General features: G+C 30.8%; 2 protein-coding genes across 2 annotated transcripts; both read right to left on the bottom strand.

Annotated features, from left to right (window-relative positions):
- Positions 1 to 3,209: 3,209 nt before the first annotated feature.
- On the bottom strand, positions 3,210 to 8,195 carry LOC132739675 (uncharacterized). The gene is made up of 3 exons (XM_060727434.1): positions 7,760 to 8,195; positions 3,540 to 4,501; positions 3,210 to 3,358 (listed from the first exon to the last, which is right to left on the bottom strand). The coding sequence occupies exons 2-3, from the start codon at positions 3,895 to 3,897 to the stop codon at positions 3,210 to 3,212; spliced, it is 507 nt and encodes a 168-aa protein (XP_060583417.1). The 5' UTR covers positions 3,898 to 4,501; positions 7,760 to 8,195.
- Positions 8,196 to 9,993: 1,798 nt separating this feature from the next.
- On the bottom strand, positions 9,994 to 38,302 carry LOC132739683 (cytosolic carboxypeptidase 2-like; the record flags this gene model as incomplete). Its single annotated transcript, XM_060727445.1, is given in 3 exon segments — positions 9,994 to 10,113; positions 27,862 to 27,916; positions 37,199 to 38,302. Coding segments are annotated over 3 exon segments (214 nt in total), but the record flags the coding sequence as incomplete, so codon positions are not given.
- Positions 38,303 to 63,133: the final 24,831 nt, after the last annotated feature.

Below are 63,133 nucleotides of genomic sequence, written 5' to 3'. Positions count from 1 at the left end.
CAGCGAAACATATTTTCCGTATTTTGAATGGTGTCTTGCTGGACTACTTTCACTCTTAATTCAGGCAATATACAAACTTATAGGAGAAGTCTTATGAATTGAAAGGTCAAAAAAGAGAAGAAGTATATAACAAATAAAAAAATTCTTGTTTTTTTTCCTAGAAATACAGGATTTATTTTCATCTTATGATATGAATCATCGAAAGGTTCATCTTTATAAGTTGTCATGGTTACAACTAAAATGAATGAAGAAATATATATTTAAATGGGAGCACGTGATGTTAGAACTGTTGTTAATAGTTTAGCATATCCATATAGTAAATGTAATTCAAAGGCAAACTACAACGCTATTACAAACATGAAAATTTAAAGAAATGAATCCACGTTGTCGTGTTTTTCAAGAACTTGATAATATTGGAAAATATTTGAACTGTCAATAATACTATCTTTCAAATTTACATTAACATATATTGTTTTATGATACACTGATGCCAGTTGCGAGGTTAATAGTCTCCCCTTTATTACATCAATTTAATATCTTTTAATCTGCGCCGATTATGTAAATTTCAGCCTTTATTTGTAATAAAGCGATTAACATTATTACCTCGAGAAAATAATGTCATATGCTAGCAAATGAATATCCACTTACAGAAGTTACTTGCTGTAATATGCAATTGGCGTTATGTCTTAAAAAAGGAGTGCGCTGCTAAACTTAAGATACATATAGTATTGTATGCATGTAACTGACAGACACAACAGATCAAGCACACATGCATGAATATAGAAAAATGAAGTTTTTAATGTTCATTTCTCTATTTATAGTGCAATTTTGTCGTACTAAATAATCATTTTTTGTATTGTAACTGCATATTGCTAAAAAGCTTTTTTCGATGCACATACCGCATTAATAACTTTTCTATCTTGAGAAAATATTAGAAATGATAGTTTAACGTCTTAATTCCGACTAAAAGGACGCAAAGAAAAGAGGAATTGATAAAAGATTGAACTTGATTTTCTGTCAGAATGTTAGCCACTTTCATGGTATTTCTGCCATCGACGGCAGCATTTATAATATGTATCTGCCTACAATGGCAGCATTTTTTCTTCGACCGGACAAGATTGAGCGTCTGTAAAACTTTCAAGAAAAGACTCACGGGGTAGATATTTGGCTTGCGTGACCCCAATGGATGATTGTCTATATTGATAACAGGAAATCCTGCCATTTACTTAAAACTTGAGATATTTTGAACAGAAAACAGGCAATTTCACGGATTTTTCCGAGGCTGTCACTTTTAACCTGCTCAAAATAGTCTTAAAACTGAAAATAAAGAGTCCAAAATTACCTTACAGTATCTCCATTCAATGGACAATAGTTTTATAGCAATGATATGGGCCGTATTTGTGTAATATAATTAAACCAACCAAATTTATAACCTACCTGTACCGATCGGTAATTTTCAGATATCTGCCATCACTGCAGTGATCTGCTATCACTGCCGCCGGTAATACGGTGTGATTAACAAAATGAATAGTCAACCACATTAACCATATATATGAATGGTTGAACACAACAGTAAGGATAAATAGCGCAATGTGCATATCTTTTTATTTTGGTAGCATATCTTAAGCAAAAAGAAAAGAAATAATAAGTCTGAAACATTCTCTCATAGCCTCCCCATCAGTACATTCAGTGCTTTGATTTTTACTTCCCAACATTTTTTAATGTTGTCACTGAAACACCATCAAAGTCCATAGTGGATGACAATGTTATAGAACAACAAAATACATGCACAATAAAAATTTCTAAGCCTGGTTAACAATTGTTTTGAAAAAATAGACAATACAAACATTAATATTTTTTATCTTAAACAATGTAAAAAATACATCAGATCAGACAAATTCACCTTTATAGTTTCTAGACTGATAAATTGTTTCTTGTAACAAGAGCTGTCGGTAGGACAGCAACGCTCGACTATTCTTAGTGCTTGATAGTAAAAAAAATGCTTGATACAGTTACCTCCTCCTGTTTACAGGTTGGGGTCATGATGGTGAACAAGTGTGCAAAGTTTCAAAGCCATATGTCAATGGACTTTGAAAATATTTGAACTATTACAAAAACTTTAACGTAAATTCTAAGTCGAAAAAGGGGCATAATTCTGTAAAAATGCTTGATAGAGTTACCTCCTCCTGTTTACAGGTTGGGGTCATGATGTTGAACAAGTGTGCAAAGTTTCAAAGCCATATGTTAATGGACTTTGAAAATATTTGAACTATTACAAAAACTTTAACGTAAATTCTAAGTCGAAAAAGGGGCATAATTCTGTCAAAATGCTTGATACAGTTACCTCCTCCTGTTTACAGGTTGGGGTCATGATGGTGAACAAGTGTGCAAAGTTTCAAAGCCATATGTCAATGGACTTTGAAAATATTTGAACTATTACAAAAACTTTAACATAAATTCTAAGTCGAAAAAGGGGCATAATTCTGTCAAAATGCTTGATACAGTTACCTCCTCTTGTCTACAGGTTGGGGTCATGATGGTTAACAAGTGTGCAAAGTTTTAAAGCCGTTAGTCAACGAACTTTGAAAATATTTGAGGTGTTACAAAAACTTTTACGTAAATTCTTAGTAAAAAAAGGGGCATAATGCTGTCAAAATTCTTGATAGAGTGACATCCCCCTGCCTACAGGTTGGGGTCATGTTTGTGAACATGTGTGCAAAGTTTCAACGCCATATGTCAATGGACTTTGAAAATATTTGAACTATTACAAAAACTTTAACATAAGTGGTTACGCCGACGCCGACGCTCGGGTGACTGCAATAGCTCTACTTATTCTTATCGAATAGTCGAGCTAAAAAAGGACCAAGTCAGTGAAATTTATAATGTGACACAACAGCCATGGTGAAGATGGTTGACCATGATCATCACCTGATGTTAGAGACCACAATGTAATTTGACCATGTGAGCAGCCATTTGACAAAACATGGTTGTTATTTCATGGAAAACCATGCAAATGATTCATTTCACCTGGGACAAAACTTATAATGACTTTTTTGAAATGTCCATTCAGCTGTCAAGATTCAATTTGCTAAAAGGAAAATGAGCCTAAAAAAGCTTCAATGACAGGAATAGTTTTGCTTATGATGCTGGAAGACTTGTAGTCATACAATTAACCAACAGGAATTAAACAAATGTAAGGCTTGAGAGCATCAAAGGTCTAAGTTTTCTGATGGTGATGTTAGCAGTTTTCTCTCCACATCACAGCAGTAAGCCACACTGAATTTACCAAAGCACAGTTTAGCCACTGCATCATTCCTGGTGTCAAGCAGTTTACCAGTACTAGTTGCCTTCACTTTCGCTAAGAACACATGCCAAAGCAGAAGTACAGTGCAAATGACCACAGAAAGGATTTCATGATCAATCACAAAGAAAGTGTCACCTACACTGCACTATATTGCTACATGCTCTCAGTTTTCATCTCTAATTATAAATATATATAACCAGTAATGTATGTAACACATTCATAAGGATATATTTACCTGCATTTTTGAAAAATTCTAACTCCTCCATGATATTTCCAGGAACATATCTCCATGGTAATGAGAAACATGAGTCATTATCATCAGAAATATTCCCTGAATCATTTTCTCTTTTCTCTTTGCTCAATCTGCGGGCCTTTGCACGCATATACGACATTGCCGGCCCAGCAGACTTACTTAGTCTTTGAATTTTACTTTTCTCCTCCTTTTCCACATTTTCCTCTGCACTACTGGCATTGCCTTCTTTTGGGTCATCAACATATATATATTCATCTGTCTCCCCATTTTCTACAACATCCTCTGAGTTCTCCAAGGCGGAGAAATTATACTGAGTTGTTGCCTTAGTTAACGGATACATTTTTAATTCACAACACTGATAATTAAATAAAATCACAAGACCTCCTATGATTATTAAGCTTTTTCCAAATAATTACGCACTTAAAGCTTGACATCAAAAATCAAAGTACACACTTCACATTTCAATTCAACATCAAACATTTAATATACAGTATGTTCAGATTGATATTACATTTATGTTATAATTACTCCTTTAACTGTCTCAAAGGCAGCTGTCTAAAACGCCAACTGATGGCACGATATGTTTACACCCAATAAAATTACAAAATGGGCATTCAATAATTGAATATCAAAAATCAAGTTCAATTTATATCTTTTTCCTCATCTTGTAAATTGAAATATAAATCCATGATCTATTCATTAAAACCCTCCGTTGCATTTTCAATTTCTATAAAATCCATTTTCGTACACGTCAATTACTGCGGAACCTTCCTTTCTAATGAATACACTCTCAATGTCACAGTTCTATTGTGATCGTTATTAAACTATTACTCTTTCTTGTGAAAAATAAACTTTCTAAATGGTTCTAATTTGCGTCTAATTTTTCAATCCCATCATTGTGAATAGAGCCTGCCACATTAAATCCCTAACTGTTTACTTTTTATCTATGAGCGTGGATTAAAGGAACAATAATAAAACTGTTAAATCAAAATAGGCAGACGTCTGAGCTGATTATTTACATATTCCTCAAGTGATTCACAGTATCCGAGAAACGTGGATTACGCAAAAATTTATGTTAAAATATAACGATAATTAAAAAAGATTGTCCTTAGTATGTATGGCACAGCTCAGAAAACATACTAAACCATTACAACACTTGTGACAGAACAACATAAATTATCTAAATCACAGAATTTTCATTTTGCATTTCCTTTATTTTACATGAATTAATTGTTTTAGAAACAATGTAAAATCAATAAACAAAAACAATGAATTTGTTTGTTGAAAAATAAAAACTACCGTTCCTTTATGTCAACTTTTGAAAATAATCAGATATTTAAAATAAATCCACTTATAAATAAATAAATTTGTTTACAGTTCAAGAGTCCGTTATAAACAAAAGACGTTTGTTTAACAACAAAATTCCACGTCAGGCAAGACTACTGTCTTTAACATTCATCATATTAGTTTTGATTCAATCAGTCAATAAGTCCTCATATTACACCTTTTTAAGCCAATCGGGGCATTTATCTAAACATTATGATGATCAACAAGAATTTTATTACGCCTTTCAACTCAGATTTACAGATAAACTGTGACAATACACAATGATTTCATCTCCATAGGTCTATGAAAAACGCCATCAAAAAATGTTTTCATGTCAAATATACAAATACTTATCTCAACCGCTTTTCAATATTTCAAATTAATTCTCGACCAATGCGTTTAATATGACAGCTTATTTGATTACTTTATCTAGAAAGGCGTTTATCTATCCTATAAAAATCTAGTATCATTAAATATGTGTTAAAGTAATTTTAAATACTACAAGTATTCAATTAATATATTTATTAAGTATTATAGCAGAATGCCTTAATTGCTGGTTGTTACAGGGTAAACAAACTATTAACTGGTTAACATTCCATTAAATGTGAAAATAACTACAGAATTGCTACTTGTTTATATGATAAAATTATATTACAGTATCATATAATACATACTGCTTTTGAAAAGAAATTTATCTTTCTTAAAAATTTTATGTTGCAATTTGAAATGGGGATTAGAATCTTGAATGAAAAGATTTCATGAAATAACTTCCTTTAAATTTAATTTCATGTATGTAATCTTATACAGACACCAGATAGGATAGTGCTCAGACACTTAGTAAAGCGCTCATATTGTAACATGTATATTACGCCACTTAAAATTTGTTTTTATTGATCATTTAAACATGACAAAGTGTCCTAGTAGATCAAAGTTTATTTGATTTTACTAAGAAAGGTAAACAAATGTAAACATCAATGTCACTCCTGTATCCACTTTTGAAGTGTGCCTCACAAAAGCCCCAGGAAGGCTACTATGTAAATAACCAGAACCAGCAGTGAGTCTACTAAAATACAGTTGTAACTTGGTCATTTGAATTCACTGAGTTAAATCACAATTGCATTCAGCCTGTAAAATATACTTCCGTCTATAGACCACTTCTAATTCTGACCACAATATCTTTTCAACAATGTTTAGCTTTCTACTTTTAATCCAATTTTAAACAAGCAATTATCATAGTATTGCAAGCAATCCATAAGTCCCCTACCGGTAAGAGCCCAAGCAACATTCTGAAGGGCCATTGGCCATTCACTTATGTTCCTATTTTAAGTAAATTTGTTGAAAAAGTTCTTTAAAAGTGATCACAGGAAACAGTTTTTATGTACAGACAGACAGACTAGAGGACACTCTAAAGTTATTTTTTAAACATCCCTGTTAACAAAATATAACATTTTTAAAATCCTATCATGATTGAAGAAGTTGGAGTAAAAATTACCAATTTCTCAAAAAAAAAAGTTCAAAAGGGGCATAATTCTGGAAATAGTCTTGCTAGAGTATTGAACACTCACAAATGTTGAGTGATAATAAGAAACATTTATATGAAGTTTGAAGTAGATACATTCAGAAAAAGAAGTTATTAAAAAAAAACAATGTTTTTTCATGAAAATTTTAAGTTCAAGGGAGGTAATTCTGATAAATTTTGTGCTAGAGTTGTAAACCTTGTCACATATGATGTGGTTGATTACAAGCAACTTATATTTAAAGTTTGAAGAAAATACCTTAAGAAATAAAGAACTTATAGTGAAAAAACTTAAAAACTAGAATCAGAAATCTTGAAATTCAGTCTATTTGTTGCCATAGCAACCAGAATTTTCAACATAAGAAGATAAGAAAAGGATGTGCATAATTTCCATACTGCCATATACCCATATGTCAAGTTTCATAAACATATTTTCAGTACTTTTGTGTTATCACTGGATCCAGGTTATGTGTAACATTTGCCATATTTTCTGTCTATTTGTTGCCATAGCAACCAGAATTTTCAACATAGGAAGAAAAGAAAAGACGTGCATAATCTCCATACTGCCATCTATCCATATATCAAGTTTCATAAAAATATTTTCAGTACTTTTTGCATTATTGCGGGATCCAGGTTAAGTGTAAAATTTGCCATATTTTCAGTCTATTTGTTGCCATAGCAACCAGAATTTTCAACATAGGAAGAAAAGAAAAAGACGTGCATAATCTCCATACTGCCATCTATCCATATATCAAGTTTCATTAAAATATTTTCAGTACTTTTTGTGTTATCGCGGGATCCAGTTTTGTGGACGGACGGACTGACTGACGGACGGACGGACTGACGGACGGACAGACAGACGGACAGACGGACGGAGGGTAAACCTAAAGTCCCCTCCGGTAAACCGGTAGGGGACTAAAAAGCCTAAACATATATATCATAGCGGACTTTGACCTTACCCTGGTCTACAACCTTACAATTAGAGCCAGTACCTGAAAGAAATACCTTATTTTTGTTTTTATTTTTGAAAACTGATTAACAAAGCCCATGAGATCATGAGATAATGTTTTATTCATTATATGCAGACAGTTCCTAAATGAAACCAAACAATGAAGTCTTTCATGTTTATTGTTAAGGTTGTTAATAATAAATGAACATGAAAAAAGAAACCTTAAACCTGACTGTATGTTGCCATCTGCCTATTTTGTGTTTGTGTTTTTACTTCTTTAACTATATGTATAATGAATTAAGTATTTAAAATTTTCAATACATATATGCATATGTATGTGAAATGTAAAGCTGTGGTAAAATAGCTTAAGTAATTTGAAATAATGTCAATGAAATAAAAACAATTTAATACCAACTATAAAGAATTAACTATTTCATAATTAATTGGTAAATCCATCATCAAAATTCCTATTTTTTCTTTTGCACTAAAAATATAACAGCTTTTTTTTTTCAAAATTCCACCATCAAACATTGACACGTTGTTTAAATGCATGCAGGCATCTTCCTTAGATTCCATTAAAGAAAAATGAGAAAATTAAGTCCTTCTGAACACATTTCCACTATATCCTGTTTGTTTTTCATGTAACTATATCCACTTTTAAAATTTGTTTTAGTTCATTTCTTGCTCAAAGAAGCATAATGTATGCATTCAAGTGTACAGTCGCAACTTATCAAAAAACAATCAAGATGTATTTTAACATTATGATGTCGAAATCACAGAACATGTGTTATTGTAGATCACTCTGTATGATTTGAATGATTCAAGCATAGACAATATCGCGATCCCTTCACCATGAACCAGTCAAACAATTACCAGACACTGATCGTACATCTACCAATAAATTCTTTTTGATTGAAGCGACAAAACAATGACCATCTACAAATATCTGCTCCACTGAGGTATTGTTTAATTATCAAAAGAATTGACGCTTAAATATTTATTTAAATCCCCCGTGTTTAATATGCTGACAAAAGACTAGCAAATGTTGTATCAATTTTTAATATTTTCTCTAAAAAAATGGGCATCATTTTGCATGTCAATAAATCAACAAGCAGCTATATCACTTTCCAAAGTTAGAGGGTTTTATTCATACCTATTGAATTTTTAATCTGATTGACAGTTTATTTTCTACATATATCATTATCTGAGGGGGTGTTTAAAAAGGGAAGCAACTGCAACAGTCATACTTGTATTCAGTACAAACTGATTTATTTCCCCTAATTTGGCAGTTCATATCCTTTATTACCCAATAGTTATTTTCTATGAGCTACAAACTCAGTTCACTTATGATTATAAAATATTTACTTCACATCATCTAAATTAATTAACTTGTCAAAAGAAAATGCTCAAACTTTCCTTACATTCAATCAAAATCCTTTTCAAACAGCTTTAAAAAAAATACTAAAGGGAGATCAAACACAAAAGCATCTTAAGGAATTCTCTGGAGTGGTTTCCCCTTACTAACAATTTACCTACCAACTGATTTTCTATATAATTTCTAAACCCAAAAATTATTAATAAATAATATTACTTAAATAGGCAGATAATATAAAGCTCAGTAAAATAGAGGCTCAGTAAAATAGAGTAAATTTGTCATACTGGACAACCTTCAATTCTTAAATTGGAGTGGCTTATTGTATTCTCTTTGTGGGGTAATGTAGAGGGCAGTCTGCAAGTATTCCAGGACTAGCTGTGAGTTCTGTGACCAAGCATTTAATATGGACTGGTAGCCAACCTATGTTAGGGGTGTCATCGATTCAATCGATATCGGTGTATCAACGATCTTTGTTATCCGATTCGATATCGATTCCATTTTTTAAATATCGGATATCGAATGCTCATATAATTTCTAGCTAAAGAGACTTCAGCGTACAGGTTTTATAGAACTGACAGACCTGTTTACTGTCGCAAAACATCAAAATAAAAGCGACATATAAAGTTATGAATGCCAGAAACATTTTTTTTCTAAAATGAAAACGGAAATCAATGCCAAAGTTACCTCCCAGTGTCTCTAACGAATGCTGCCTAATTTCGTTGTAATCTCGCATGTCTGCTAAGTGGATGTGTAGAAATGCCAAGAAAAATTTGTCAGTGTTTCTTTGTAAAAATTATGATTACAAAATGTTAAACTTTAATAATTATTCAGGTTCTAAACACTATAATTTGCCAATTAAACCCGGCTTAATTGGAACGGCAAGGACGGGATTTAGCATGATCAGTAACTACGTTATAGCAACAACAACAACTAAAGTTAAATGGAAAAGGCTTTAAACTTTATAGTTACTAGTCATTAGTTTTCATTTATAGCTTTATAATAAAAAAGAAACAAATTGTTCAGTTTTCATAGTTGATCTTTTCTGCATTTGTCTATATATAACTGCTTTGTCAGTGTCCTTAGGAAACATTTAAAAAGACTTGAAAGCTAAAATTTAGCCTGGCAATCGATATATCGCTGTATCGCCGATAATTCATTACCGATATATATCGATACAAAAATCCTTATCGATGACACCTCTAGTCCTATGTACATTTGACACATACATGTATATGCATATAACTAATTGACAGATTAAAGTATGTCTTACCTTTCTTATCATCAGAGTCTGAATCATCTGATTCAGAACTTTCCGAGACCGACATGTACGGAAAGTTCTTCTCCCATTCTGCATATGACTGGAATGTACTCCTGTAGCCTTGGTTACGACCTGAAGTAACAAAGAAAAATAGTAAAATATGTTGGACTGATGTAAATAAAAATATTTTTAAATTAGACTTATTGCTGTATTACAAATAATTTTACTTTTCAATTACTTGTTACGGTACTACATGTAACATACAGCTTTTTAAAATTTTCATAAATATAGCTGGGGCCAACTTATTTGTATAAAAGCCTAGATTTCATGTATCTTTCAAATTTTAGCACTTAACTATTCTTTGTGCTTTATAAATTTACTTTGATTTTTTTGATACATTGTTTATCATCTCTATTATCTTTATTATTCCATGTATTAAATAACATTTGATGCACATCTTGCAAACATAACAAATTGTCTTTATTTGTTCAAAATTATATTATTGATGATGATGAATATTATTTATGTAATGTACTTTTTATTAAAGCATGCTGATAAATTTTCATGCAAACTTTGCTGTATTGTCAGTTATTGGAAAGTCTCTATTAAAGCAACAAAGTAAGTGACATTTAATTTATCTGTCAAATAACATTATAGATTACACTTTCATAAAAGACAGACTTGGTTCAAATTTTTTTGAAAATTTGGCTTTAATATCATACACTATTCCGCAGTCAACTGGCTTTCCAAGTTGTATGACTGCTAAACTTATCGACTAAAATTTAACCCATAAAGTTGAATTATGTCAGGTTACCTGTATTATTAAATTATAATATCTAATATAAAGAATGCAGGAGGTACAATAAGAATATATTAATGTGTGATTGATCATTCCTACAATAATAAATAGTCTAATTTATTCTCAACTTAATCAATCTATGATCAATATTTATATAACAACCTGGGTTTAGTTCATTGTTCAAATAAGAAAAAGAATTACACAAGGTAGTAGAGTTCATGGTCTTTTAATCCCAGTCAACATCGATCATTGCTTATTTGTAAATGATTGCATTCCAAGGCTACAGGCCGTAGTTTTTTTTAAGTTTAATGATTTTAATAATATATTGTTCTTTTATTACCCGTCTCTTTATTACCATAAAAGCCTGAAAATTATAGAACTTCAGAGAACAGTTACCTCCCTTTATTTCAATAACCCCATTAGGAAAAAAGAAACCAAATGAAATCAATGAAATAAAGTACAGATTTTTGATAAAAGTAAAGAAAAAATGGCCAATAGTTCAAGACTTATATATATATATATGCATAAACATGCAGAGCTTACTTTTTGTATATATACAACATAAACAAAAATATGACTGTAACAAGTTTGTTTAATTCATATAATGCATACATGTGATATGCTGGGGGATTTTAAAAAAATCCCAATATTTCAACCCTGATCCCAAATCGTTAATAAAATAGATAAAATGTCAACATAAAAAAATCAAACGTAGCACCTTTATATAATATTTAAACTGTGCCGCCCGGCATTGATTGTTATCTGTCCATATTCCGGATGATAGCAGATTTGATATTGTGTTGAATATTGTGTTGCTTATTGACAGCAAGGTGGCATAATAAACAGTTTGCCGAAGTTATTCTAGCATGTTTAACTTATCAAGGGTCTTCTGTCACTTTTAATTTACATGCTGTGATTCAGTCTTTCTTAAATGGCAGTATGTAAATTTACTTCTAATTTTTATTGGCACATAATTATATTAAAGTTGATGCCGACTTTGATTTTCTTTGATTAGTGCCGCACTGATAAAGAATTGTTTAGGAAATATATCTATTCTTGTGGATATAATTAACAGAAAATTTCTTTCTTTTTAAATATTTTATTTTTTGTTTGTATATACTCTTCTTGCGTTAACCTATTTCACTGTCAGAGATAATATGATTATGAATATTTAGTTTAGTAACTCTAAACGTTTTTAATAAAGAAGAAATAACTTATCAAGTATTTTTTAGCAACTTCAGCTTGTTGCTAAAAAAAAAAAAAAAAACCCGCAAACATGCATTTTCCCTTCTGAGTTTTGAAATTTTATTGAATGTCTGAAAAGACACTGAACTTTTGTTCCATTTAAAGTAAAACATAGCAAAATGTACAGGACTGTTCTAGAAGAAACTTTTATTGACTTATATATATAAACATATAAGACATGGGCTGTATGATTATGTTCTTTTTTTTCCTTTCTGTGTTTAAATGATATTGATCAACAATAAGATCATAAAAACACTTTTAATTTTGAGGGTAAATATCAAAATGTGCCTAACACGTCTATAAAAAATCCAGTTGAGACGGGCTGAAAATCCAGTTCTGGCCAATTTCAAATTTTATCACTATATGGTAATGTACTGAAATATTTTTAAATACTATAAACTCTGACAGTGATAATGAAAATAACTCAAAAAAATAAACTAGAAATGATCACTTAAGGTGATTCATACCCTCACCTTACCTATTTTGCTGAAGCCAAATTTGTACCAAAAATAATTTCACTTAATTGCTTTGCTAAAAGGTTGTCATATCTGCTAACCATTATTTTGGCCAAAAAAAAAGATTTTAAGGATAAAGGAGATAACTGAAGTTAAACAATTAGTATTCAGACTGAAGCCAATTTGAATTAAAAGGGACTAAACTATGATATAACTACCTATCAGAGTTATCAAACATGAAACTGATATTGCATTGATATTTAAGTTCAAATTATTATCTCTACGGTTCCTAAGATGAGACTGGACATAAAATAATAAAGTCATATCCAGCTACCACAAAAAAACAATCAATAACTTGACATTGAATGTCAAGGTCATTCAAGACTCAAAATCAATGTAAGTCATCAACTTGAAGGTCTACATTTAAGGATTGTTGCGTCCAAGTATGAGGACAATTCATTAATGAAAGTTTTATGTCCCCATTGTGATTTGTTTTCATATTAGATACAACGAGGCAGTTTGAAGGCAGGAAGTATCCCCTTAATCAGTACAATTTTTTAATTTAAGAGTCTATGACCAACATTTAAGTATGATCTTGTCCTTAGAAGAAACAACCTGGTTTTTGAGCTCTGCACATCATTTCATAATCGTAGAGCTGGCACAAAATATGGACTTTTATGTATTTTACTTTGAAGTTTGACCTTGACTTTGGGAGAGTTACCTGACTCAACTGTTGTGCTCTACACATTGTGTCATAAATGAAGATCAAATGTGCCAAGGTACTTTCAAGGTAAATTATTCATTGTTATGAAGCGGACACAAACCTTGACAATAAGTCTTCAAAGTTCGCAGTTTTGTTAAGACTGATATTTCTCTAAATAAACATAATTATCACAACTAAAAAAAATACCAACAGGGTGAACCATAGGACCTGTTTGTTAAAGCAGTGAGAATGAAAAGCCAATGTCATCATACAAAAATAACTTTTTTTTTCTTGTACATGATACAGATTTTAATTTAGTTTAATTTAGTCATTATTTTCACAATAAAACATTTTTTTTTGTATTTATCAAATTTAATTTCTATAAAATAATGTATATTCAGAAGTGTCTGTCGGCATGAAATAAAATTATGTACATCAGTTCTAAATACTGTTAATACATCATAATTAAGATATTCAAAAAAGCATTTTCAACAAATTTCTGATTTAACAACATAATGAACCATGCAGTTATAGTGCAGTTATCATGCAGTAAAAAGTAAGTATTGTCAGTATTCCTTAAGTTAAGCGATCAGTGTCTTAAGCAAACTATTAATTTGAACACTTCCCGCAATACTAATCAATCATAACAAGAGCTAAATATACCACCAGCAGAAACTTCCAGGCCAGCCTGAACTACTAACGACTAAAGACACTTCATTTAAACAGTTACTAACACCACTGAATTTGTATACAAATTAGTCTTCAGCTTGAAGCTTGAACAAATATTTTAGAGATTTCAATATCAAATACACTTACTGCATCTAAGCAGTATAAAGAGAAGCTGAAGACTTAAAGGCCATAAACCTGCAATTATTACTATCAGCCTTAAATGTTAAAGTAACTGATATAGAATTTGACCTCCTTTGAATTTGGAACAGATCAGTCAAAGCTTTCAGGATTTCAGTATCAAAATATAAACAAGAGCACTGCATGATGTGCTAATGTTGTCTTTAATAACACATTTTATTTTTAAAAATATTCAAAGTCATAAAGGGGCTTAACTCCTGAAGAACTGCTTTCAGGATAATGTCCCTTGTCTTTTAATTGTACTTTGTCAATCAGTGTTATAAATTTCATACTGATACCATTCTTAGTTTTGAAATCATTCTTCATAATTTTGTCAAAAATGGTAGTCAAATAGGGGCATGAGTCTTTGACCATGACAAAGACAACATCATATTATTATATAGGGATAAAAATAGCTTGACCCTGTCCTTGAAACAGACAAGCTAAAATCTGAACCAGGTGCCTGCAGCAAAACTGGTGACAAATGCTAATCACTTTCGTTCCGAGCAGGATAAAGGTTAAAGCTGTAATCATATGATGTTAGAAGATTTTATTTGTGTCCAAACTCATCAATGCTTACCCAAGGTTGAGCATGTTTTTGCCCTCCTGGACTCTGTCATAGCAATTGTATCGAGAAATCCTATCATTGTGATTAAATATATATATTTCACCTTTTCAGATATAATATAGTATTTTACAAATTTCAATTCCTTATTCACCAAATATTCATATATTAATCTTCTTTATATTCATTTATAAATATTCATGTTACAAATTCATGTATATTCATATTATATCACAAATCTTCATATTACACTTATCATAATGTTATGACTATATTATTAATGTAAAATATAATTAATATATTCAAATGTAAATATTCACATGTCACAAAATTATTCATGTATATTTATACAGCATCAAGACTACTGGTATTCAAATATTATCCATCATAAGAAAATGAAGCACTATTATATATAAACATCATTTCTTAAAGTAGCAAAGTTGCACAGACTACGTATTTCCTAGTAATTCTTCTAATCTTCAAATAATGCTCATCAGTTAATGGCTTTCTCTAACATTTTAAGCTTAAACTACTATTTTTATAAAATATTCTGTTACACTAATTTATGATATTCCAAACACTGCCTGCAACTATATAACTTTATTAATGTGTATATATAATTTTCCTATCACAATCCATCGTAGGTTTTAAGTTATTACAGTTTTGGTATCGTCAATTTATATTAAGATTCTACGACATCAAAACAAGAGAGAAAAAAATAATAAAAAAAAAGATTCCGGCCACTGAAGATAAATGATTATATATTTATTATATCCTCTGAACAATCTGATTTTGGATTATTATTCACAGAGATAAATACGTCTCCGAGACGTGATATAATGTTTACTCTTATAATCTCACAATCCGTGGGTATAATAAAAACACAATTACATTATTTCAAACCAAATTGTAAATTGAAGAAAAACTTGTAAGAAAATCCTCGAGTGTAAAATTAACAAACTGAACAATGAAACTCAAACATATTTTTTTATTTAAAGCAAATATCCCTTTTGCTTATTTAAAAAAGGAAAAAAGCAGGCAACCCATTGAGAGCTGCATGGATATTATATATACATATATATATATATTTTTCATAATGACACCTATGTTTGTTAATCTTTTATGGGATTCAAGTGCTTTCAGTAAACAAGATTGAATAATCAATTCATTTTCTATATTCCTTTTATTTCTTTTTATAATCGAAGCCGACAAAATTTAGAAATTAATAGAAAAATAAAAATTTGCATTTTATAATATGTCTTCTTTTATTAAACACTTTCTAAAATTAAACTAGATCAATATAAATGGATTCAAATATCATCTGAACAACAAATCATATATGAATTAATACAGACATTAACAACTTTAAAGCCAGTGTCTAATATAATTGTACTGTACGAACTTTTTATAATAAAAAATCAAAAGGGAGGTAACTCAATAGTTCTATAGATAAATGATACCAAATGATCTATAAAAGTACGCAAGTTCAGACTGGAGTAGGAAAATTCCAACACCATCACAACCACCTGGCGTGGGTCTTTAAATTGGAGACAACTTTAGTGGGCCAAATCCCTTTAATTTTGTGAAAAAGACTTTCTCAAACCTCTGCATATATCACAATATATATAAGGGACATTTTTTTAAGTATAATTTTGTCAGAAGAATTTTAGTCAAGTGCTAATCTAGGTAAAATCCAAAAGCTTCTCCTTGACAATTTTAACTTATCAATACTCTACTGACATTTGCATAAATGGTCCAGTTGATTGAAAGTTTTTGACTGATTTTCCTTGCACATAAGTTTGTTTTGATTGTTTCTTTCAATTTAATAATAATTTAAGTAACACTGACACAGTAAAAATCATATTGAATCTTGCAAGCTTTACTAGTTTGAGCAAGACCTCATTTTCCCGTTCATGTATTATTTCAGGCATATCGTCTCATTATAAACCACCAACCTTCCACAAGCTAGCTGGTTTAAGTTTTTGTTAATTATTTAATGCACAAAATTGGCATTTTAAGAGTGACATTATGCTTATTTTTTTCACAGTCAAGTTGAGTCAAATAAGTATTATATATTTTCAAAGATGTCAATCAGGAATCCTTATGGAGGCAACAACATCTGGATGATATGCAGGTGCTCATGAGTGGTGAAGAGTTGGATGATATAAGCAGTATAGAGTATAAACGTTTCCCAAGACATAAAAGGGAAAATCACTGTGATACAGGTGCAATCTATCACTGGTATATGTATAGGTATCCAAGACTCTCCAGGAGGAAATACTATATTTCTGAGAAGGACAATGTCAGCATCCTCTGTAGTCTGGCATGCTCTTCAAGTTTAGGGTAAATTGTAATTCATACAACTGAAATCACTGGTAGTGGTGTTGGTAGTTTTCACTGCAGATAATGGCAGTAAGCCACACTTAGTTTACCAGAGCAGTTCAGCCATAGCATCGTTCCTTAGTAAGTTGTCAAGCAGTTTACCTGAGTACTAGTTGACTTCACTTTTGCAAGGAACTGATAACTTCTGTACATGACAGAACAGAAGTACAGTGCAAATGACCATAGAAATTAAGGATTTCATGATCAATCGCAACTTAAGTGACCTGCACAGACCAGGAATCAAACCCGGATCGCCCTATTCACAGTCCAATCATATTGAGTTTACCGGATGGTGCCTGAGATCACTGACAGATTTACTGATTATTTATAACATCAGTGCAGACTTAGACCAGACTATTTATTGTTGTCTGTTCAATTTTTGTTTGCACAAACTTTTAAATCTTTTTCTCAAAAAATAAATAAATATAAAAAAAATCATCATGAAAGAAGAAAATCCCCATGTTTGACTTAACAAGATTGTTTTGTTGATTTTTTATTTGTCAGTATGTTGAATCAACAGTAATTATTTGCAACTATTCAACTCTTGAATGACGTATCTGTGACATTAAGTAAACATAGAATAATTTATAAAGCCATGTTCAACAAGTTTTTGTCAATACTAGTTTACACATGCTTACATTATTTCTATGTCAAATTCTTACTAACAATTTTTGCAAATAAAATGCTTGCATTTTTACTTAGCTAAAACCATCCAGTATATTTTAAAGGACATAAGATTTAAACAAAAAACCATCAGCACACTCTTTTTAAATGCAAATGAATGTAACTGCAAAAAGGGGAAGTAACTGTGCACATTAAAATTAGTTTAATAAAATCTTGTGTAATATACACTACTCAGCTATATAGTTTATTCTCTTACTTCATGTAAAATATTCTCCTAATTAAGCCTTTTCTTGAGTTTTGATTTGCAAGCAATTGATTTTTGAGACACTCTTGATCAATTAATTAAGAACAGTTGCTTACTCTTTTCATAGACATCCATTTGCAAGCAAAAGGTGTACAAGATTTGATGCAAAAATATGCCAGTTGACTTTTGGATGTGCATTGATATTTCATATTACTTTTGTATTATAAACAAAACAATGTTCTAAATGTCATAACAGGCCATATGCTGAATGGATTGTCTTGTTGGGCATATCATTATGTCACAGGTTAAATTATTCATATTATATTTTCAAGGAAAGATTTATGTTTGTTTAATTGTAAGAGACCAAGTAAATTAAGGAATATTTTGTCACAAACAGTGGAATGTCTTGTACCAGTTTTAATCATTTAAGTAAAAATTGATCCTTACACTGGCTCATTATCTTTGTAACTGACAGATTGAAATGTTCAAGAATTATTTGTAAGACACTCATACTTATTTGTTTATTTTAGAATGATTTGACTCAATTCTCTGACCTTTTAGACACTGATTTATAATAATTGTCACTAAGATTGGACTGTCTGACTCTGAGACCATTATCAAACTATGGTCTTCAAGACTATAAATATATTTTTAACTGACCTACTAGCCCAACCAATTGTGCGCCAGGACTTTTTATTCTATAAACGATGGTTGCCCTTCATAAAGACCGACATCTACATAATATCAGTTTGTAAAATCGGTCAGTCTTCCAGTTGAAATATTGAGAGCTGAAATATTGAGACTAAAATACCTATCAAAGTAATAATAAGAATATAAATATAATTATGTTCATCTACAAAGATCCTGTCTCCTCAAAAGATAATATAAACTGAGTTACTTACGACGTCTTTGCTGTTCTTTAAAAGCTACCATATCCAAACTTCTAAACGAAAGGTCAATTTCATATGGGTTTTCTGAGTAAACTTGAGCACATGCCAGTGGTGGCAACTTTGGCGTATTATCCATGTTAGTCGTTAAGTTCTCAGAATCTTTATTAGCAGAATTAACCATAATTTCTTCCATAATTCAAACCTTTCAAGTCCAAACAAATAATTTCTCGAAACTTTTTAATCATGTCCATTAGGGTATTTTAACAGTCCTTTATACTTCATCTGAATAGTGTAAACCACATTGTCAAAATATATATAATCAGCACCATTTTTGACCATACATCCATTTTAAAAACAGTGCAGAGACTTTCAAACTTTCTCAGGATTTTATAAACTCCAACTCAAAAATCTTGTTGAAAAATAGCGTTATCTGTCACTTATTTAAATACTTTAAACCAAATACCCTCCTTTTTCTTTCCTATGTCGGCATTTAACATTAAAAGATCTTAACTTTTAATCCTCCGGCTGATTCCATATAGATTACAGTGTGATTATGTCCTAATTTTCATGAACAAAATCACGGTCAGATCACTTTCAAAAGTTAACCATAGTATGATCTTACAATACTTGATGAAAGAATGTCAAAGAGTCAAGTAGAATAGAATAGCACCATAAAAACAGACAATAAATCACTCCTATATTGGATATACTTATACATACATAGCTTACTGAAACACTTCAAAAGCTTTTTACAAAGTCCGATACCAAAATTGAATTTACTTATTTTTAAACAACAAAAGACAGTACTTTCGGCATAATTTTTCAAATGCCTTTACAATATAGTATTTTCATTTGTCGTAACTGTGTGTATCTATGTATAGAAGTTTTTAGTCAAGCCTATATCGTGCTTGTGTATCTCACACTTTAAACTCATCAACAGTCCTGTCAGAATTAAAATATGCTGAGTTCATTCAAATGTCAACGTGTATGCCAAATTCTGGCTAAATATGTCACTGTTTATTTCCCTCTACAATATAGTAAAAATTTAAAATCCAGTCTACAAAACCAATCATTTTATCATTTAATCATTGTTTTATCACTCAATTGATTCTTTTCATCAATCTTGAAAAAATAAAGAATAGCCATCAGGCCAAACATTTACAATGATTCTATATTCAAATTCAGTTTGTTGAAATTTTACAAGTTTTAATCCCCTCTTCATATTTTGATACTTTTCAAGAAATTTGGTAAACATTGGATCAATATTAAATAAATAGTTCATTATAAAGGTATGTATTTAACGATCAATTGAGCGTATAGCCTTAGCTTTGCTTAAAATCAGCCAATTTACACATATACTTTACAAATAACAAAAGATTTGATTTATCATGCCAACTGATATGGTTATATAAAGCGGTCACCCTGATTGACTTAAAATATACATAGAACCCTGGTTTTACGTTATTTAAGCAACTCTGTTACGACTGTTTTAAACAAACACGATAGATTAATCAACATAAACTCTGCCACACTCGAGGGTATAAGCAAATCTTATGCTCTTAATTAATGAACTTTTGAATTGTTGGACAAATTGTCGGAATGTTATCACTATGCAGCAAACAATGGAAAAATCTTAATTCAGTATTTATAAATACAGACAAAAGTATCAATCTATTTTACCCTTTAACAAGGAAGCATGCAGACATAAAGAAATTTGTCACAGAGTGGCAGAACTGACTGACTCATTATAATCTGAATAAGGCATGATCCCTCAGAAGCATTGAATTCACAACAAAATGACATGAAAATTGCAATCTGAGTCTGTACATGAGGGATAATGAAAAAATGCAACATCCCTCACGCCCTCTTGCATTGGCTTGAGCGGTACTAAATTCTCAACACTTAAAAGTGTTGGAATCAATGATCCGGCACAACCAGCAAAATATAACAACACTGAAGTGAATTAACAGGGCACTTTCATGGTCATATAAACCAATTATTCACAATGATAAGTACTTATTCATTCATTTCTAGATGTTCATTCATTTCTAGATGCCACATCATCATCATACTGTTTAACCCATGTGGATTGACCTCGGAAAATGTAACAAAAATGTGTTAAAATCAGCATAAAACCCAGATTAAAGGACCAAAACTACTGGAAGATTATGTTTTTATTCTTCAAGAATCATATTATGTTTTCTAAGATATGAGAAAAAGATTTTCAATGTCTGAAGCATCCCATTGCTATCAGATCTATTAAAGCAAAGTAACAATATTGAAAACCTTTGTTTAGCTTCTCATTTAAGAGACAAAGTAGATGAGAAATGAGAAAAAAAAGTGAGAAAAGTCACCACAATTACTGTGTTATTTATTATCAGAAGATTTGATTTTAAACTTCTATGTCAAATTAACAATATAATATTTTATTGCTTTTAAGCTTTACTGGTTGACGAAGACCTTAGGTGCCCCTTCGTGTATTAATACTAAGGCAAATACAAATGGGCACATGAGTAGAATCATTATAGCTTATTCTAAGATAGCTTCCATACAATAAATTATTACAAACTGGCAGTGAGGATCAAATAATTTGAAGTCAGCAACAATCAGCTTAACCCCCACCCTCTGTCAAAGGGGTCACATTGTAATGGTTGATAGATTGCTAAGAAACAAATTATTAACCATCTGTATTTTCAGATGCCTCAACCGTTGAGCTAAAAGTAATGAGAGTTACAACATTTTAATGTCACTTTCAAAATTTGATGACTTGTTGAACACTTGTGATAATTATTATAACTGCAATTACACTGTCCAAGTTCTCTCATAATCAGATTCTGTGAACTGGTAATAAAAGAACCAAAAACACTGTGTATATCCTATTCACAGGGATGTGAAAATAAAACAGGAATGTATAATGCAACAGTAATGCCAGATATGTGCAATACAAGCAACACGGACAGTTGACAGGCCAATATATTTTATATAGTACATCAAAATTGAAAGAATGACAGTCACTATTGCTAAATCTTTGCAGCTGTGTGCACCGATTCATTTCAAGTAACAAGACTGGCCACTTGTCTTCCATTTTTAAAAGCTGAGCATCAATCAATATAAGTGTGACGGACAGACAGACGACAAAGAAGTGATCCCTACATGTTGCCGCTACTCTTTCACATAGCCGCGCTTCAACAATAATATGATTATGAAGTTGTTTTCAATTGTCTGGTAAAACTGAACATGGATCAAACCCATTACCTTCAATATTCAGAAAGGACATGAGTATTAATCTTTCCTGTGCCAGTGCTGACAGTATTGGTGCATTGTAAAACCAAACAAAACAAACAAAATCACTTGCCATTGACATTGACATAGGTGTGACAAAGTGCGACAATATATTTTTTTTATCATGAAGTAAATAGGATTAAACTTTAAACCCTGTCATAAACATTAACATGAAAAAGGTCCTCAATATTGACAAATTGAAACTGAATTAACCCAAACACACATAGGAACTGAAACTGATTAGCATTTGCCACTAGTATAATGTCAGACAATTTCCGTCAATTTTCAACACGCTTCTTCAAAATATAGAGCCTGATGGGAAATCAATTACAAAATTTAAGCAGGTTAACCTGGTAAAGCTTAAAATTAATGTAAATAAGTTAATAAAAAAACTCTTCAAATTGAAAATAAGGTGAATATACGGTCTTAAGTCATGTTGTATTATTATTAAAGCATATCCATTATTACTAACTAGGGGATTATACCTGACAGTAACAAACAAAATAACAAATACATGTAACATTGAAGTATCATTAATAATAGTTCAGTCTATTTACTCATTGCATTTATTTCTTTTTTAAATTCAATTTAAGTTTAAAACATTCAGACATAATTGGGTACATAATTATGGAAATAACCAAAGGGAGTTAACTACTACCACATACAAACTTTATGAAGCTTGTATTATCTTTCTTTAAAAATTTAAATTTTGTCTCTAAACTTTAAATACTAAATTATACAAATACCATAATAATACTATAGTTGTAACAACTTTAAGGAAAGCACAATATAAACCAATATAATGAAAATTTGTTATTTTTTAGACAGTTAAAATCATAATTTTATAATTGTATTAAGTTAGTGCTTTAATGATACATGTAAAGTGTTTAATATAAATGTCTTAGCTGGTTATTATGTGGCCAAAGTGAGGCTAAAAAATTCCAACCATGCATCAAAGAAATTACAGAAAGGAACCAAGTTCATTTTCAATTTACTTATTTCATTAATTTTATTTACCCAAGAAAAAAATAATAAAATGGCTAACAAATCTATAATGCAGAGTCATGCACAACAATTTAGTGGTGCCTGACTAATAATATTACCAATATCTGGAAAAAGTGATTCCTCAGAATCAAGCAATAAAACAGCATAATTACATGAAAATTGCATACTAGGTTTGATTGAGTCTGTACATGAGATAATGAAAAATGATGATAATGACAAACCAATAACTTACAAAAATCATTAACATATTAATTAATATATTTAAACTTGAAAATTCTGTTACAACTCTGTACTTAACCCTATGTCATGTGTAAGTATCGTATTAACTTGCCTATATAACCATATGTCATGTGTAAGTACCGTATTTACTTGCCTATATGACCATATGTCATATGTAAGTACAGTATTTACTTGCCTATATAACCATAATTATGTCATGTGTAAGTACAGTATTTACTTGCCTATATAACCATATGTCATGTGTAAGTACAGTATTTACTTGCCTATATAACCATAATTATGTCATGTGTAAGTACAGTATTTACTTGCCTATATAACCATATGTCATGTGTAAGTACAGTATTTACTTGCCTATATAACCATAATTATGTCATGTGTAAGTACAGTATTTACTTGCCTATATAACCATATGTCATGTGTAAGTACTGTATTTACTTGCCTATATAACCATATGTCATGTGTAAGTACCGAATTTACTTGCCTATATGACCATATGTCATATGTAAGTACAGTATTTACTTGTCTATATAACCATAATTATGTTATGTGTAAGTATCGTATTTACTTGCCCATATAACCATATGTCATGACTGTGTAAGTACCATATTTACTCACCTATATAACCATATGTCATGGGTAAGTACCATATTTACTTGCCTATATAACCATAATATCATGGGTAATTGTGAAGGCTCATAAATTACTAGTTGACAAAAAAATTGTTCACAGGCAACAAAACCTGTGTTCTAAATCTTTAAAAAAAATCAGATAGGGAAAAACACTACACAAAATTTATAACATCTCAGTGACGATAAAAAAAAAATATTAAAAAAGATTTATTTCAATTCATCTGTCCCTGTCAAGCTGATAATATTCTTTGTGCTTCCGTATTTGTTCCCTTCACAATGACTTTGCTTTATCTTTTTATTTTTCTCTCCCTCCTTTATCAATGCATAAATAAAAAAAAACAGGGGAAAAAAATGAAACAAAATTGCCGAAAGGATTTTCACTGAAATCAATATACCGATTTGATCAAAGATCTTACGATAGCATTTTCAATGGATCAATTGTACATTACTTTAGAGCTCAGGACTTTAGACGAAGGATATCTATGATAAATAAGAAGGCCATCTTCTATCCTATCCAAGATAAAAATGTAAATAATCATAGCAAAAGGTATTCCATTATTGATTTTTAATGACACCTTATGTAAATCTTGAAAAATTTGTTCAATAATTACCATTGAAAGAGAGACCAACCTAGTTATATCCTAAAAAAAATAATTCAAATTGTTATCAAATTTTGTTATTAACTACTAATATTAACTTTGTATTTTATAAATTTAGTATTGTTACTCTTTGTACATATAAAATGACATTCCTATGTTATTGAGAATATTCATCTATTAGAATCATTCTCGTATTAAGTTAAGAGGTTTAAAAGTCCCTATGCTATAGATCAATAGCTCTGTTGCTATTGTTGGTTCTAAGGACCTCAGGTTATAAAGTAAGTTCACTGTTGCCTGAGCTGCATTGCCTACTCTGAGGATATCTTATAACTATCTTTTTCAACTTACAACAGATTTAAATATTTGAAATTTCAAACCAACAGTTAAACAATTGTGTCAGTCAGTGCTCTCTTATTTAATTGTATCATAGTTTGGGGACCTTTCTTTTAACAAGGTATCAGAGTTAAATCTTATACATATACATGCATCTTGCATTAACTGGATTGTAGGTATTAGTTACCCGCACTCCAGAGCATGCCCAATTTGATTGGCTCATTTTTTCTGGGGTTTACTAATTGTATAATATAGCGCTTGAAATATTGCATTCAGATGTCCGTTGACATTGATTACTTTTTTACTGGAGTTTCATATTGTGACAACATGGAACATGTTTTTATATTTGACTATGAAACAAAAGAGAAAGAACATCAAAATACTTGGCAATCTGATTTATGGGGGGGGGGGGTATGCCCCATCATACGATTCGATGCTCTTTCTATTACATAAAATGTCTTAATAGTTACAATACAGCTTTCTGGGGAATACAGTAGAAACTTTGAAATTCGGACCATCTGAAAACCAGAATCCTGACTGATAACTGAATGATTATAAAATTCCTGTATGACCTTATATTAGTTCATTAAAAATATCCTCTAAATACCGGAACCAGTCCGAGATTCCGAAAACGGAACGGTAATTAAATTAAACTACTGTGTGTTCTAATGTGGATTAAAGCATAATCCCAACGACAACAAGTGACATGTTCAATTACCAGCTAATGGTCACCTGCTTTATCTATGCAGGTGTGAAAAACACTTGTCAGTGTTAATTTCAGTGTATAAATTGGCAATATCTTTAAATATGATTTTCCAAAATGTTTAATTGTATTTCAGGATATTTCTGCTTTGCTTAAAAGATTGATCTAAGAATTAACTTTTTGGAGGCATTTTTTATGTAAGAATAAAAGGAATAAATTCCATTAATTATATGGCTTATGTTTTCCCTGTATTTTTTATGGGAGGGCTTAATAGTCTGCCTTCCCCTGACCTATCTGCATTACAGGACTGGAATTTAGTTTCCATATATAATAATAATCAAACTTGCTGCAAAGTGAATCCTTTGGTTATTTTTTACACAACTAGACCTATCACTAAAGGCAGTCTTCACGAAAAGCTCAAAAAAGCGCATGACATTCGGGCCAGTAAAATATCAAATCTTACTGGACTTGGTGACTTTTAGCCAGACCAAATACATAGATAGGTAATAAATTGATGGGTACAGGAAAACACTTTATCCTGCTTCCCTTGATAATTTTGAAAGACTGATTTTATAACCTTGATGAAGACTCATGAGAGTCGAAACGTCGGTTATCATCATTAAATAAACCTTAAAACTTATCCTGTGTTGATTGTTTGTTCCACTTTTATAGTTTTTCTTGAATTTTGAAAGAAGCATAATACATCTTGTATTCTGGGCTTTGAAAAATCATTAAGGACCAAATGTTTAGGCAAAAATTGACTAGAATTGAACATGAACAACGTAATTTTCTTCAACAAATCATTTTCACACAAAATATTTACTTTAACTCAATAATCACAAAATCATAGCTAAATAATGACCTCAATAAACAATGGTTTAATTTCCGTAACTGTACAGTGCGGTACGTAAAATATAACAAGAAAAATAAATGGCGGGCGGCCTCCATTACTCAATACAATTTAGACATCTCTCACAGTGTTTTGAACATTTAGGACAGAATTGATGGGTTTTATTTGCAAAAAAAGGCAAAAAGATCAATCTTTTAGAGAACCCTGCTTCATTATTTTGATGAATTTTTCTTATAATAATTTTTCATGACAAAAAAATCTACTGGACCATCGGACCACCAACCTTGCAATAATCACCGGACCGATGCTAAATTTAGTGGCCTCGGGCCTCGGACTGGCTTTAATTTCGAAGACTGTAAAGGTGATTAATACCCCCACAATCAACCTGACTTTTTGAAAAATAAGTGGAATGATTGAAGCAAAATTTGAACTCAACCTTTAATTTATGAAGTTTTAACTGAGTACAAAGAATTATTTCAATTAATTGCAATCGCAACCAGGGTCTTCATAATTATAAACTTGCTTTATACTAAATTTCGATTATAATATCTCATTCCTTACTCTATTGTCCGAAAACCATTTTTCTTTGTTCAGAAACAGTGACACTTGACCCCAGGAGGTCCAAATGCAATCCCAACTGGTGTTTCCGCATCAGATTGCTTAATACTAAGTCTGAGTATAATAACACATTCTTAACTAAAGTTTAGTCCCAAAACCATTTTTCTACTTTTAGTAACAGTGACCTTGACCTGATCCCAGGAGGTCCAAAAGCAATGCCAACCTGGGTCTTCAATTATCAGCTTGCTATATATCAAGATTGATTACAAATTCTCATTGCTAAGTATAGTTATTGTCCAGAAACAAATTTTCTATTTTAAGTAACAGTGACATTGACCTTGACCCTAGGGTTTCTTGATGTAAGATTGCTACATACCAAGTTTAATAACAATATCTCATTCCTATTTCTTATTAAAGTCGGGAAACCAATTTTCTATATTTAGTAACAGTGACATTGACCCCAGGGGGTCCAAATTCAATCCCAACAGGGGTCTTCATTTAAGCTAGCTATATACCAAGTTTGATTACAATATCTTATTTGTAACTCAAGTTATTATCTGGAAACAATTTTGCTATTAATAGTAATGGTAACCTTGACCCCAGGGGGTCAAAAAGCAATACCAACCTGGGTCTTTATATAAGCTTGCTATATATCAAGGTTGATTACAATATCACAATCCAAACTAGTTATTGCCAGAAAACCATTTTTCTAATTTTATTAACAGTGACTTTGACTCCAGGGGGTCCAAATGCAATACCAGCTGGGGTTTTCATATAAGCTTGCTATATATCAAGTTTGATTACAATATCTCATTCCCAACTCTAGTTATTGTCCGAAAACCATGGAGGAGACAAACCTTAATTTTGTTTGTGGGGGTATAATGACATGGACACAATTTTAAACATAAAAGTATTATATTAACTTTACCTGTGTAGTATCCATAGTGCTGTAAATGCTTTCGCATAAAACTGTCATACGGATTCTGAAAATATAATAAAATAATAGTATATAAATCATCTGGTTTGTAAATAGTGATAAATTTATAAACTTTAATTTTCCAAGATAATTATATCATTTTTTTTTTGTATATGTTTTTCTGATATTTAAATAATGCTTCAATAAAAATACAATTTACACATGTTCCTTATACATGTATATTAAATAATGGAGTTCGTTATTTTTTATGACAGAGTTTTTCTTTATTTCAACACTGCACAATGAACAATGAGGATTTTGAAGAAGTTGTGTATTATAAAAAAGCAAGGAACAGCACTATTTTGGATTTAATTTGTTCCAATAGAAGCAAATCATAGACTGTGTTGCTGTTTGTAAACTTAAAACTTTAAAACAGATAATGAATGTCATCAGCTTGTATAAAATCAAGAATAGGAGCAGATTAATCACCTCAATTTCCTTAAAGAGGCTAAAAAGCAAAGTATGCTTGGTGCAAAGTAATTACATTAAACTCAAGATGTGCAATGTCTGTCACAATGGGTATTCAGGCTACATTGTGCTGATGCTAACATATTTTTGTTCATATAACATATGGTACATGTATGTACAGTTCCAGCATATAGCAATATATGCACCTCTGGTGAATCATGACAACCCTACATGCTTTGGATGACTATAGGAAGATACTTAAAATTGCTTTTAATCATTCAACTAGGTACATCTTGGATAAAAATATTGCGATACCAGTTAGGAAAGCGTAACATGCAGCTTCATAAACTACAGATCCTAATGTTAAATTTGATCAAAACATAGAAACCCATGTTTACTGACATAGATTACGTGCACAAAGTCAGGCTGAGCTTGCAGCATTATCAATACACATTGAATTTGTTGCAATAATTACTCGGTAAATATGTACTCAGGTATTGTTTGTTTGTTTGATTGAGTTTTAAATCACATCAACACTGTGAGTATAGGTCATATGGCGACATTCTCAATGCTGGTGGAGGAAGACCTAAGGTGCCAAGTTCCGTGCATTATTTCAGGCAGGAACGGGCACCTGAGTAGAACCACCAATGTTCCATAAGCTAGCTGGATAGTTATCACTATTCATTGAATTTTTGTTTGCAATAATTACTCAGTAAATATATACTCAGGAATTGTAATAATAGATAAAATCCATACTCAGTAAAATTGATTGAATGTAACCATTCCTAAATGAAATATAGAATATGGTTGAAAATTACTCAATCAATAATGGCTGAAATAATACTTAATAATTAATAATTATATTGTGATAATGTTTTTATTTTAACATATGCACTGTTCGTTATCTTGTAAATATGCTGTATTATGTCATCATGGGCTTATAAGCCTTTTTGATTGAAATAAAATGTCTGTCTGTCTTAATGATTTTGAACTATGGTGAAATTATAATGCTCAATGAATGTGGTTGAAACCATTACTTGAGTAATTATATGGAATGATTGAAATTGTTATACAGAGAATATGGTAAAAATCATTACTCAGTAAATTTGGTGTATATATTACACTAAATCATTACCAGTAATCAGTGAATATCGTTGAAATCATTATTCAGTGAATAAATGTATTAAAGGCTAAAGAAAATCAAAAACATCTAATTACATGACAATTCCTATCACGAGTTTCCTCACCATACAGAATGTATTAAAATACACATATAGAAATGGTCATAATTTTTCTTCTGAAGTCAGAAGAAAAGACAAACCTGTGTTTAAAATGTTTATCAATTGGTTTGAGAGAATGTTAGATGCTTTACAGGATGAATGTAGCGCTGAATGTGAAATAATTTGGCATAAAAGTAGTAAAACATAAACAAAATAGTATCTTGTCTTCTGTACAAAATACTAAATAGAAATAACCTAATAGCAAAAGATGGTTCAATCAGCTACATGTATATGGCAAACATGTAGGTTTCGGTATTATAACACCAAAGAAAAAGTTTTCAATAGGTAAAAATAACAGCATTTTTAGTGCTTTAATGGGCCTTTAACTTTTTGACATTGACAATCTAACATGGTACAGCTTTATATTCAACAGAAGAAACATGTAAACACTACACTTGAAATATTTCCATTTGAAAACAAACAAATCAATCATAAAGAAGTAAAAAATCATACTGTAATCCTTTATTTGACATAAATTTACCTGAAACAAAAATGAGAATTTTAAGCCAGTTTTTAAACAAAATAATGAATATTTACCATTGATATTCTGTTCAGCCGTTATATCCACTATTCATTAAAGTTCAAATGTTAAGTTCTAAATCAAACACTGTTTAATTCCACTTTGATAAAGTATAGATTAACTTGAAATCAGGGGGGAAACATGTCAAACATTCATCTCAAGATTTCTATGTAAAACATTTTCCCCCATTTTAGAGCTAAATTAAATTTCCTTCTAAACCTGTAAGTGAATATCATCCACTTTACACTTTGTAAATAATTATTTTTTTAAACTTCTGTCAATAATTTTTTTTTCAAATTCTTCTTTTTTCCATTCAAATTTTTTTCTTTGTCAAAGGTAAAATTACACTTGTGTAGGAGAAAGAAATATAAAAAAAACACACACACAAATTTGTACGTAGATATAATAACTTGATTTGAAAGAGTGAACCAGTAATTTATGCTTATTTAATTGTTCAATGGGGGTTATTTTACATATCAAGTATTTGGTATCTATTATAGTTATTGACAGTATAGAAAGGATTAATTTTCCTTCACCATTTGAGACATGTTACAAAAAGATTAATAGATTTAAATTAAGCATGATTGAAAAGTATATAACTTAAATGATTTACAATAAAAGCAAATCTTTGATGAAAGATAAACTAGAAATGTGTCCATAGGACACGGATTCCCCCACACGCCACTGTTCTGTCAATCTTATGACTCTAGGTCAAATATTTTTTGGACTACATGTGCCACAAGTTGAAAACTAAAAATCAACAAGGGGCCATAATTCTGTTAAATTTGGTCGCAGCAAAAATTCCTTACTTTAAAACCATCTACACATTAAGGTTGTTCATCCCTGGAAGCTTAAGCAAAATCTGCCATTTGGTTTAAGAGGAGTTGCATTCACAAAATTTCTACATAGTATATAGTGAAAAAATCAACAAAGGGCCATAATTCTGTAAAATTTGGCCGCAGCGAAAATTCCTTCCTTTACTACCATCTACACCTTAAGATTGTTCATCCCTGTAAGTTTAAGCAAAATCTGCCACCCGGTTTAAGAGGAGTTGCATTCACAAAATTTCTACATAGTATATAGTGAAAAAATCAACAAAGGGCCATAATTCTGTAAAATTTGGTCGCATCAAAAATTCCTTCCTTTACTACCATCTACACCTTAAGGTTGTTCATCCCTGTGAGTTTAAGCAAAATCTGCCATCCGGTTTAAGAGGAGTTGCGGTCACAAAATTTCTACATAGTATATAGTGAAAAAATCAACAAAGGGCCATAATTCTGTTAAATTTGGTCGCAGCAAAAATTCCTTCCTTTACTACCATCTACACATTAAGGTTGATCATCCCTGTAAGTTTAAGCAAAATCTGTCATCCGGTTTAAGAGGAGTTGCGTTCACAAAATTTCTATATAGTATCTAGTAAAAAAATCAACAAAGGGCCATAATTTCTGTTAAATTTGGTCACAGCAAAAATTCCTTCCTTTACTACCATCTACATATTAAGGTTGTTCATCCCTGTAAGTTTAAGCAAAATCTGCCATCCGGTTTAAGAGGAGTTGCGTTCACAAGATTTCGGGACGTAGGGACGGACGGACTGACGGACGGACGGACGGACAAGTGCAACGCTATATGCACCCACATTGTGGGGGCATAAAAAGGGGAAACAAAAAAATGAAAGAAAACACATGACAAAAGCTTTTAATATCATTTTAATATTATATAAAAAACATCAATATAAGAGTAAAGTGTTAACTCTTTTGTAGTTTTGTAATCTTATTTTCGTTTTCTTTTCTGATATATTGTAATATATGAATATTAATGTTAAGATGATAATGGTCAATCATTAGGACTGTAGCAGTTTTCCAGTTTTTAGCACATTCAATACTCTATGGCAATAGAAAAAGCCTTTAGCCTGCTAGTGCCCAGCCAATCAAGCATTAGGCCTAACGAAGGTACATCCCTGGTGAATAAATGATAGTTCTATGTGCTGTCTTTTACATTTTTCAAAGAATAATTCCAAAATGCATGCAAGAGCCTTGTTAAATGAACAACTTCCTATCTAAAAATTTGCAGCATTTACAAAAGTTAGAAACACATCAACTAGCACTTTCTTATATTCTTAGTATGCCCAATTACTTCAAAAAGGATACAGGAATAGATGACAAAGATATGAGCAGACACAACCATCAATGTACTATTTTGACATACTGGAATAACCGTAACATCTTTCTAGTGGGTTAATATTGACCTCTATGCAATGTTAGCTTTACAAATGTTGCATATATATATTAAGCCCAAATGCAAGTAAAAGAAATCTGTATCTTAAAACCAAAAGGGACTACATCCTACATAGCAAATTTATAACTCAAAAGGGACCCTCTGACACATTGAAATATAAAGGGTCAACATTAATTCATTTGTAAAACATTTAATTAGAGCAAAAACAGACGTAATTATATTATGCAGAAATCGTTTATCAATGCATTAAGACATTATAGTAAACACTAAACAGCACAGATTTATAATATCTTATTTCATTGTCTCTGCAAATCTTATTTGTGAATAACAACCGTACATGTATGAATATCACAACTTGGTAACTCTACACTGACAAGAAGGTTAGATTGCAACTAAAAACAGTTTGGTCAAATGATTTCCATTTTCAATTATAAAGCTTTAACAACAGTCTTCTAACTTACACCTAGAGTGACTACAGAATTCTATACCTTGCTTAATTTATGAACCTTCAATCTTTTTTCTGAATAGGTGATTAACTCCTTACAAAATGACAGTATTGAAAACTTTTAATCAAGCTTGCAATGACTTTTTTATAAAGGTAAATATAGGTCAAAACAAACAAGGTTAAACTTATTGAATATTTCTGCCTTCTTACATACAAATGAAAAATATTTTAAACACTTCAATTCTTTGTGAATTTCAGTGCTTTTGAGCTTTTAAGGTATTTCAGACATATACCTACATGTAGCATTAAATATTACAGACATAAACATAGGACTTAAGACATATGCCTTATCCATTTATAGACATATACCTTATATTTCAGAAATTTTTCATTATAATACCTAGTATTTTATATATATACCTACATATTTTGGATACATACCTAGTATTATGACATAAAATTACCTGATATTATTTAAGACATCAACATATATATTTAACATATATTTCAAACACAGACATATACCTTAAGTGTTATAGCCATTTATATAGTACATATAGCAATTTATATAGTACATGTTTTTCAAACTCTCAGCAAGGTTGGCAAAAGGTTGTCAAGCCCAGTGGGTAATACATTTGTACTGGGAAAACCCGGGTTTTTCTGGGTAATACAGGGCATTTCTGGGTAATAAAATTTTCAATACAGCATAATAGTTAATACTATTAACAATATGTTTTGAATATATAGTGCATTTAGAGATGCATTCTTTACAAAGAAAGGTGTTAACATTTAAGTAACTTGAAGGGATAATTGTATGTATTAAGGAACAATATACTTTACTAATAGCTCAAACTGGGGGATTACCTATAATGATTCTTTATAATAGTACCAGCAAAAACCTAACATATTAAAGTGAATTTGAGCTAATCTGTGTGTGAAAAGTTTTTACAAGTAAAGCAAGGAAAGGTTTAGTCAAGCAAACAAGAAAAAGTGACTTTCTGGAGTAAATGGAAATTTTCATTCTCTAATAACTTTAACACGAAACTTTTATAAAAGGACCCCATTTGGAATTTTTTCGATATAACTGAGGTAGATTCAAAGAAGACTGCAAAATGCAACCGGTGTAAAATTATAGTTAGTGCAAAAAGTAAGAGGCTAAAAGCTCACAGACAAAAATGCTGTGGCAGGTCTTTCGATCTTGATATTAGGACAGAGATACATTATGTACACATAGTGAATCACAGTCTATTCTAGAATTGTTCAGATACTGTATCACAAACAGGAGATTCCAAACCTCCAACTCCAGTGAAAAGGAAGATGAAAAATTGTAAGTAACACTCATTTATATTGGAATATATTATCTGGACTGGTTCTATGTGCTAGTTCAATTATCTGGACCTTTTATGTGTGCTAGGCATTTATTAGGATGTCTTGACAGTGAATACAAGCATCTAAAGTAGGCTTATTTCTATTTTGTAGGAGATGATGAGATCCATGATTCCCCATCCACTACTAAACATGCCAAGTTTCGTCAATGGAACTTAAGTGGGTTTGTTGTAACAACACTTTCAGCTACTTGAGAAAAATTAGATGAGCAAATAGCCACACTGTTTTATGCTTGCACCTCTCATTTAATATTGCTTATAATCCTGTTAGGCAAGAACCTATTGAAATGTTAAGGCCAGGGTACATCAGTCCAAAACGCACTTGGACATTGGTGGTTAGCTGTTGGATAAAGTATGTGAAAAGGTTGTAAACAAAATGAAATCTGATCTCAAAGGAAAGGATGTTGTGTTGGTACACGATGGGTCTCTCAGGATAAAAAATTACACCAAGCTTTATAAGGCTTATTAACTTACTCAAAAAAAGAAAATGTTCAATAATTTATTTCTGTAATAAATACATAAAAAAAGTATTTTCCGTATGGAAAGCCCATAACTTTTGTTTTAATTATGTTGAAACTTTGGATAACTATGCTTAAAGAATAAGCTGAAAGTATCTACAAAGGAGGATATGTGTAAGATATTTTTTTTTACTTAATTTACCAGGTAATTGCGCCATTAGTACTGACCAGTGTTAATTACACACTAAATTTTAAGGCTCAAATGTTAATTTAACTGCTTAACTTGTTAATTTCATTGCTTAAAATATGTTTTCATTCTGTAGATTTTACAGCATGTAGTTTACTAGATTTTTTGTGACCATCAAAACATGCATTGTTACTTTCCTTTCCCTTTCTTAATTTAGTTTTCACATAAATTTTATATTACCTGTACAATGAACAACTTTATAACCCTTATTTGAGATATTTATAGTGCAATAAAAATCTTTAGCTTTTAGCTGTTTTTCTTTATTAGTTCAACAAACACACTCAAGGAATACTTTACTTACTGAATACATTTTTTATTTTTATCAACATGAAATTTTGATATCTAAATTAATTATATTTTAAAAACACTAAATAGAACCACCACACTTATATATCTTATATAAATGTAGCTCCTTCATATTAAAGAATATAAATTCCTTAGCAGGATTAAAACTAGGCATACATTGTAGCTGTAAGTGGCAAAGAAGTTTAATTCAGTGACATTAATAACTTAAATATGGAGGAAGCCTAGATATATTAGAAGCGGCCAATATAAATGGCATGAAATATATGTATTTACCTCTTGACCTAAATGTTTTCAATTTGAAAAAAGATAATGCACTAATAACCAGAATATCACCTTGAATGTTTTGAAAGCTTTCCTATAATTTTTGACAATATTGATAACGTTTTATTACATACTAGAAATACAAGCATTATTAAACACACCTTCCTTCTTCACATTATTTGCAAAAGAAAAGTTAATAGACCTGCTACTAGAGTTCAAACAGTACTTCAACTAAAAGTAAACATCAGTAAGATATTACAAAAGATCAAACAGTCTGAGTGAAAATTTTGGAGAAGTTTAAATTGTTAATGTTATGTTATAAACAGGTAGTACGGCAGCATTTGCCATTGTAATTTTTTAATATGATAAATATGTATAAAGTGTATGCATTCTAAAACTCCATTCAATTTTTTACAATTTTGGTACTGGCTATTTACAGTTCTATTTGTTATTATGCTTAGATAGTTAAGTATCAATTTCCTACAAACACTTGTACAGGCATTACAAATTTCCAGAACAGTAACAATCATAAATATCAAGATATTATTATTCAACCATTAGAACATCTTGAAAGTTTGACAGATATTAAATTCATGTACTATCATTTTTAAGTGTCATGTTTATTTCTAAATGGGTAAGACAGGTACTTAAAATAGCAGAATAATATTTTGTTGTGGAACATAATCTATTCTGTTAATGTACAATATTCATGTGTGTTAAATAACAGAGAGATTCTGTGTCACATTTTTTCTGAGAATCGACCATAAGATTATGGAACTGATACAATTTTCCTGCAGATAAATTCTATAAAATTATTTCAAATAATATACTAGCTTTATATCCTTTAAGTTAATGCATTTTATAATAGTTTTGCTAAAAGATTTCACAAGCATACAGCCTGGAACACAAATGGAGACAGCTGTACCTGTTTTGTTTTATATTTACCGGTATGTGTATTTCTGGTAGAATATTTAATCAGTTTTGATCAAATAATAATTAAGTGCAATATTATCCTATATTTTTACTATATATATATTAGAAAATCTTTGGATAGAATCTACTTAGTGAACCCCGAAAATAGTCATTACATTTTCATTACTATGCAACATTTCTGCTGGGACATAATCTTATGTCCCAGATTTCTGGTAATACTGGTGTGTATTCTGTTTTTTTCTCTCCATTTTTTGACATGTCTAAATATAGGTATATATTATATATGTAAAACACAGTGCTGTTAGGGCAGCAGCCCACTTGTTATCATATTTAAATGTGTTCAATTTCCTACATTTGTAAATAATATGTTGTAAAATTATTGTTATTTTTGTTCAACAGAATTTGGCCACCAGTTACATTTACCCAATTCCTTTCAGTAGACGTAGTTACTAGCCGAGTAGCTGTCATAATATGGTACCATCATAACATTATAAAATGGAATACAGAGATACTGTTTTAATTACAATTTTAAATGTGAGGTAGGAAGATATATTGGTCCTTCTCAACTTTGTTTAATTAAACTTTTCATTTAAATGTTCTTCTAAAAATTAAGAAATTTTGATTGTCTTGCTATATAAATCATATAGCAAGACAATCAAAATTTCTTAATATCAGTTTAAAATACATGTTTGCAGATTTAATTGTTTACTTTTGTATGAAAAAACATTAAAGTCTAAAGTATTTAGGTTTAATGTATCCTTATTTATTGAATAAGAAAATTTATCAAAAATAATTTTAAACATTTACATACCTGATATTGGTACCCTGCATCTTTATCCTGTTCAATCATTTTTATAAAAAGATATTATATTGAGTGTCATAATTTGGCAGCTAAGATACGATATATCTCACTAAGGCATGGCCATGAAATCAACAACAACGCCACTCACTGTGCCTAATTATATATTTATCTGGTCAATGCCACCTGAATGTTACGCATAGACATAAATCAGTAATTCCTTCTCTTGGTGAATGCAAATGGTATAGGTAATTTAAAATCATTTACGACTGTTAAACTGGTGAAACATGGTCATGGACCTGGTAGATTATCGTGGATATTTTTGACTTGAAATTTTTTGACACTTTCTCTATTTGGGCTCTTTCATATTGATTTATGGCTTTACCACTTTAGGAACTTAATCCTTAATTGATATAAGTATTAATACATATTTGCCATGCTTGAATAAGCAATCAATACACCTATTTGACCTGTTATCTGTCTTCTTTACAAAGCACTTGTCGTTTTGACCGAAGAACCCAAAAAGACGCTAATATTCGATATAAAGTAGTTCCAAAGAGACAGCATCTAGCCACCATTTTATAGTTATCAAACTCAGTAAATAAGTCATTTGTTCTCCTTTAGCACATTTGAAAATGGTTTTAAATCCTTAATAATAGACTGTATTATGATCTTTCTAATTTCAGTTAATTTGTGGCGCATTGCAACAACTTCCGCAACGGACTATTTTATTTTGTTATTTTAAGACGGTAGAAAAGATTCTGCGGCGGCTATTTAGTGATGGGATTGATCTATCTATCTCTGAGTACTGCCAACCCCTCTCGCGAGTGTAAGGCCTTTAGGCAGGAAATTGTGCGCGTCGGGTGTGTTAGTGAAAGGTGTGAGAGAAAGTAAAAACCTGAAAATTAACATGATCAGGACAGTGAAACTTCTAGTCATTGTTAAAATATTTTTATTAGTAAGGGTGAAAGAAAGATTTAAAAGTAAAAACACAAGTCAACTAATACTGTATCTTAACCCCTGCCTGATTGTATTGATCTAGATCAGACAGGTTGGCAATGTTTCTTGGGAACATTAAATTCTACACTACACGCGGGATGCTTTTATAATATTTTATATACCAAAAAAAAAACAACAAAAAAACAAAAACAAAAAAACCCAAAAAAAAACAAATAAATATTGCTGAAACTTAAAGTTGTGTTGTTTGATTTGCTTCTGCATTTGGCATACTGCAATCTCATGGTTTTTATATTTATTTATTTATTTATTTATTTATTTATTTATTTATTTATTTATTTATTTATTTATTTATTTATTTATTTATTATGTGCTGTATCATGTACAGTGGTTTAAAGGCCGTTTAGAGCTTGTGTTATCATATGTTTGTATACCCGACTTTATAAAATAAATATTACTTGACATAACTCATTATATAATTAATTACTGCATGTGTATTTTGTGAAAAATGGCTGTTTTCATTGTTCAAAAAGCCTCCTGTTACAAGTTCAAATTGCTTTGAAACTATGAAAGATGCTCCAATATTCATCGAACTTGGCACAAATGTTGACTGGACCATAGCCTTTGTAACAGCATGCTCAGTCTTAAATTTCATGGCAACATCTCAAAATGTAATACAGATGCGGGGTTTTCATGCGCAATCTTTGAAAAATAGCATGCCTCCCGCAATTTCGTGTTCTAGAATAGACAATGAATCTGATGAACATCCACCCTTGAGAAAAGTATGTAGAACAGTGACATTTCTGTGATTTTTTTCTGGTTTTGTGTAATTACATATTTTGTCTTACCAAATTTTAGATAGAGATCATGTTCGCTTCTCAAAAGAAGTATTTACCAGTATTAAAAAATAAGAATCTAGCAGAATCAACAGCGGAGAATGCTAGGAAACACTTCTTGACATGGTGCAGGAAATAGGAGCATCAAAAGCAAGCAGTTCATCAGTCTGCCGGACTGTATTACACTCCCCACCCCCATCTTTGGAGGATGTTGAAGGGTTCGAAAAGGAGTTGAGACAACAGACTGTTTTCAATAACAAGGTAAGACTGTTCATACAAGTATATTTTTTTGTCTATCAGTACATACTGACTCAATGCTATTTGATTAGTGCCTCTGAAAGTAAATGTTTGTAATTGACCCATTCATTATACAATTATTAATTTACTACATTTCGTGCATTTTTTTGTAAATTTTAAAAAATGTTTTCATTTGTGGCAGCAAAACTTAAGCATACAGTAAAAAAACAAAAAATTCTTTTAAAACAGAAATTGAGATTTGTTTTTAAATACATATAATCTTTATATTCATTTAAAAAGATTTTGTTATGTTTCAAGACTGTTAAGCCTTGGAATATGAAAAATGACACTTACATTTCAGATCTTTGGGATTGGTTATTCTGATTAATCTATCAGTTGAATAAAATGAGAAAAAAGCAAGCAGACTATTATGATTGTTAGACTATTATGATTGTTAGTAATTCAAAATCTATAAAAGTATAATTAAAGGCCATTATTTGTTACTCAAATGCTTTGAAGGTATGGACATTTCAGTTGTCATAACAATGAAGAGTAGGTGAACTAATTCAAATTATTTCCGAAACTTTCAAAACATTTAAACAAGACATACCGAGTATATGACTGTAAAAAGTCAAAATAAAGATTGCATTTATTTATTTTTATGTAATTAACAGAGACATTGTAGAAGATCACACAAGGAACAACGACAGCTGATCTGAAGTGGAATTTAAAAGTACAGAATTGTTGCGGACACCCAAATACCGTGAGAATAGGGCCGTAAAAATTGAAAGCCAGCCACAAATATCACAAGTGAAAACTAAGAAAACTGAGATTTAAAAATAACTGTCCTCCAAGATACATAATTATATTTACATGGACTGATTAATGAACTGTTTTATGAGTTATGCACCATTTATATTATTAGCTATTTTTTCTGTAAATTACCATTGTGAAAGCTTTGATTAAGCATTGGGAAAATACCATTGATTTAAAAATGTCAGTATCATGAAATTGTACTTTTACCTTTCTTTTAAATTCTTTACAAGAAAGGACGATCAAAGCTGTTCAATTTTGAAAGTGTATAGAGCTATGTTGAATTAAACAATTGTAAATATTTATATAATAAAAAGCAGCAAAACATCATTGTTTAGATTACCTTTATTAAATTCTCGAAATAGTTAAAATATAAAAAGCCCTTGTTAATTAACACACATAACTATTGAATGTAGTTCTGGAACGAACAATATTTTCGCTTACTTTTTTCACTTGGTTAATCAATCATTTGGGGAATGTTTCTTTTGATCGATGGCAACAAATAGGTATACAAATTTCTTTCATTTTTAGGTATCCTGTATCTATTGTAATCAGAATATAAACAAAATTTGATTGCATTCATAGCACATAGAATGCATAGCTTTAAACAGTTTAAATTCAAATTTTGTAATTTTCATGCTCTTAATTTTCAAGTTAAAACTGTTAATATCTCAATTAAACATGCATTTTTTTCTAATATCAAAGTTGACTTTCAACCACTTTGCTTTTATATGTAATGATAATAATGTGATCATTTTTTGTTTTTGTTTAGAATTTTTAAAATTAAAACTGTTTTTTAATTTTTTTTTATTTAGTTGTGTTTTAGTTTCTCACTTAAGGATGTCAACAATCAAAGAAATTTTAAACAAGAAATGGTGACCTTTAGGGTTTTAAATTGCAGGTTATTACAGGTAATTTCTATCTACTGTTGGCTGATATCGCACCGCTATTGTTTAGATGTGCAAGAAATATAGGGCCTGTATTGTTTTGATGTTGGCTCGATGTAGACCTATATTGTTTAGATATCGGCCCGATATTGTGCTACCGATGTCGGGCCAGCATAATTCCTATTTGCAGCCGAGGTTAAAATTCGACGTCGGGCCTTCATAGAAAACCATGTAGGTTCGATGTCTGGCCGATATAGAATGTTGGCTGGGAATGGATAACGTCAGTTGGTACTTAGTCGCGGCCATTTATAAGATCTACAATTGCGTGGATTTATATATGTGTACTGTATCTTCTTTTCCTTATATTTACGAGCTTGCCAAATGCAAGTTGATGTTCTTACTTCAATATTATCTCCGCCAAGTGTGTTGCAAATGTTAAACATATGTTTCCATAATTGGGGTCCAATTAAGACATTAGATGCATTTCCTAGCTCAGTGACAATGCGTTGTCGTACAAAGCTAGACTTAAACTGGTTAAAAGAAAATAGTGCATAACCGCTTATTTTCCAGATCCAAATGTGATTTTTTTGTCTCCTTCCTTGACTAAAAACTTTTTTGTTGCGTATGTCACGGAAATCGCGCTAGCGTCAGAGCTTTCACAGTGTCTGAAAAGAGCACGAAAAGTTCATAAAATTTGATTGAAAGATCGAAAGTGTGGGAAAGTATCTTTAGGATGTCAGCGGCCAATGTTCGCATCAATTATACTTAAACAATGAACTTAAAAGTTTTAATTGATATAGGTCAGAATTTTTTTCCAAGCTTAATTGAATTTCAAGGGAATTAACCGTGTTAAATAATTAATAGTTTGCTCAATAAATTATCCCCCTTAAGAAGTATAAATGCTTATAAAAATTGTATTTTAATAATATCGATTACACTGGTCAGTTAAAAATATACATTAACTATCAATATAAAGATAACCATAGATAATCAAAGCTCTAAAACACTGATGATGTTCGGCACTACATCATGGTCAAGCCAAAATTCTCAAATAGTCATATTGACGGTATGTTTATTTAACTTTTGGGTCGTGATCTTTGACCGGGTCCACATATAATGAACATTAATATCTCCTGTTGGGCGTAATTATGCCTGAAACTATCGTGTGTATGTTCTCTGGAAAAATCTGGTCAGTTTTTTATTGCGAATAAAAAGAATTACGTGCGTTTTTATTAAAATATGCTAATTCAAACCGTAAAATCGAATTCTTCTTAAGACCCCCTCGGGTCTTTTGGACATTGTTTTTTTGTTTTTCCCATTCCCCTATTTAGTTTTTTCCTTTACTAACAGGGAAAGCAGATGTCTATGAGAATAACATCTCATGTTTTTTTAACTGTAAATATACAAACTGGGATATATTATATTGAATACAACTGAAAATATGGTTCTAATCTTTAAACAGATGCTAAACATTCACGTTTTGTTTTGAACTCTATTTAATTTTGATAGAGAAAAATATTTTGGATTAAAAAATATTTTATCAACCTACCTACCCTACACAAACTAGCATGGGTCGCAGGAGGATAAACAAAGATACATTTAAGGCTTCCCTTATTCGTTTGCGTATACAAACTATATACTTATTTTATTTTATTCAATTGTATACAAATTTCTTTTATTCATTTACTGTCACACTCGATTTTTTCATTTGTATTGACATTTTCTTTATTCATTTATATAAAACACTTCCTTTATTCATCTGTATACAAATCGCTATTATATATTTGCTGACACAAATTATTCATTTACTCATTATTTATTTGTTTGCTTAAACACTTTCTTTTCAAATTTAAACAAATTTCCTTTTAATCATTTTGTCTGTTGTTCTCTAAGTTTTTTTTATTTATTTGCCAAACTACAAAGGTTCAACAGGAATTTAACAACAGAAATTCAATTGGTTCATACTTAACCATCACCTGAAATCTTCAAACGATTCCAATATAATAACACTCGAGATGTTTAAATTGATTGAACTTTTTTTATAGCATTTCTTTTCGTTTATCACCAAAATAAACAAATCTGTGTAAGATTATGTTTTGCTATAAATTTTGATGATAACACCGTTTGGCACTCATTTCTTAAAATGTTAAAATCTAAACAATTGTCATTAAAATCCCGTTTATAGATTAAAAAGTTCACTACAATGTTTTGTTGTATATAAAACCAACACAATTTATTACGTATTTAATTCAAGGGTTTTATGTACGTGTTTGATTATTAAAGTATGAGATTAGTTTTTTTCTTAATTTTTCCTTTCTTTGACCTCTGTAAATATACTTTATTCCCTTTACTTTATTCATATAGTTAATATTTACGTATGTATGTATGTATTTTTTTAAACAACAACAAAAACCATCAGAGAGAGAGATTGGATATACATACGTTACCCTTTCAGTTATTGAAATGGAAGCCCTGGTTTTTCATCCTTAAATTCCAAACAAATTACTTCCTTCCCAATTAATATTCCCCAATAAAGAATCATCACATATTTGCATTTAAGTACTTTGATTTCAAAATCATTTGCTCGAAGCAAAAATATCACCCACCCCTAAAAAAGAAGAAAAATAAAGAAAAACATCATCAAAACCTGTACTATCGCAAAATCAAGTTAAGATCTTAATGATAACATCTTGTTACACTTATCATAAAAACGTTCTTAAAGCGATTAGTACTCATTCAAAATCAATTGAAATACAGATTTATTAAATATCTTTTTTATTTATATAAAGAAAATTCATAAAATATATTTAATTTGCAACGCATTGAACATTCTACAATAATGGTGATATACCAGTGTCTTTTTTTTTTTTTTTTTTTTTTTTTTTTTTTACATATTTCAGCCCCTAATCGTATTTGCCACCGGACATCACATACAAAATGTTTTTTTTTTATAAACACCATGTTTCCTCATAAACATCAGGAAAAAAGTGATCCTACAGAAGCATTAAAACAGAAAAAACACATGAAAATTGCAGACTCGGTTTGATTGAGTCTGTACATGAGGACTAATGTGAAAGTGCAACACCCATCTCGCCTCTTTCATCAACTATGTCTTTTTGTGTGTCGCGTACTTTGAAATGGAAACTTGACCATGTTAAAGGAAAGTACATTTACAATATACTCTTGCATGGGAAACGTCCATTTAAATAAAATTATCACCTACAACACCTGCATATGGCTGAACATCCAAAATTTCATTGACTTATCTATCAGTCATCAGTGTACCGTTTTCAATGGCGTGTGGATCCGTTTCCCCTGAGCGCGTATCCCCGCCAAAACCGTAACTGAATTTAGCCAAAATGATCGTGTTCTGCAACATAAACTGTTGCAAAGCACACATAAGGCATTCTTAAAACCATATTCGACTTTTCCATGAAGTCCACACATAACCTTGACTCATCTGTGAAAAGAACTGGGACCCAGTCATTTTGTTTTCATGGTTTCGTAAAACGACTTGAACATGCTGTTGTGTCAATGGGATGCGTATTGCTTGCCGTCGTGACCTCAAGCCTGCTTCTTGCAATCTTCTAAGCAATTGCTTGAAATGTTTCCCAACTTCACTCACAATAAACAAACAATTAGCAAACTAATTACTAGTTCACTGAACATGGGTTCATTATTTCCAGCAAGTTAAAAAATTAGAAATAAAATATGGCTAACTAAACACGGTTTCAGGCCGTCGATCTGCCATTCAATCATAGATTGACAAGTAGGTTTGATGTAAAAATGTACACAAAGTTATCAGGCCATGTGTAGTCAGTGCCTCTACAGTTTTACAAGGTGTTACATGTATTTGGTTTATCTTTAGTAACAATCTCATTTTTGAATTGCGATTAAATAAACAAAGTACAAATACAATTCTTTATAATAGCCTATATTCATGTCAGATAAAAGTACATTTCATATAATCATATGTACTTGACGAGAATATAATATGTCTTGAAACTGTATTGAAATATGAAGATGACTTTCTCACTGTCGTCATATTTTGTTGATATGCGGTAACTTCTTTTAAAGGGAAGGTTCATCGGGAATAAATTAATTAAAAATTTTTTTTTTTGTTTTAAATCGAAAAACGTTTCACCTAGAGAAAACCAGGCAGCTAGTGGCCTTACTAAGTGTGAAATAATGGCAGCTCCTAATCATAAGTGAGGTATAAATTGATCTTACATGTTAAAAAATAATGTGTTTATTTACTGGTATTGATTACTTTGTACTTTATAGCTAACTTGTATTGACATTTTAAACAATGTCAGATAAACTTAAAGACAATAAAAATGACTATTTCCCAAAGAAAAAACAACCGCCGAGGACATGATTTAGCTGAACTAGATGAAGATTCATTTCAGACAATTTTGAAAGTGTCAACTACTCTTTCCATTGCAAAACATATTTCAGATATGGTGAACCTATGACAGTGCTCTATTTATATTTACAGCAAAATGTTTGATTATTAATTTATCAATTACTTATAGGAACAGAAATTGAAGATATGTCATAAAATTGTTCAATACGCAGTAAAAAATAGAGCTAAAACAATAAAAAATATCCCGAACATGGCTCGCAAGATATTCTTAGTGAGGTACGGATCAGCAAAATGATTTTTGTAAGACGGGTTCAGTGACCAAACAATTACTTTGTTCATTTTCAATGTAATTACATATTTCTTTTTAGTCACCGGTTAAAGAATGAAAATACATTTAAAAGTAAGTTATGATAAATATTAACAATTTTATACATAAATTAGTACGTGTATTCGGCATGTTTTGACATAAACGGACGAATCGCACAGTGACGAGTACAGCGTTTTATAAGCAGTAATTAAAAACAAGCTGGAAATGGGTACGAAAAAGATAAAAGCATTTCTTGATATGATTCAATCATTTATATACCGTTACGATCTCAATGCAATGTGTTGTTTATTTTCATTTTGATTACCCCACATGTTTTCACTGACCAGATCTATACATATGCACAAGATCCGGCTCGGATTCAAATCGTTCATATACTGTGATAGATCTCACCCAGTATGGAATTAGACCCAACCCGTTGTAGTCTAGAAAGTAGTTCTTTTAAATTTTGAAGCTGCCTAAGTCATCAATCTCTAGTTTGATATGTCATAATTAAAGTGTATTTATTGCAACTGTGTAGTTTTCGTGTGTTATATGATGATTCTAAGAGTATTTGTGTGTGTGTGTTTTCTCAAGGACCTCATTTGTTGGTAAAAAGATTAAAGATGCACAACCCACCAGCAGTCAGGTGTTTTAAAGCGGTGAAACTCAACAGTGTTACAACAGAATGAAGATACACGTATTTGAAAAATAGAAGATCGCTAACATATTATATTTCAGGCCTCATTTGGCTTAATGTTGTTGTATAAAGATTCCGACAGTAAACAATACATCAAGAACATAGAACAGTGGAATCCAAAATTAGGGCCTAAAAATGACTCTAAGTGCTACAAATAGTACACAATTTTAGTGAGCGACACCGATATCGATACAAGGGTATTTCGACAGTCGATAAAATCACCAGGTATTTCGACAGTCGATAAAATGACTTTTCACGTATTTCGACAGTCGATAAAATGACTTAATGACGATATTATGCTACAAACATTTGACGAAATAACAATGATTTGATAAGACTGTCAAATGAAATAATGATGAGTATAAAAAAGGAAATATTTATGCAATATTAATACGAACAATATCCGAGTTCTACTATGTTTCCCTTAATCATCTTATCACTGGTACAACATTTTTCGAATTCTTTTGTGTTTACCGTAATATCATTATAATCTATATTCTTAAATACACTTAAATTTTCCAAATCAAAGGATCAAAAAAGCATAATATTTATAATTTAAAGCATTTGTACCTGCTTACTTACCGATGAAAGTCTATTTAACACATAAATGATTTAATGAGAAAATATGGCATTGATTTAAGAGCTCTACTTTATGTCACGTTCATAATGTATGGTTATATACTTACAAAAACATCAACAATAACAAAAGCCGAGGGAATGAATAAACAAACAAATAAACAGAGTAAGATACTTGATATCCCTGTTTCATAAGATCAATCATGTATTTCACCCAAAATAAATTATTGTAATTGACCTAAATCATTTATACAAGATTGTTCAAAATACTTTCCTCATTTTTTTGTATGCACAGCGTATCGTTGTTGTATCAAAGTGCCCAGCCCTGCTACCAATTGGTATATCTTTACGTTTGTGAAGAGTCAATTAATCGAATTAAGGAAAAATTAATCCTTGATTAAAAATCTGTTTAAAGTTTTACACAACTATGTTATGCAGTAAATTCCAAAACTTAAAAAGTAAGAATACTGTTATTTTGAACCAATTATTATACTATTGACACATTTGTAGATTGTCTTCCATTTGAAATTCTGAAATATGACTATAAACCCCAACTTCACAAAATATGATAAAAAAAGATCAACAAGAAAAGGCGACATTCAATGAACGCAACCCCCACACCAACCAGCAACACGAACCATTTGCAAGGAGCCCAGAAGAATTCCAAACACAGGGCAGGAAAAAGGCACAACTGCATTATGACAACGTTCAATTGTATGAAAACAAAAGAAAATAATATGTTCCTAATATTTAGTGTTGTATTAATTTGGTGACATGGCATTGTTTTTCACAAATGCAATCTTGTTTCATTAGCCAGATTCTTGAATATGTTTGAGACAACATCACCCTAGACATTGAATTGATCCAACTAGTATCTGCTAGAATCTGATGCTACTCAACTTTTAAAAAAATCTAACCTGTATTTAGGAACGCTTTAGAACTACTAAAAAGAAGAAGGCTTAAACTTAAACATATTCTCTTTTATAAAATAGTTAACTCTCTCGCTCCCTTACATCTCTCAAACCTGGTTCACACATCTGTTGGTCATAATACTCCTCAGGTCTCCGCAATTCTGATGATATAAGAAGTGTCCACTGTAACTCGCAGCAGCTTTTTTCCAGTTATTTTCTACCATCAACAATAAAGGCTTGGAATTTCTTAGCACCTAACTCCTGTAACTCAACAACTCTATCATCTTTAAATAGAGACATAACAGAAATTCCTACTTTCTTTTACGAATAAAGCAGAGGTGCATCAATTCTACATGTAAATCTTTGCATTTACTGTAACTCTCTCGAAGAACGTCTCGTTTTAAAAAATATCGTTGACAGCCTTTCTGCATTTGTGGTAAAATTGAAGACGCAAAACACTTTCTTCTGTCCAGTTTACCCTTACACACATCAATGAAACACTTCCTTATCACAACCTCGACAACTTAAAAATATGCTTTTTTGGAAATGACTCTGTATAATCTGACACAAATACGACCATCTTTAAACACTTCAGGAATATTTAACGCATAAAGCGGTAATTCGAAACCACAATCAACATCATATAAGTAATACAGTTTTCTTCTTACATCTTTTGTCATTTTCTACTTCCTAAAGTTTACCATGATTATTGTTTATTTTTGCTTACTACATAAGTTCATTTAAGTTAATATTTAGATTTTGTCACACTGTTAGTGAAGCATGTTATGGGCTTATGTTAGGCAAAATCCGTTAGCAAACATTATCCTCGATTCTGTATGCTTTATCAACACACATATTTATTATGTAGTGTAAACGTTTCCTATGTTTGCGTTTGCTTTATTTGGATTGTGCATATTGTACAATATGTGTATGTAAATGAATATGAAAAATAAATATTTTTTAAACAAATCAAGGAAACACCCGAAATGTTGCAAATGCAGATACAGAGTAAAAATTCAAAAATATTTATTTATTTTCTTTTAAGTATTATATAAGAATTAACATAGCAACACACGATTATCAAGCACACGCGCGTAGTATTTAGTGAAACAGCATAATGAACCTTAAAATAACAACGGGGGCATAAAGAGGTTATAGCCTTTTCCATCGTATAGTGGAGTAGACCAGATGCACATTTTCAAGTCGGCTAACTCTTATGATGTAGCTCAAATTTTTGTGTTTTTATATGGGATCAAATTTAATATCTTTGAATGGACAGTCCAGAATTTATTCAAAGCTTGGCAAACCATCACAGAAATTTAGGAGGTTACGGGTACACCCAGGTTTACTGTTAAAAGCTGAATATTGATGTTAGCGGAAATAAATAAAAAACACTCACTTTTAACATCATGAAATTAATTATGTCACGAAGAAGTCTTTAAAGTGCTCTAAGAAAGCATAAAAAATGACTTTTCGAAAACCGGATGTGGAGGTTGTCTATTAAATAAAATTAATTTGCATCGAGTCGCATTTTCGTTGTCAGTTTTCACTATTTAATAATACATAAAGTGGTAAGAGTACAGTTCTTCCGTTACAGTTAATATTATTAATAAAAGCTTTTATCAGGTTTATAGGATTTAATATTGTTATAGATGTATATCTTTAAACGAGGCTTACTTGAGATTCACATGTCATGATGAAGGTGTGATCAGTGATAAGAAACAAATTTTAAAAGGTAATGTCGGAATACAATATTAATATCATTAACGAAAAACACTGTTGCTTAATTCAGTTGTGCAACCTTGAATCTATACAGTATATTGTGATAGCTATAACTTTTCAACACATTCTCATCTTTGATCCAAAGGTAATTTATACTTCCCTGCAGTATCAATCGGAACATCTCAGCTTATATTAATAGGGATTGAAAGAAAGTAGATCTACCATGTGGTGTTAGCTGTAAACAGAAAAACAGACAGTGTAATCAACGAATGTATATTTTTGACATGCAAAGAAAAATAAAGTCTATAAAGTCCGGTAAAATTATGATTGATGTTCTGGCAGTCATAATCAATTTAAAAATGCCCGCTGACGAAGAATTATAAACAAATCTAAACCGGTAGACATTTTGTACTTTCGGTTTCTACACCCATAATGATAATTATATAAATGATATACTGTTAAAAGTTATATCTATAATTTACTTAAGGCGACATAATTCCCAGCCAAGGCTATATAATGTGTGAACAGGTGAAAGTCAAATAATTTTACATCTTGCCGTAATTCCTTTCAATTTTATAATTATCTTTGCATGAGCGATATATTACTAACATGGCCCTAAATAATTTCTTTAGAATTCCATCGGAAATTACCCGAAACATTTAATTTATAAAAAGAGTTGGGCAGTCTTTTTATATTTTAGGCATACTTATATTTTATCCTAAACATTTTTTCATATTAACTGTTGGTCAATCACTGTTTTAACAGTCAATCATTTGAAATATAATGTAAATTCAGCACAACTTGACAATCACAAAATGGGCATAATGTCGGACTTTTGATTGATATATTGAAGTAAATTTAGTCAACAATTTCCAGCTTGAATAACTATTCACATGTTTGATTTCTTAGCATAGGTTAGACCGAAATAACGTATCTGTTCTGTTTATTCTTATTGTTGTGTTTGAGGTGCTTATCCGAAATTTGAGAGAAAAGGGCAGACAAGATGCGTACGCATGTCTGTATAACAATATTTTGGTAGATTTTCTTTTAAATATTTTAACTTAAGATATAAATCAAGTATTTTCGTGAATAATCATTTATTTATTGAGACAAATGGACATATGTTCCCAAAAATAAACAAGATTTACGCCTTTAAAATAGTCTTATAATGGGTTTTAGTGCAGAAAAGTCAACTAAAAAAAAGAAAAGAAAAAAGTTTGAGTAGTAAAGTTAATTGTTCTGCATCTGTACATGTTGAAGCTAATCTTTACATGTTGAAACAAATATATCTGTTAATGTAATGGTTACTATTTACATGACATCTTGAAACAAATATAGACAAATACAAAATACAGTTACAAATTACTTCAACATTTTACCAAAACCCTATAGATTTTTAAATACAAGAATGAGAATATCAGCTGATTCACTGCGAATTTTAACTGTTAAACTTGAAGCTGTTGTCAAAATAGATTGCCACGTAATAAAGGATTTTGTCTTTGCTGTTGATGTAGAAAACGAAACCATTTGATATCGATATGCTTTTGAACACTTAAATCATTGTCACTTTTTAATTGATTTATTCACCGTACACCTTTTTCGAAAGCTCTTTGTTATTCTAATAACGTTCTAGACATTTATTATATACATAGAATAAAGTGATCCCTCAGAAGCATTAAAATCAGTAAATAACATGACAATTGCAAACTCGCTTTGATTAAATCTGTACATGAGTGTACATGAGTGTACAACATCCCTGATGTCCCGTAGCTTGAGCGGTACTCATTTTTCAACATCTGAAATTGCTGGAATCAATGATCCCGAAGGACCAGATAACACTTTGTACCCTTTTAATTGTCAGCAATATATCTAATATACATTTTTAATAACATGAATTGTATTTATCATGAACAAATGTATTTGAACTGTTTAAAAAGAATACTAGCAATAAAAAACAGTAGATTGAATTTGAAAAAAACTTGCTATAAGAAGAAAAACTGAAATAGAATAATATGAAAATTAATTAATAAATAAATGAATAATAGGAATAATTCTTTTAAGAATATATAGAATAAATAAATAAATAAATAAATAAATACACATATTCAGTACAGCGCTTCGGTTGTTCATAATAAACTCGGATACCAATTAGAATTGGAAGAGGTCTTACCGTCCATGAACAGGCTCAATCGAACTGAGCCTGCAGCATTGTCTATTTTTTCATGTTGGGATTTCTTTAGGGATTATTTATTTTTCTCTATTTATACGAGACTTTGATGTCAGACAATATCATGTTATATCAAATACGTTCAGATTAAAAGAAGCGCGTATTTCAATAAAATCACATTGATTAAAACAATCGCTTTAAGGTGACAACGGAGTCAATTATCACTGAAAATACCTAAAATGAGATTTTTTGCTTATTAGATTTATCAACCATTTCTGGACACATTCTTGATTTAATTTTGAAAGCAGCTAGACCAAAAAATGTGTTTTTAAACGTTTTATAACGGTACCTACACCATTTTTATCTGCTATTCGCGTAACCTGTCAATTATCGATAACGCTCCGCCCCCTGTTGAGGCATCAATGAGGGAAATCGGTAGGTCCATATATCCGTGAATTACCGGTCCATACTGGTCCATACTACTCGTAATTCATGTATCGTACAAATGCCGTACATGTTTTACGAATATATCAAAATTATATCGTCTACCTTTTATTTAGACTTTTTTATAAATTAAGAAATTGTCGGCCAATGTACGTTACATAATGTATGAAACATAAATAATTAAGCATAGCGGCAAATCGCACGACCACGGGGTTGATTAAAAATGTAGTTACTAAAATATCCATAATGTGTGAAAATAATTTCTCCGTCCCGTTAATCTGATAGATATTTCATTGAGTTTATGGACTTTTGTACGGATTCAAGGGCTTGCTTTACATTCAACCTCGGTTTCTAACAATGTCAAGTAAAACAACAACAAAAATAGACAACATTTTTTATGTGAACGCCTACATGACTTGTGGTAAGGTGTCCCTGGCAAATTTCTAAACCATTTTAGATTGTTTAAGGATGATTATTTCTCTATGGATCAATAAAAAAAGATATTAATATATATTATCAGTGAATGCTTCGAATAAATTGTTCGCCAGTAAATCGAACGCAGTACTAATAAACCTGGGACAAAGTATGGAATTTATTGTATATCCCAGTAGGAACTGGGTATCTATGCCGTGCACGGCATATTCATCATAATAGAAGTCAAGAAGGTCAGATCATAATGATCGAGTGATACCTTTTATTTCTATTAAAATATGTGAAGCATTTATATTAATTTGGAGGAAAAATCTATAATATCCCGTCCTTATTTGTACATCTACCATGGACTTTAAAAGACCGTCAGAAGCTCAGTTTTTTGTTATTTTAATTTATATTTTAACGGAATTTCATACACGAATACACAGACAGAGTCACACTGGTATAATATAATAATAATGCTGATGATAATAATAATAAACTTCAAAGTGAAACAATTAAATACCCCGCTAGCGGTGCGCAAATGCGTTCCATTCCCCCCAACCGAGCGCCTCAAATTTTTCCGATAGTCACGTGACATGTGCGACAGATACCAGACGGACAGTAAATCACGTTAAGATTTGAAGAAATTTCTGTTATAAACTGATATTTATCAGCAGCTTTTTAATTGGTCAGATGTCACTGGGTCATAAAATGTTGTTAGAGTATGTTACCGCAACTTGTGACCCTCTCTGGTGCGATATTTGTGTATTTTGCAATTATTTAGCGTGAAACGTAGGGGTCCGAGAGAGAACAGCCGATTTATGACACTTCGTTTGATGCGGGTGGGACTTACTTTGAATCGGCATAACTTTTTTAATAATCAAGCAATTAACATGCGGTTTAAAGCACATAAAAGGGAATTTATTTACGGAGGGAACCGTGTCAGGGATTTTTGTTTGCTCAATCAACGACTTAATTATCTTTAATTACGTAATATGTATGGTGAAAAAAGTCGCATAAAATGTTTGACGTTACGTAATATTTTTTTGAGAAAAGCTAGAAAAAATTTGAGACACTGTTCCCCAGATATTATAAGTATGTTTATTTTCCAAAAGTTTGATGACAAAAAAATAAAAAATGACTTTGATATGACGATTTAAAATTTTAGGATTTTTATTAAAAATCAATCATTTACAAAGGCATTTTTTCAAATATGTTATTTTTTATGATGATCAACGTCATTTAATGCACAGAGATTAAATAAATAACAGTTATTACTAAAATAAGTTGGTTTAAATGACATTTATGTGAGTACCACGGAAAGTGTCTGTTGTCACCTTAAGTATCATTCTGAAAGATTGAAGATGGAGAGGCTTAAAAAACAAACAAATTCTCAATAAAATTTGATTTGATAAAAGAAGATTAATAATGTAGTACAGAGAAAACTTTTTCAAATAAAAAGCATATTAATATGCAGTTTAAAACACTAAATTGGGACAGAAAGGGTAACGCGGATGAGCTCCAAAGTAAACAACATCATTCATGAACAAGAAATAATATAAAATTAATGATTATTATCATACAAACATATTTGAGAATGTATTAAAGACACTGATCAAATGAATCGAATGAATTTTGCTGACTGCGGTTAGAACTGTTACAATGTTCAAAATTAATTTACAACAAACTTGCCAAGTCCTTAGTTTAAGGTAATTTGATAAAATTCATAATGTAAGAATGGCATTATTTATTCCAATAGAAACCCATTTCCTTTTACCTTATATATCTTTAACATATGACATTTCAAAATTATTCATTTTCAAAAATTTCCTTTCATGAAAACGTTCTGTATAGTAACCATGATTATAATTTTTACAAGAAAAGCATTGATGCAAAGCATCAAAGGGCGTCCAAGCAAGAAATGCAGCAGGTGCAGATGAACTAGTAGATATATGATGACAAGATATTCTTATAAACTGTTCAATGGTTCATTGGTTTTTACCAGAATTGTATATCACTTATGAGTGAACGAACGAAAGACATTGTTCATTATTTATAACTTTGATTGGAATGCTAGAAATTAGAATATTACTTGTTATTTCTTTATGATCGTGGTTATTAATAACAACGGATATACATGTATACAATCATTTATAATCCATATGAGTAACGCATGATCAACACCACACTGGTGTAATTGTCCCTTATTATGTTATCGCTATTAGCGAAGACCCCCTCTTAAGCTATCTGTTCACACTTAGTAACAATATGACACTTGTTATATTACCATGTTGAGCATAAATGTTTATTATACACTAATTGTAATATCTTTTTTAATAAAAAAAACCAGATTTTATGAATATTGTTTTCTTTTCTTTTTTGTGTTTTATGCACTACTTTAATACTGAGTTTATACGTTTACTACTATTTTAAGAATTCAATTGTCATAATGACCGACGATTATAAGTCAAAACTTAACTGGAAAAAGTCAGTAAATTATGGTTAAACTTTCAATATATAATATTGTTTATTCTTAAACCATATACATGTACATTTGTATTTTTCTTTATCATTTTTTAAATTATCAATCAATTGAATAATTCATAAAATCTGATTTGTAACTTTGAATAATTCCTCGGCATCTTTACTAAACACGAATAACAAATTAAATAAAATGTTTCAAAGTTGACAGTGTCATATTAATGCCATAAAAATGTACATTTTTTCTCAATTATTGTACATATTTATTGTTTTTATCTCATATAGATAAAATAAAACATGCGATTTGTGTTGTTGTTTTTTTTTTTCGAATTGTATGTTTATGTATAATAATAATCAATAAATTTGAGAGTTGATCTATTTTTATTGATTATTGTAGACAAACATTCATTTTGAAAAACAGCTTATTTATCTGTAAAATATTTGTTCTGTTCTGTAACGATATCAAACATCTACTCCAAAACCAGAAGAGACCGGACAATAAACGTGTGGTACTATTCGCCGGTCGTCAAAATAGACCAGGAGAGACCGGGAATTACCGACAGGAGTACATCCCTCTATAAATAGATTTTCGGAATATTAAGGTCATCAACTCAACATTCTATTTACAGCTTTCGGAATAACATACCATAATAACCCACTGTGTACTACAAAATGATAAATAAAAATACCCCGAAGAGCGCGATTTATTGACGGAAAAGGTTAATTAATTTGAAAATGTTTGCATTGCGAAATTCTCCAGTACATATCGCGACTAATTAATAATCAAGCACCCTCATACCGATCGGAATGATCGGCTTTTATTATGAACAAACAACTATAAAAGGCTCGAGAAGTTGCTGTCGCCCTTTCACAAAAATCTGATTTCATTCCATAAAAGGCGCCGCGCTTCGGCGCGGACGCCAATAAACTTTGTAATGTGCCATAAAACATGTTTACGAGATATGTCTGCTTATTGAATCATTAGCTCAGTTCAGTAATGTCAAGGTCATTTTTTGCAGTCAATTCTAGGAATATATCTGTCTCTATGATGTATGATTGTTTTTGTTAAAAGGAAATGCCATCCGTACACCTGTATAGACATTTTTTGTGCGTTCAATTTCAATATATACAAATTTATATAGATACCAGATGTTATGTCTGAGACACTACAAGTGCATTGTTACATTTTGTATTTGATAATAAACTAACCTATATCAGAGGGTAGGGTCTGATTAACTGTGATGCTGTCTACGATGGTTGTATGAAGGATTATTAAATTTCTTTCTTCGAAAGTGTTATTGCATTTTCAAATTTATTTTCTTGATTTACTTTTGCTAAATCATCTTGTCTCTAAATGGAAAGATACTCGGTTGTGCTTCTGTTCTGCTTTTTTCATTAATTTATCAACGTAAAAAATGAAGATAATACAAAAGTACATAGTTCCTTTCTCATAGAAATTCACGTTACACAATCAATTCCTTATAACAGTCCGAGTTATTTACAAAAACAACTATAACAAGAGCCATGTCAACATGGCCATCCCCCGCCGAATGTGTTTGCTCATTGGAAGAATGTATATGTAGTAGAGCAGAATAATTCCATTTTAAGAGGTCTTTTGGTAATGAAAACTGATGGCTATAGTGATTACAGATTTGAAACCTATGTAAATACTGATGGCTGAAAATAACAAAGGGCAATAACTGAAAAATAATGCAGGGTAGGTTATCATTCTTGTGTGCTGCATCCCTCCTCAGTAAAATCTATCCACCTATGAAGTTTCAAGCTGATACCTCAAATACTTTTTGAGAAAAAAATTGAATTGAAAAATTAAGTATGAAAAATAACAAAGGGCAATAACTCAAAAATTATAAAAGGTAGAGTTATCATTCTTGTGCAGTGCACACCTGAGTGAGATCTATGCACCTATGAAGTTTCATTTTGATATCTCAAAGGCTTTTTGATTTATGCTCTGGACAAAAATTAATTTTGAAAAATAACAAAGGGCAATAACTCAAAAATAATGCAGGGTAGAGTTATCATTCTTAAGCACTGCACTCCTCCTCAATGAGATCCATCCACCTTTTTCGAAAATTTTCGGCGGGGGATAATAAAATAACCACTTTAAAATATTAATAATTCTCAACTTCTGTCTGGGTTTAAATGCGTTGCTTTAGTGGTAGACTTTGTCACCGTTTAGCACAACAAATATGCATACACATGTATTTAAACACGTAAATAAAAAGTATTACTGATAATTTAGAATTTAATTAAGTACCCTACGTCTGTCTTTCATTTTTCTTCAATAGTCTTCATCTATGAAATGTAAATTGACGGGAAATGTAAGAACACTAGATGGTTTCTTTAATGATTTTACACATTTTATATTTCAAAGACTTGGCAATTAAAAGGGAACGGTCTTGGACCGACACAGAACTAAGTATGACTATCAATATTTGACATTCCATGAAAAGACAGAAGTTGCAATCACTGACTTTTAAATAAACATTCTTATTTTGACAAGTCTTGGTTTGAGTTCGTAACTGAGAGGTTTTTAATTTATAGAATATGACATAAAATTATGTGTTTAAGGGGCTATAATTTTTGCAAATGTCCAAGAAATGCCTAATCGATCAGTTGCTGTTTCTCCTCAAATAGACGAGACATAAATTGCAATATTTGTAAGTTTTGGTTATTGCTTTCGGGATACAAGGAAAGACTTATTATAAACTTGCGATCTTTATTACATAACATTACTTTATAAACTACTACATTATTAGTAGAATTAATATGCATGTTGCCGAATTATACCCGGTTACAATTAAGCAGTGACATTAAAGTTTTTATGGTAAACTTTGATCATGCAATAAATTTTCTCATTCGTAATTCCTCTTAATAAAATGGTCAAAGCTGGAAAAATTCAAAGACTTAAAGTGATTATGTTAGCCAAATTAATGAAAGAGCAAAATTAGACTTTTATAAGTAAATGCTCGTTAGATAGTGAAAACAAAATTGTACATAAGATAATATTAATCGAAAACAAAATTGAACAAATGATAATATTTATCAATGCATATGGTGAAACTTATTTATCAAATTGGTTTATTTTACTGTTTTGTATTTTCTAACGGTAATAAAGTATAGTAGTAAACTCATTACCGAACGGTTTCGCACCTAATTGAAAGTCATTAAAATTCTATCAATAAATATATCAAACGATCTTTTTTCATAACAGTTGTTCCAGTTCGAAAAAAGTCAGGTACGAAGATAGATAGCTACAAATGTTTTGAAAAGGTAAATAGACGAAAGAATGTACTTTTACTTATGTGTGAATATATGTTTATTCCTTGTTTTACTTTTATATTGGTCCTATCTTATTAATACGAACATTTAAAAAAAAAATTTGCATTTCAAACCCTTTTACAAAAAGATTTAAAAAACCCTTACTGTCTAAAATTTTCCGGAAATATCCCATACGTTAACATGTCCCGGTTTTGGTGATTTTTTGCTTTATCATCAACGCGTTAAAATCATTACCAAAGGGGAAACCATTGCTATTTATTTTTTTGAAAATACTGAGTACCTTTTTCTACTACCCTATAATAAGACAACTAACTATTTAAAAATAACTTTTACAACAAACGGTTTCAGCTTAAGCCCCCCTGTTACATTTATTTTCTTCTTTTGGGAAATTTTAGGTTTTTTCAAAACGTTTTAAAGCCTATGTTTTCGACTCTGACATGGTTTAAAATCTATACATGTGCAGGCATGCCAGCAGCATCGACACGATATGTACGATATGTAAAAGCAGAAAAATATAGACAATAGAAAAATTGTACGCCCAAGTTCGACTCGAAACGGCAATAATAGCCAGTTGGCTAATATAGACTTTATTATCGACCGCGATAGAGACGATTGTAAAAAACCTACACTGGAAAACTACGTTAAAGAGAACTTAAGGTAAAAGTGTAAAAAACCCAGTGATATCCTGTTCCTCAAAAATACAGTTAATATTTTCCGACAATTATTAACGACAGGCGCAACAAAATAATCAATTTTTCTTTGGTTTCGCCCATTGTTTTCTTGTTTAGGGAACAAGCATTTTTTTTAAACTTTCCATGGAATGGCCGTTACGTGTCACATTGGAAGTTTCATGATAACCGGCATATGGACACATCTGCAGATGTTTCAAAATTTTACCAGTTCATGTTACATGTTGAATTCTACTTATGTCAGTGCTAGGGGGCGTGGACGATAGCTTGCAATGTCCACTACCGTTCTTGAATAGGCTCAATCAAACTAGGTCTGCCACACATGTTAGCCTTTCTTTGGGACTCTGTTTTTCTCTATTCTATCTATCTGTATAGATATGATTATATGATTAAGGACTTAAGTATATAAAAATACAGAAAAAATACCCTGATTTTAATAATAAGAAAAGTCCAGGCTCAGTACACTCATTGCTTTAAATACAAACCTTATATTTATGATTCTAATCATACCGTAGTAATTATAGATTTCAAAAGTACATTTGGAGTTCTCATTTAGTGTTTGTGCTTTAATTTGTATTTAAATAGTTGGGGATGAATAGAATTTATATTGAGAAGAATAAAAGCGAATGGCGGAGAGCAGAAGCGAATGGAGGAGAAACCACTCGTAAAATATGATAAACAAGATCGACAAGGAAAGGCGGCATTCAATGAACGCAGCCCCCACCATACGTAAGTCTTTTGATCAGTGGCTTTTTTCTTTTTAACATACTTCACTATTCAAGATCTCATTCTTAACTTTTCTATGCAACATACTTCACGATTCTTCTTTATCACAATTACAAAATGTAATATAAGTCTTTTAATACACACTTCAGGATTCCTATATACCAAGCCTTATCTACCTAAACGGTAGCACATCTATTGTTTTGATCATTTTTGTGAACAAGAGAGAAAAACTTGACTGATTCAGCATATTCGAATAAGAGTTTGAAATAAGCTTATCTTTTTGTTACGGTACTTAACGGTATATAAATAGATTTAATTCACTTCCAAAGCTCAATTGGCTTGTCAACAAGATGGTTGCGAAAGTTACGCACTAGATTAAGACGTTTGTCAGACATAAGATTTTGAATGTTTGTGTGTTTTTTTTTCTTGTAGATTTAACTTATCACTAGTAAAACGATATTTTCGTAATTTTGAATGCTTAACGTTCTTTGCTTGACCACAATCTATACCTTTCTCTTGTCAATCTAGACTAGCATGTTATATGAAGCCTAAAAAATGTTATGTCTAGTACTAATATTAGTTTCATCAATCGTGCTTTCAAGTTTTGCAAATAAATGTCGGAATGTGTAACGGATCATTTAAAAAAAAAGATTTTCGTTCTACTTATATTGAAAACATGACCACAAATATTGGTAAATGATATGTTCGGCAACAACGCAGAGGAGGCAGAAATACCACAGATGAATAGAAATAAATGTTAGATTCAATTCCGGTGTTTTTTGCTATTAAGTTATTTCTAAAAACTGGAAGTGATAAATAAATTTGCTATTTTTTTATTGCTGTTACTTCTAATATTTAAATGTAAAAACTTTCTTTGGCACACTATATTATTTTTTTAAGATTTGTTTTCAAAATGCATAAACAAGAGTTGGAATATATAAAATTGAAAATTAAAGAAAATCATTGCAATTACTGATATAATTAGCTCAACTTTTTGAAGAAAGAAAGTGGAGCTCCTCGACTTTGGCGTCTTTTCAGTCCATTTTTTTCAGAAACTATTAAAACTATTTACTTCGAACTTGATATTGTCACACCACAATGCCATTCTAAAAGGACAGTTAAATCTTAAAATATTTAATGAAAAGGTATGTCCCTTTTCAACTTAGGTTTTAGCCCTTTTTCGATCAGGCTCATTTCTCAGAAACTATCAAAGTAATGTACTTTAAAATTGATTAACATGTTAGCTATTGAAATATGACAGTATTGCTAAAAAGAAGGCAATCCCAAAAATAAATAAATCATTTTAGCACAATGATGCCCCCTTTAACTTATTTATTTGTTTCTTATGTGATTTTCTCAAAAACTGACATAGTAATTCACTTCAAACTTGGAATATTTTAGTTTTTTAATTCGCATGTATTTCTAAAAGTCGGTAACTTTTTGATTTTTCTCAGTTTTGCCCCCTTTTTGACAGTGAATTTCAGCAGCTAAGTTAAGACATAGGCTTAAATCATGAAAAATCAATGATAAGATTATGACTACAACAAGCCAGATATACGGAAACACGTAATAAGAATAAAAAAGCAATTATTTTTGAAGTAGAAGTTGTTTTAAAGCTAGGTCATCACAAACAAGGACTAACGCTAGGCATTTTCTCACTCTGATCGCATTTATAATGTCCTCTCTCTAGTTTGAACACCAAACAAGAAACTTATAGATGCCGTGATACCTCTTCACTTGGTACTCTGAACATATTGCCAGAAGACCAATATTCAGAAAGATGAAATTCTATATTAAGAGTATCAACTGATTTTCGTTTTTTGCTAAAACGTAATTCGTCTTCAGGTTCCTCTTGATTAAATACTATTAGGTTTCGCTTGCCATAAGCAAGACAAGCCCGGTCTTTTTCGCACAATCTTTTTCTAGATATTGTTCAACACATGATGGTGTTTGTACTTGTAGTACTGACACCAATGGTGTCTGTGTAGCTTGTAACTATTCTTATAAGTTATGCTTTACGTAGCTTGTCCTTGTTGATTACTACTTCACTTCACATCTCGACCATGGTCCAGGATTGTGCTGAACAGAAACTGAAACAAGAATTCTCTGATAGATAATGCCGAGAAAATCATGTAAGTATTGATGCCATTTATGTGACGTTATTGTCTCAAGGCAGACTGTAGAAAGGACAAAATTCTTACACGGTACTGTTCTATTTATATACTTATATCCACAGTATGTCAATTCTATGCTTCTATCTGATGGTGACTTATACCGTACATCAATCAAATCTCCATGATGTACAAGGCTTCAGGGCGAATACTAGTGTGATAGTCGAAATACGAGGATTCAGTTTAGCGCACTATTTATCAGTTAAACATACTAAATCACAAACACAATAAATAATATTAAATTAAGTATAAAGGCTTAACCACTGTTTGGTTTTTGTTTTCATCATTTGGTGATTGTGTAGAACTTCCTATATCCACGGTGTCAACATGCAAATGCAATAAATACTGCATGTTTAAAAAACAACAAGTGAACGTCGCAAAACAGACACACTGATATAGACATACAAACAAGTTTCAAACAATCATTGTTGAATAGCTTAATCTACCAAAGGAACAGGGATGTTGAAATGTTTCAAACCTATAAAGGGGATATGAAAGTAATTCTGTAAACAAATATAACATAAGAAAACAAAATGATAAATGATGATAATAGCTTGCGAAGAGAACTGTTATAGGCAATAATTTTAGTGCCAATTTTCACAATTCTAAGCTAGTTTTAAAACTATATAATTATTTAAGGAGATCTTAACTTATTTTCATCACAAAACAATTCAAGGAATGCAGACAATTTCTTATGTAAACAAATAAATAACATCAGTTATCAAACTATTTTTATTTTGTCGGAAGAATGTCCATTTCAGCTATAACAGTCGTCGATAGAGTCGATACATATGTATCGTTGATATTTTTCTGTCGATCAATTATCAATACACATTTGAAAAAAATCGATTATTTTGATAAATTATTTAAATTCTATAAATTATGTAAATCCACTAAAATATATACAAAAGAAGGTGGCCATGTCTAACACTAATCTGTTGTTACACAATGGACATACTTCAAAGTAGTGATCAGAGAAAATCATGCAACGGTCATTTTGAAACGGGACACAATATATTTGCATGAACAGGACATTTATTGTACCAAAATTATTTAAACATGTATGAAAAAGTATTATATACAAAAAATTAGGAGTATTTATCAATATATCGGTGCATCATCGATATTTGTCATCCGATATCGGTATACCGCCAATATGCTTTGCATTGAATAAATGACAGCCGTAATTTCAGCAAAATATAAAAAAATGAAAATAAAATCAACAAGACAAGAACGCAGACCCCCA

The sequence above is a fragment of the Ruditapes philippinarum genome, unplaced genomic scaffold (genome assembly GCF_026571515.1).
Source record: "Ruditapes philippinarum isolate M1 unplaced genomic scaffold, ASM2657151v2 ctg234_1_1_1_1, whole genome shotgun sequence".
Taxonomy (NCBI): domain Eukaryota; kingdom Metazoa; phylum Mollusca; class Bivalvia; order Venerida; family Veneridae; genus Ruditapes; species Ruditapes philippinarum.
This window is presented reverse-complemented; position numbering and strand designations above follow the sequence as displayed.

Bases quoted from the DNA above. Each gene is read 5' to 3' on its own strand.
- LOC132739675 (XM_060727434.1), bottom strand. From the start codon at position 3,897: ATGTATCCGTTAACTAAGGCAACAACTCAGTATAATTTCTCCGCCTTG. The intron at 3,359-3,539 runs GTAAATATATCC...ATGTGTTCTTAG, and splicing joins AGAATTTTTCAAAAATGCAG to CGAAAGTGAAGGCAACTAGT.